Below are 72,089 nucleotides of genomic sequence, written 5' to 3'. Positions count from 1 at the left end.
CCCATATGCTAAAAGGACTACTAAATCAATAAATAACTTATGAGGATATTGGAATAATTTTATTATTGCTTAATGTTCTCTACCTGAGAACAAAAGCTGAGACAATTAAAAAGGAGATAAATCTATATACTGCTTTATGCTAATTAATCGTGACCTAAAGCGAAAGAAAGCTTATGGTTATAATCACATGAAAGAAATCCAACTAAACTTCAAAATTCAGACTCTGAGATTATAGCTGCTGAAATAGAAAACAAATGGAAATCCCCCCCAAAATATGTGATTTCTAATAAGGACACTTGATCTAAGGGCCCAACTTCAGGGACCCAGCTTCCTGCTTTGTCAAATCTTCATAGACATGGACTCCCTAAAACTGGTGAAACTACTCCCAAACTCTGGGGAAAAAAATCTGAGTCTATATCCCTGCTTACCTGTCATATTCTCAGAGCCTTTATTCATCATTTCTGCCATGACAATAGACTTACAGGCAGGACTCTGCCATTCTGGGCCTGTGACCTACAAAATAGGGAATATAGAAATTTACCTTCTTTGAAGCAGAGTTCCTTCTGACAAAGAACTTGTAGTTTAGGCAAGGAAATGGGTCTTGAAAAGGTAAAACACTCAGTGAAAAATGAACATTATGGTTCTAGCTTACAAAAGGATAAGGAACTCGGTATACAAAAAGCAGACAGATGAGACCTCATGGAAATGTAGGACTTACATGCTGAGGCATAAATAGTTATAGAGTTAGACTGGGAAAGGCAAAGAACAGAGAGAAAACCCTTCATCATGCATTCACCGGGCAACAGATCAGGAGTGAAGCACAGGCAGAAGTGAACTATAGGATCAAGTTGATTAAAAAGAATTTTAAGGCCAGACAGTTTTTGACACTTGTAACTTCTATATAGTAAGTTCTGCTAAGAACTGAAGATTATGAAAGGAATAAGGCGAAGTATCTATCTCCATGAGACTCATCATCAGATATAAAAGAACCTGAGAATATCAAACATCAAAAGTTACCATGTATCTATCAGCCATTTTAGTAGATCTTCATATTTACACTGACAAAAATTATTCTACATGTTTATCTCACACTCAATGTAATGCATTAGCTTCTTGATAGTTGTAACACACATTCCTATGTTATGCTTTTCCATGTTTATGCTAGTTTTACTCAGTTAATCCTACACCATGCTTTTCTGTTCTTCCCCTTTAACTGCTTTCTTTCTCCCAACTACTCTCTTTTCAGCTTCCTACTTTCTTCAGCATTATCACAAAATTTAATTTTGCTCCTATTGGATCTCTTCTCTGATGTTTCACTTTATTACAATTCTTTCACAAATTTCAGCCATTTGTATATTTCTCAAAACATTTAAAGATTTGATTATATAGGAACACAATTCCTAGAATGCTACAGCATTGCTATGAAAACCACAGCAACATGATCTTTGGGAAAACATACGTAAGCATTACAAACATGTGACTTAATGAAATACATACCTAGCCACTGCGTTTATACAGTTCTATAATTTAGTTGTGAGCAAAGCACTGTGTGAGTACAGAAGGGGAAACTAGAAAGCATATAAAGGCAAATTTAATATAGATCTATTGAAGGTTAAATATAAATTTTCTTTGAGCACAAAATGAGTATTTTATGTAGCATAAACTGAAAACAGATAAGTCCTCTATTTCTACTCCTCTTCCTTTGGTGAATCGTTCAAATTATTTTGAAATGCAAGATTTTGGGCTTCCTTCTCTTACAAATGCCCCTTCCACAGAGCATGCATTGTTGGTGGGCTCCGATGCAAATCGCTTCGCAGCAGAATCCACTTTACCATTATACTCTAATTTGCAGCCAAGCTGGCTTTCAGCTGGTGCCTTGTCCTTGGGCTATCGTTCACTGTCAGGGCCTCTCCAGGGCGTGCCAGCTGTTCGTTCTCTTAACAAGAGAAAAGGAGGGATAGCAGTCATATGTCACCAATTTCCAAGAATAGCCTGCTTTGGCTGCCATTGTTTCTCTTTTGTTCTGGAGCCTAAAATCATGCAGCCATGATCAGAGCTGTCCCTGGGCAACATTACAAACTACTAAATGTTTCCTTAGGTAATATCTATTTTCCCTTTGCTTCTGTTCTTTCTCAGTCCTCAGGCTGGACCTAGCAGTTCCAATTCCAAAATTTATTCAAGCTACCTTCTCTGGATAAGAATTCAATATATAGATCAGTGATTCCCAATTTAAAGGTTAATACTCAACCCCAAACTATGCATTACATATGTGCACACACACACACACACACACACACACACAAATTTAAATTGCATAGAATTTAAATACATTTTTAAATTCTCTCTCAAAGCCAGTCTAGAATAAGAACCTCTGTCTCAAATTCTTGTCTCTTCATTCCCTCTTTTCTGTCTACCATTCTTTTTCTCATTTCTCATATCTAATTATCTGGTAGGTAAAAGCTTTCTCATCTAATCCACAAGAAAGCATTCAAAAAAGGTTTTTAATATATTTTCACTTTTCATTTACTCTTTAAAGAAGAGAGTCAAAAATTAGCTGATTGAAATGTTGGATAAGGGCAAAATAGTTTCTGCTGGGTATTGAGGGGGGGAGAGGGAGGGGGCGGAGTGGGTGGTAAGGGAGGGGGTGGGGGCAGGGGGTAGAAATGAACCAAGCCTTGTATGCACATATGAATAATAAAAGAAAAGTGAAAAAAAAAAAAAAAAGCCCAAATCCCAGGAACAGGAGCCATGGGTCTGTTTCTCCCACACTTTCTGCTCACACAGCTAGTGTTGAGACAACTGCAGTACATTTGTGAAATTTGGGATATGACTCATAAGGAATTCTGAAGAGAAATTTCATACTTTTCTTCTTTTTCAGGGTAATTAAATATCAATCTGGAGAGATGAATGGTTAAATTTTCCTTGACTTTGGACTCTGAGCCATGGTTATCCAATGATGATGTTTTCAAGAAGCACCATTTGTTTTCTAGCACAGCTGCAAGTGGTGCTGCTCATCTGTAGACAAGATTCTAAAGCAGCTAACTCAGTGTGTGCTCTCTCCTCCCAGTGGCCTTCAAAATGGCTATGGCCTTTTCCAGGAAAAGAAAAAATATTAATTTGACAGGTTAGTGAGAGTACACTATGGATAAATATGTGTGAAACCATTGAGAGTTAAAGGAAGACTTCGCAAAATATTATAGTTCATTCCCAGCCTGTCATTCCAAAAAGTAATAAGTATGTCATTTGAAAGAACAGTAATGCACCACATAATAACATTTCAGTCAGTGACGGACCAATGATGGATCACCAACAGTGTATAAAGTTTCCTTCATCCTGGCATCCTCATCAACAATTATTGTTTATTGTTTTCTTGAGCATAGCCATTCTGACTGGGGTAAGATGGAATCTCATTGTAGTTTTGATTTGCATTTCCCTGGTGGCTAAAGATGTTGAACATTTTTCATGTACTTATTGAACATTTGTCCTTCATTTGAAAAGTGTCTATTAGTTCATTTGCTCATTTGTTGATTGGATTATTTGTTCCTTTGGTCTTTAATTTTTTTGAGTTCTTTATACATCTGCTTATGAATTTCCTGTCAGGTTAATAGATGGCAAAGAGGGTTTGTTTTAAACATTTTATTAGCATGTATTAGTTGTACATGGGGGTTTTCATTGTCATATTTCCATATATGTTTACAGTGTGCCTTAGTTAGATTCATCCCCTCTATCATTCTCCCTCACCCCCCTTACTCAAAATAATCTCAACAAGTTTCATTGTTCTATCTTCATACAAGTATATAAAGTAGATTGAACTCATTCCCCCTCCTTCACCATGTCTATTTACCCTCCCCTCTCCCACTAGTTCCGCAATAGGACCTGTTTTTCATTCCAATCTTTCATTTTTCATGTGTACATTCCTCCTTGTTCAAAGGGGTTTTACCATGATATTTCACCATGAGTATGTTGTGCTTTAACCAGATTAACCCCTTCTATTGCTCTCTCTTATCCTCCCCATCCCTTGTTACAGCTTCCAGTGTGTTTCATTATGCCATCTTCCTACACAGATAAAAGGAATTTTGATATTATTCATTCTCTGTCATTCTCTTTTCCTCTCCTTCAGCTCCCTAGTCCTCCCCTCAAATAGTCCCAGTATTATAAACATGAGAATATATATATACATATAAATGTATCATTTGTATATATGATCATGTTTATATCTTGTATACATTTGCCTTTTGGATCTATCTTCCACATATTAGAGAAAACATGTGACCTTTGTGTTTCTGAACCTGGCTTACTTTGCTTAACATGATGTTCCCCAGTTCCATCTATTTGTCTGCAAACAACATAATTTCATTTTTTATGGTGGCTGAATATACATATCACATTTTCTTAATCTATTCATCAGTTGTAGGGCATCTGAGCTGTTTCCAAAGCTTGGCAATTGTGAACAGTACTGCAATAATCATGGGTATGCAAGTGGCTCTATTGTATTCTGACTTACATTCCTTTGGGTATATGCCCAGGAGTGGTGTTGCTGGATTGTGTGGTAGCTGTTTTTAGTTTCTTGAGGAGCCTCCACACTGCTTTCCATAGTGGTTATACTAATTTGCATGATCAATTGCATTAGTTCACACCTCAGATGATGTTGGGTCTTTGCTGGACCCTTTAAAAGAATGAAGCTAGAAAAACCTTGGAGAAATCTGTATATAAAGGAAGAAGAGGCCATGTGAGTACTTCATTCAAAACAGAAATTATAGAAATGTGATGTGTATGTTACTATGTCCTCCTGTCTGCCTATTTTAAACATTACTAATTATGACATATCTTTCTGCATAGTAAGATAGTTTCATAATTCTTCTGAATACAGGTATACAAGCATTCTCTATTGACTTTTTGAAAGTAACAGATAAAGTTTATTCATTACGTTTGTGCTAGATCATTGATAGAATCACCCAGCCATTGCAAATGCAGAAGAACTGCCCAAATTTTACATTGGATGAAGAGACCAGAATCCAATTTAACTGTACCTTCATGCCATGTAACTAGAGCAGTGATTGTAAACCATGGACTGTTTCCCTTCCTCTCATCAGTTAGTCCTCTGGCTTGGAGATTCAGCTATGACTTTTACACACAGTATTCTAAGACAGAAAAAGCTACTCATTGGCAAGTTACATGGTAGAACACCATGTTAAACCTATCTGCCATTCCAGCAGTGACCCAGGTATAAAGCTCACTAATTCTTTGATATGGAGGCATGCCAGTTAAAACAGCAACCACTGTCATTATAAATCCATGGTGCAAGCTGCTGCACATACTCATGTCAAGGCAAGTCTTATAAATGCTATGTAATTTTTCAACAGCATTCTATTCAACTTACTTTATATATTTTATAAATGATCAAATCAAAGTAAGTCCTTCAGGAGTTTTAAAGACACAAAAACCCCTAGGGGGTGAGAAATTGACTGCTTTATGTTTTCTTATGCACATTGTCATTTACTCTTGATAACATCCTGTGACATAGATATTATCCTGTTTATTCTAATGAGAAATTCCTGACATGGATGAACCCAGGAGACAATTGGTCACAAATCTGATGACTAAGCAAAATATTAAAACCTCATTCTCATCCTTAATTTTGTTCCCACAGAGAATGATTACTAATTTGGAGTGCAATGCCACTTTTCCTTATTCCAAAATTTTGGTATCAGAAAAGGAACACACAAAGGGAATATAAAAGAAATGGGAAAAATACTTAAAGTTTTGAGAGAAGAGGCAACAGATAAAGATCTGGGAAATGACAAAAAGAAGCATTAGTCCTCATCCTAGAAATAGCTGTGGAAGCACATCCTCAGCCAAGGAAACACCTGTGTGCCAGGTATGAGCAAGTGTATATTCTACAAGTTCTTCAATGCCTATGTTGAGAGGATAATAAAACCCTTTGATAGAAACTTCAATGAGCATTGTCAGCCTGGTACTATTAAATCATGCAATACCTGGCATAAGCAGGACATGTTTCTGAGAGGTTTTGCTGTGGCAAGAATAAAAGGGTTCCACATAGGAAACTCCTGCTGGGACTTTGTAGCTGGATCTATTGTGAAGACTGCAAAGTCAGCTAAGGCAACAGCATCTGCTTTGCCAGAGTTCCAGACCCATGGCCCAACTCACCACAGAGGGCAAGCAGTATTGCTGGGAAGCAAAAGAATAGCAGGAGCCCTGCAAATAATAATGAAGACTTTGACAGGTACTGGCAAAGACAAAGAGGTCAGTGACCAACTCTGCCTCTTTAAGCATTTCCAAGTCACTAGCAAATGGTCAGCATTTCCATCCCTGTTCAGTGACAAAGCAGATGAACTACAATCATATTCCACTGGGTTTTTGTGACAAACAGACTTGGGTAGATACCATTCAGGTTTATTTAGCACAAATTTTCAGCAATTGAGCACCAAATAACACTACTAGACAAAACCAGTACAGATATCACACAAATAATTTGATTGCTCTTGCTTTTTCTCATCACCACACTTTGCAGTAAAGGGCTGATATAACCGTATGATGGTGTAGCAGGGAGCTTTCTTCTTGTTTATGTTAACCCAGGCTGGTCAGTCCATACAAGCACTTAAACTCTTTTCTTTTAGAAAGCTTCCAGGTCCTCTTTCCTTTTGTAGAATTTGCTGGTCCTTGACAGCCAGCATTTTGCCACTTCCGTGGTGAAAAACTCAAGTCCCAGCTCTGCTACTGTGTTAACTAATCTTCACAAGCCTCCATGAACTCACCTATAAAATGGGGGATACCCTACCTTGTACAATTTTCATGAAATTCATGAGCTACTACAATCAAAGCAGTTAGTAGAATGGCTTGAATAGTATAGGAAAAGCTCTATTTATGAAGCTATCTACACAAAGCTCTTCCATAAGTGTATAAATATACAATTGTTGTAACAGTCATTATAATTGTCAGAATGTTTTATGGTAGTTCTTTTTTAAAAATATTGTGGAAACTTTTTATTTTTATATTCAATCAGCAACTTTTGTTTTTAGAGCTAAAAAAGCATGTCTCCCTTCCCTTTACCCATAAGTGATGACTTCTGACCATTTCTTTTCCTTTTTATTTGTTTTCTCCCCTTGCCCCCCCAGCCCCCAAAGTGACAGGCAAGAAGCAAACACTTTGCCACTGAGCTACACCCCAGCCCCATTTCCAATACAGGGCTCTGCCTGTCTTTGATTCCGACAATAGAATGTTACTATTTCCTTCCATCCTGCAATGCAGTACATGTTCCTCTCTACCTAGTAGTGGGATGAAGACTGGATGGATGGAGGGAGAGAGTACAGTTGAAAAGAAAAGAAAAAAAAAAGGAAAGGAAACTAGATGTACCTCAGGCTTGCCTGACTAGAAGATGGTATGACTTTTCCCTGATATCTCATTTTGGTGATTGAAATCAACCACCTATTTGATACTTATATCACTTCCATTAGAAAAGATAGAATGAAAACAGACCAGGAATAGTGGTTCCCACCAGTAATCCCAGTTACTTGAGAGGGGAGGTAGGAGGATTGTGGGCCAAGCCCAGCCAAGGCAAAAGTGCAAAACCTTATCTGTAAAACAAATCTCCCCCCCAAAAAAAATCAAACATGTAGAGCACTTGCCTAGCAAGCTCAAGACCTAACATTCAATCCCCAGAACCATCAAAAAACAAAAAGCAAATGAACAAAAACAGAAAATAAATACAATCTTATTACCTTCAGATCCTAGTTTTAGTTCGGCTTTGCATACTTTTATATTCAGTAGTTAGCAAACCTTAAATTGTTAAATGGTTTTAAAAGAAAACTGGATTCCTGGATTCACTTTTTTTAAATGGTCCAACTATCTCTGCAAATAGCAACACCATTTGCTTGAGGTTCACTGTATGACCAATACTGAAAGCAATGCTCTCAGCTGGATGAATTGTTTACTCATTGGTATTCAATATCCCTGTCATTCTTGATCATTACAAAGAAAGACGTCAAATGAAGGTAAGTAGAGAAGAAGAAGGAAAAAAAAAAACAGAAAAGGAAGAAAAATGACTCTGATGTGTGCAGGGCTTCAGTGTGAAATCTTCATCATCCTTTTCATTCACTCTAAATTAAGCAAGTGGTGCATGATATGTGCTGAAGTTGAGCCAGCAGGGCGAGCTGTACAGATGTGTGCATCTGGTACGCAGGTGTTCACATGGATATTCTCCAGCCTAACTTCGAGGGAGTAGCATTTTCATGGAGCTAGTTCCACAGTAGAATAGGGAAAGAAAGAGAGGGGACCACCCACTGATAATAAATGGTACCATTTCCAGGTTGAGCACATACCCTAAAGGAGTGGTTTTTACATTTCATATGCATCTAAATCATTTGGGCAACTCTATAAAAAACACAGAATCTCATACATCTCTAAGAGATTTGCATTCATTATATCTATGGTATGTTCCCAGTGAAAATTCTGGGTTATTCTAATGTTAAATATTGCTTAGTCTACACTTGGAGAATAATTACCTTAACACAGAGTAAATTGGGTGAAAGAGTATATAGAAAATAAAAGACACTTTTCTCCTATAAAGTTTTCAGCCAACCTTCCAGTTATATGAGTATTACCTGCTTGCATTCACAAACAGACAACTGTACCATAAAATTGGAAAAAAAAAGAAGTGTTTGAACAAGCAAATTTTGGGCTCTAACAAACCTTTTAAAAACAACTTGTTACCAGGTACATGCCTATAATCCCAGAGCTCAGAAGGTGGAGTCAAGAGCATCAGGAGTTTATAGCCAGCATGAACTACATAGCAAGACCCTGTCCCAAAAATCAAAATGGTGATGATGGTGATGATGATAATTTGCCTTGGTGGGATGCAGCTCAGTGGCAGAATATTTCCCTAGCAAGAATAAGCCCTGGGTTCAATCTCCAGCACCACAAAAAATAAAAAAAGCATAATAGTAATTTGCTTTTACTTATTAGTTCCTATATCCTCATATTTACAAAGAGGAACTAAATACAACTGTAGTTTAGAATGACAATGATAGATATTCAAGGTTGACAATCTTAAACTCTGTTGTGACCCTGTCATGAGCCTTTGCCCAGTTTCATTTAAATGTTTTAATATCTGGTGTCATAGTAGGCTATGTCTTAGTCACTGCTGTCTCTGTGTGACCACTATCCATTACGAACAGATGTCCCCTAGGCATTCTTTCTTGAAACAGATTCCAGAAACCAAGAACCACTTATCTATTCATTTATCCCAAGACTGGGAAATCAAAAGAAAAAAAAAAAAGTTAGATCTGAGAAAATATTCAAGAGGTAGATTGTGGAAGCTATTTTGGCCCATATTGAGTTTAGAATTTGTTCAGTAAGCGATGAAAAGAAATCACTAAGTATTTTGATTAGAGGAGCATTGTGGTCACAAGTTCAGAGATTCCATGTTACTAAGGCTACAAACTGTGAGGGTTTGGCAGTATTTTAAATGAAAGTATTCTGCTGAAAACAAAAGCAATGCATATTAATGATTGTATAGATGTGACAAAATTTTAAGTCATTACTGTAGTTATCCATACATCAACATTTTTTTCCCTCATCTTAAGTAAAGGAAAAAAAAACAATCTAGTACATCATTCAAACCTTAAAAATAAATTTCTAAGAAAAATGTCTGCTTGATAAATACTTATTGCATGCTGTGTTACGTTAGGCACTGTGCAGGTAACTGGAGAGCAAAACAGGAAGGGTCTCCACTCTGGGCATTTACAGTCTGCTGAGACAGACATTGAACAAATAATCAAACAAGCTGTGGGTTTTTCACATGGGTTTTTGTTAGTCCTGCTATTCCTAGCAATACTGTGCTTTGATTTCTTTTCAAATGTAAGCCCGTTCTCTATTCTACCTTGCTTTAAGGGCTCATCAGAGGTCTCAAACCAACTGCCTGCAGCCCTATTTTGTTTGACCCACAAGATGATAAGGTCCATTGTTTTGGTTTTTTTTTTTTAATTTGAATGCCTTGCCAACATAAAATATGAATTTCCAGTTTCTCTTGAATATTTGGCTATACCAGACACCAACTTTCACAAAGCAGCAAGTAGTTGTAGCTACAGAGCAGCAGCTGCCCTCTTCAGAAGTGACGTTTCTGCCACTTGGCCACAGTTACACCATTTTGCTGACACACAGGCCACAGGTCTTCTGGGATTGATCATGTCTTCTGAGTTGTGATTTTTCCTATACCTGCCCTGGTTTAGTCATCTACTTGCCAGACCCTTTTAGTTTAGCTTGTAACCCACTCTACGGAGAAATACTAGGCAATCCCTTTACCAAATCCCCTTCAGCACATTCCTTCCCTTACTCCATGCTACTCAAATTTCTAAGGTAAATAATCAAGTGTTATTCCTCAGTTGATTTATTTATTCAAATATCTCAATTACTTTTTCCAATTGTGCCTTTTCTTAGATCTATTTAGTTCAAGCAAACCAGATTGGGCATTGTTCAGCCCAAAATGGACTTGTTACTTTCTGACTCACTGTCCTCAATGTTACTAGAATCACCCTGTCTAGTAGAATTCATACCTGTTTCCTAAACTCTGATTATCCAATTTCATCTGTCCTATGTCCAGCTCAAATTCCACACCTTCACAAAGCCTTTTCTTACTTCTCTAGCTAGACATGGGGTAGCCTCCCAGTGAGCACGCATCCTACCTCATCTGAGCCTCCACAAAACCCTTCCAGCTTTCTACCTCACATTTGAGCTCCTGGTTCCTAATGTATCTCCAATTTCCCATTAGCCTGGCAGAGAATACTGAATATTAACACAATAAATGAAGAAGGATTGTATTTTAAACTAATTGTAAAGAGAATAGGAAGGTGCTGGATATATTTTATCTCCTTTAGGGTTCTGATAGATGGGTTTTTTTTAAAATACCCAAGCCTCACAGATGTGCATTTGTTTGGATAATTGCTTTATGTTGACTTGTCCTCCTGCTCATTGTACTTGCTGATTCCATATATGTGTCCATTGGGAATGTGCTCATTCATTCCCCATGTTTTAGCAGTTCTTTACTTACAATCTACTTCAAGAGGTTTTCTCTTTTCTTCCATTTACAATTTTACACAAAACAACTTCCATTCTTGGTCCTAGAGTATAGTCATAAGAAGGTTTAGAGTCTCCATCTTTGTTTTTTACTTGACTATAAGTCCTTGCAAATATGTACTCTTAGCTGCCATGAAACAGGTGTTCTATTAACAACTACTTGTCATTTATGTTAAAAATCTGTTTGAATATTGAATTCTAGAGCTAGAATGAATCCCTGTGATTTTGGAATAAATGTTAATTTCTATTAATTTCCATTATAAAGGCAATATATTTTTCTGTAAAATAAGCAAAAAACATATGTAAGTATATGCAAAGAAGCTTAATTTCTTACCCAGTATCACACAGCTAGTTAATGGAATCCTCTCCATCTGACTTGTGAATGTGCTGCTCTTGCATGCTCACCCACTGTTTCTAGGCAAGAATGTCCCAAATCATCAACCATCCATTCAGATATTCAATTTGCACTTCTTGACATGCATGTGCTCATCTACCTGAGGGACACAAACAAAATTTCCCTGTTCACTACTTATTGGTTTTTACTCCCAAAGACATAAGAGATTAATTTTTTTCCTTTTTATAAAGCACCCTTTAAACACACAGTCTCACTTTTATGTTCCAAGTTCATATCTTTGTATATGACAGCCAGGCATTTCAAAATAAAACAAATGAATAAATGTAAAATAAAAACAGTTCTTTTTTAGAGGAAAAATTATTCCTGAGTCTAAACAACACACATTGAGATCACTAACTACCTTGGTTACAGAGCCCAACTTGATAAATTACAGCACACAGCCCATTTTTTAGTTCCAACCTGTTTCATACTCAGGCTAGCCCAACAATGTCCCCTGTTTATAATTCCTGGAGGATTATAAATTAATAATAAGACAAGTAAATTTGTCTTTTCTGGACAAATTCCAGGCACAGTGCCCTAGACTCAGGTCACATCTTCACTCCTTGGCATCAACCTTGAAGCCCCTAAATTAGTGTCTTCTCCTTTCCTTTATTCTGTTAGTAGATCCTCCTGACTGCCTGTTTTAGGTGTGTAGACCAGACACACTTAATTGGTGTTTCCACCAATTACTGCCCCTTTTGCTCTCAATCTAAATCTCACTCCTCTCTCTTTCTCTCTCTTTACTATTTCCAGGCACATGAACTATTATTTTTTCCTCTTCTAAACCTGGAAAATCATATTGTGTCCTGGCCCTTTCCTGATGTCAGTCACCCTAACTCTTAATGTTCTGTTAATAAACTAGGGAATAAAGAAATAAACAAAACCAGAAATGCCTTCTATTCGTATTCTTTTGGTAATGAAACTTAGCATCAAGTGGAATGAGGAGAGAAACAAAAGTCATTAAGTCCAGCATATCTTTTATTCAGTACACATAAATATAAAGCAGATGCTAGGTAGATGTTTCTTAAAGTGAGGTTCAGTGGACTCCAGACTTGGAATAATTTGTGGGAAGGTGAAGATGGAACTGCTTAATAAAATGCAGATTCCTGGACTCTACATGTCTATATTGAAGATCTATGAAGATTCTGAGAGGCTTTTTTAATAAAAAATATAATTCCTGGTTTCTTTTTAAATACATATTCAAATTTAAGAAGCATCATACAAATGTCCCTGCTATGGTTTGAAAGTCCCCTCCAAAATTCATGCTGAAATTTGCTATCATAAAGGTACTAAGTGGTGGAACTTTTAAGACAGCACCACATCAGTAGGGTTCTGTTGTCATGAAGGGATATGTGCAGTATCCTAAAAGTGGACTGCTTATCAAGAGTAGGATCCTGATTTTTAAAAGGATGAGCTAAACACCATGTCTTCTGTCTGTCTTGCATGTGCTCCTTTGCCCATCCACCACATCATGACTCTGCCTAAAGGGCCTCACCAAGTGTCTTGGACTTCCCAGGCCCTAAGCCAAGAGTCAAATAAACTTCTGTTTATAATTTATCTAGTCTGTGGTACTCTGTTATAGCAGCAAACAATCACTATTGCCCTCTAAAAGGGCAATTCTTTATCTTGAGTACCAAAAACCAAGGATTCTTTTCAATATTCATGCACAAAAGAAAAGTTAAAAAAGAGAAAATAACAATAGCTAGAACATTTGGGTTTTGTTCTATTAATTTCCAAGAATTACTTCAGACTACCACTGTAGATTCTTCTAGAAATCTTTTCAGAATAGTACAAAAGCTTAAAGAGTAGTCTATTAAATCTCTCTTCTCTTACCAATAAAAAAATGTTAAATGTCAGTGACAGATAAATATTTAGTGATTATCATAAATTTTAACCCATTCCATCAGAAAAGCAGTACCAAGTGAAAGCATGTGAGTTGGCAAACAGGCACCAGGGCAAGTGCCCAGAGTACACATAGCTGGATGTGTGCACATTCCTATTCCCTGGCCTTCAGGCCAAACATTCAGTACCAAGTCACCCCCAGACTCCTTCAAAATTGCTGGGTCTACACTCAGTCTTTCACTAATAATATATTGGAAGGGTCATAAGTGAATGCCTTTCTAAATTTAAATAGAAATTGAAGGAAGGGGATTTAAAAGCATAAAAGCATCTGTGAGCCAAGCTGTCAGTTTCACTCACCCACTTCGCTTTGCACAAAGACATATTTCATTTGAGAGTGTGAATATACGTGTGACCAACACGAAAGCTGAGGAGTTTTAAATCAACCAGCAATCCCTAGGCCATTTCAGCTGTGTTTCTCCTTCACAAGGGCCTCTTGGGGACAGCTGGAGCAGGTGTGAAGTTCCAGTTTATTAGCAAGTTAAGTCAGTGTTGCTGTGCACTTTGAGGGGCCTAATGGATTGTCCAATCTTCATGAATACAGGAGAAGCACTACAGTGGGAAGACACATGCAAAATAAAAATCTGATCATTATTTCCATTAGAAACAGCACCTGTTGTGTATGTTATATTCATATATATTCACATTGTACTAAGTAATTTAGATGCATCATGTCCTTTAAATTTTGTAGATAAATTGGTAAAATTTTTTCTGCATAAAGAACATTAAAGAATAGTTGATGCTGAGGACCCAAATTGTATCTAGTATGTCTTCTCCACATTTTAACTTTAATTCCTTGCTTGGCTTCACAAATAGTGCTTAAAATTTGGGTTCTGCCTATAGGCTGAGTACAGTGTGACCCATAAGGTTTGATTATCCATGAAGTTACCAGAAGGCGACAGCCTCCAACACAGTAGGCAAAATGTTAACATTTATGTTTATTAGAGTTTGAGAAAGTATGAGAAGGAAGAAATAAAATAAAGTCTTGGCACTACATAGAATATTAAGAAAATATTTAGTCCAGTCTCCTAATTTTTAACTTAAAAAAATAAGAACCAAACAAAAAATTAAATAAAGGACCAAAGACACAGTCTGATTTAGTATGAGCCTCACATTTCCTTTGTATTCAGGCTTTTGCTTCAAAAACCTAGATTTCTACACATGCAAGCTAAATAGAGCTCATCTGATGTTTTTCATCCTTTTAAGACTTTTTTCCCCTACATATCTAGTTCATTGGATGGGAAGGCCACCAGTAAGATCAGTGCCGCTGACAACCCTTTTATACTGACAGTCCTCTGTCCTCTGGGATCACACTAGTATGCTCAGAACCACAAAAATTACATTGTGGCACCAGGATATGCTAACTGATTATGGATGAAAATATATGTAAATAATGGCTCCCATTCCCTGATGTTTGTCTCATTTACATATGACTAAAAAAATGAAGCTTATCCAGGGTTGGGGTATAGCTAAGTGGTAGAGTACTTGCCTGGCATGTGAGAGACCCTGAGTTTGGTCACCAGCACCACAAAAGAGAGAAGAAGGAAAGAGAAAGAGAGAGAGAGAGAGACTTCTGCATTCACAATTGTTATTGGGGCAGAAATGCAGGATGTTCATATGTGGATTTCAGATAAATAAAGTCCTTTTCTAACCTTTCTCCATGATAAATCAAGAGAGTTGTTCAAATGTAAATGTACCAAATAGAGTCACAGAAACCATCCAGCCCCCAGGAGGAGACTACGGAAATGATTCTGAGAAGACTTAGAGCTACCTTCAAACACCTAAAGGCTTTAACCATGGAGGGATACCAAGACTTGTTCTTCTGTTTCCAAAGAATAATAATGATAAGAATTCCATTTATTATTAACTTCTCACCAGTATCACACCATGCAAGGGCTTTTAATACCTTATCTCCAATTCTTACATCAACTACAAAGTAGATAATGTTATCCACAAGTGAAAAACAGAAGTGCACAGTGATTAAACAGCTAAACCAAAGTCACACTGTTAGCAACTGAGGAACAGTGGTTCTAATCCACCTCTGTGAGTGACTGTTCTATTCTTAGAGTTGCCCAAACAAAAAACCTCACAGTCATCTTGAGTCCTTTCACTCCTACATGTAAACCTTCAGCAGGTTACATCTACTGTACCTTCAAAATACATCCAGAAACTGAATATTTCTCACCACTTCTATGTTGCCACCTTGCTCTAAACTTGCCCATATTATGAATTCCAAGGACATCCCAACTATGTTATTTACTGCACAGTTTCCTTTTAATTGCCCTTTCAGCTTGTGTTCATGGGCCCCAGTGGTGTATATCTAACACAACGGCTAGTGTCATTCTTGGAAAACTAAGTTAAGGTACATCCAATGACCTGAGATTCCACCTTACCCCAGTCAGAATGGCAATCAACAAGATAAAAAGCAATAACAAATGCTGGCAAGGTTGCTGAGGGAAGGGGGGTGAGAAGAAGAACTCTTATACACCATTTGTGGGATTTTAAATTAGTACAGCCAGTATGGAAATCAGTATGGAGGTTCCTCAAAAACTTAAAAATAGAACTGCCATATGATCCTACCATACCACTCCTGGGGATACACCCAAAGGAATGTAAATCAACATATAAGAGAGATACTTGCATACCTGTGTATATAGCAGCCAAGCTATCTATGAACCAGCCTAGGTGCCCAGAAACTAATGACTGGTAAAGAAAATGTGGCACATATATATGTGTATATATATATATATATATAGAGAGAGAGAGAGAGAGAGAGAGAGAGAGAGAGAATTAGTCAATCATGAATTATATTGTTTTCAAGAAAATGGATGGAACTGAAGATTAGCATGCTGAGAAAGACAGCTATCATGTTCTTCACTCATATGCAGAATCTAAACCTAAAAAATAATAATGGGACATTATTGTAAAGGAGGACTGTTTGGGGTGGGGACCAGTGGGTGAGAAGACAGGGAAAGGAGAGGTGATTAGAGGGTTGAATATTACAGAAGTACTATATATTACAGTGTATCTATGAAAATAGTATAATGAAACCTGCCAAAAGTGGAGGGGGTGATGGGAAGGTCAAGAAAGACTAATATAGATGGGGTGAATTTAATCAAAGTATATTATATGCATGTTGTAAATATTAGAATGAAACCCCTTTTTACAATTTATGTAAACAAAAATAATTTTTTTAAGTATCCAAAGATATTCTATCTTAGTGTGACTAGACCAAGGTTATTAGAATGACTTCCTATACAAGACCCTAACCGTTAATTTTTCCATAGCACTTATTACCATCTAATAGGCCATACTTTTTAAAAAATCTCACTTTTCAACTATTTCATCTTCTTATACAATACAAATTCTATGACAGAAGGGAGTTTTTTCTATTTATTTCTATCTGTCTAGCACCTAAAGCAGAATCTGGTACCTACTAGGTATTCCACAGTGTCTGTTGAATTATTGATTGTGTTCCAAGACCCTGGAATTCTACTGACCCAGTCTGCTTTGAAAGAGAAACATTGCTAAACTAGAACCTTAAGGATTATGGGATCAGAAACTATCAAAGCTGAAAAGCACTTAAGGGTCATCTGTTTCTCTAAGTAGAATCACTTGGAAGATAGATATTCTTGTGGCTTCAAAAATCAAACAGGTATGTGGAATGAAAATGCACTGCATCGCCACACAAGGAAACTAATGTGGGAGAGACAGGAGGTATTAAATTCCTAAATTTAAAAGGCCTTCCTAAAGTCAGAATCTGCCATTCTCATATTTGTTCATGTCCTGAGAACATGTCTTCCCCAGCTGAATGCTCTGAGCTATGTTCTGCAGATTTATGGTCCTGGCATCATTATTTATATGAACAGGAGCATGTCCTCCTAGCATCAGTATAAAGACTGAGAAGAGTGAATAAATATCTTTTGTACCCTAGGTCTTAGGGTATGGGGAAAATTGGGAACCAGGGGAGTGTTTTGGGAGAATCATAACAAAGCATCCAGGGCATTGAGATTGCCTTTTGCAGTGGACATGACTGTATTTTTCTCACCTCTGCAGTAAAACAAGAAGACCTTCCTAGGATTCATTTCCTATTACCTATATAATCTCTAGACATTTCTAAAAATTTATAACTGATAACTCTTCCCCATACTTTACAAATGATCTTAAACTTTCTACATATATATAACACAATCAAATAAAATGATGCTTTCACTTATAATATACTGATTTTTACTAAAGTTGCAGAAAACATTGAAACTTTTTTTTTTTAATGAAGGAATAAGAACTCAGGGAAATCACAACCTTTGCTCAAGAAACCCTACATAGCTGCAACTCCCAATTAAACTTTCTCATTTATAACAGTCATAGCTACCTAAATGCAAAGACTCCCCATGCAGAGAATATTAAGCACAATTGCCCTCTGGTGCTGAGCTAAAACAGAATTACAATTCTTAAAATTATATTTCATCTCACACTGCAGAAGTTTCCTTTTGAAATTGACAAAACTCACACAGCAAAACCTCCAATAAAACACTTTATTGGCTGTGAGATACAACTAATTGATTTCAGGGATAGGATTTTTATTTTTTATTTTTACAGATCTAAGAAGACTTGCTCTAAAAATAACTTCAGGGTTCTTGGAATTACCAATTTAGTTCCCCTGTTTATTGCACCAAAAGATCCACTGAAATGCAAAGTGTCTACTATTTTCTTTTCTCTTGTCTTTAAACTAAAGATAAAGCATCTGAAAGGCAGATTAAACCTTGGATGAAAGATAAAATATGCACATGGAAGTTGAATTTAGTGAGTTACATGAATCCCTGAATTATTTTTACAAAATAAGAAAGCATTAAAACATAATATAACTGGTAATAGCTGAGATGGAAACATTTTGAATGTTCTTCTGTCTTACTGTTTGAATATAGTAAAGGTTAAATCGAAGGCCCTACCTACAAGGGAGCACGCATTCTTTCATTTTTATTTATAGAAAAGATTATTCAATTACCTCACTCACAGATCATGATTCTTCAAAGCAATAAGGAGCTATTACTTCCTGATACCTAGTAGGTACTCTGTAATGCTTCTGGGTTAAGAAGCATTTCTGGGTTAAGAAATGATGACTCTATAATATTTTTCTTATTTCAGTTGCCATTTTTTTCAAGTTTCCACACTGACAAACTTTATGTATCCAGAAAGTTCATCCTTACAATTTCTGAAGACATCACTTTGGCACATGTTTCTGAAAACGAGTAACTCATTCCTGAGTGAGGAATGGGCATGAAAATGTCATCAGAAACAAAAGGTGTCACCATGGCTTGGGCTTAATATCAATAAGGCAGGCAGAGTCCGGGGAAGAGATCCTAACGAAGGTGTATATGGTCCATGCCTGTGGCATTTGATGCTGAATGATGGCTTTCCAGAAAGTAGTACCTAGAGTACACAGAGGGCAGGGAGGCAGGACTCTATTCTTTACTTCAACAAGTTCACAACAGTCACATTCTTTAGACCATTGTAACACAGAAATCAAAGATATTTCATTTCTCTATGACTGAGATTTGTACAAAAGGAAGTGTTAGCAACAACCAAGACTGATGAATCTGAAACATCTGCTGAAAGTTCAACGACTCAAACTAAGTAGTCAAAACCTATGGCTGTAACTGTGACCAGTGGCCTTACCAAAATCATTTGGCACTGACTTTTACTTCAACCTGAGGTAACAGGAAATAGTTACTAAATCTGCAGTGCTAAGGATTTTTTGTTGTTGTTGTTTTGTTTTATTTATCCAAATAAACTCCAGGAGAGAGAAAATGCTGGAGACTTCCATATAAATAATTTCCCTTATGTTTACATTTAACTGAATTGCTACATTCATCTAATGACTTTAGTCTGTTTTCTCTTTGCAAGCTCAGCATGGTTATAAATACAATAAAGAACAGCATTTCTTCAACCATCACCATTCCCATTCCAAAAATAGTTTCAAAACAAACATGTTGCAAAGATTATATCCCCTTAACACTGTCTTATTATAAGCTCACACCCACCCACCCACCCACCCACACACACACACACACACACACACCACAAACACATAGTTTTTAGCAATTTCTGTTTAAAAAAAATCAGTAGCCACTCTTCCCCAGCCTGAATTGGCTTTATTAAATCATCTCGGAATGAACCCTATCAAGGAAAATAATGTGTCTTTTCACTTGTCAAAACTTCACTGTTTGGTTGTGTCTTCCTTGACAAGTAATCTGAGGCTATGAGTTTTCTTGGAAAGTACACTCACCTCTTTTCTGTTCTTATTAGTTTATCCTTTTGGTCTTCATGACAGTTTTATTCCTATCATGAGAATATATTTTTAGAATGATGATAGTAGGCAACAGAACCACTTTTAATCTTTGAAAACCAACATTCCTTAATGATACTTTCACAGAAAAAGCTAGGATACCTTATTTATCAACATTAAAGACGTTAATTAAACAAATTACTTACTTTGTAAAGGGTAAAATATGGAGAAGACTGAGCTTTCCAGTAGAAAATATACTTTAAGGAGACTAAGTAGCTTCAGTTAGTGAGTAAAGAAAGCTAATTTTAAAAAGAATGCCAACTAACATATGTTGAAGGAATGACAAGATTAGTGATTTTAGGTACAAATCATCAAGTGATATTAAAGCCATGAGATAAAAAGAAATGAAGGGATCAGACATTTGTGTTGTGACAAGGCTTACTGGATAGATCACTTTCTGTTAACAAGGGAGAAACATAACTTTATGACTGACACCAAGGAAGTAATACACAGACACAGTCACATTTATGCAAGTGGGAGGAGCCTCATATATTATGCATTATGGAGTAAGTGAGATGTTAGTTGTACTTCTACCAAAGTATATCTACAGGGTTGCATCATAAGCCCAGAAAAATAAGATATTCTGCAGGATAAATGTCCCTTTCTTTTTTGTTATTCCAACTTAAAAAAATTTAAATGGCACAATACCAAAATGCAATTGGTTATCCCAAATTAGATCTTGTTACAGACAAATCAGCGGAAAGGGCATTTTAAATATAATTTTGAGAAATCTGAATATGAAAGAAGCAGTAAATAAATGTCATATAATTATTGTTAGACAGGTATAAAACTGTGACTTTGGATATACGAAAATGTTGTTTATAGATGCATGCTAGCATAGTTATGAGGTAGAATGCCATGATGTATACAATTTTCCTTAAAATATATCAGTATAGTAAAAATTGAATTGATAAGAAGAAAAATATAAATAAAACACTTTCTTCAAAATGAGTAAATGCAAGCAGCAGATGATAACCTCAGATGAAATAATCCTGGCCTATGACTTCCCACGAAAATGTCTAAGTCTCCTCTGCACTGTTAATTTTGCCTTAAAAGAGAAATAAATTCTTTTCATAAATTGGACATATAGTCTTTCTTCTCACTTCATTGTTAAGCAGAAGCGGTCACTAGAGTACTCCAGAATGAAAACACTATTTCCATTTTCTTTCTTACTGTATTCAAAGGCAATGATTCTCAAAGTGTAGTCCCCAGGGGAGCAACATCAACAGCACCAGGAAACTTGTTAGAAATGCAGGTTATGGGCCAGCCTAGCCAAGCAGAAGCTTTGATGGGGCCAGCAAGCTTTGTGACCCACTCTTCAGGTGATGTAGATGAGCACTGAAGCTTGAGGACGAATGTTCTTAGAGCTTGTTTATCCTGAGTCATTTATTTTGTCACTGCTTTGTTGCATGCCCACTAGAGATAAAGTAAAATGAGACCCAGAACTGTAGAATTGATGTGTAGGTTTAATTCCTCTCTATCAATGCCTGTAGCCCTGAAATTGAGAAAGTGAGAAAACAATACATTGAATGTTGCATTATATTTGCAACTCAAAATTTTAGAGGATTATTGAAAATAGTAAACTTGCTCTAATATAATGACTAGTATATGTCCTAGAATCCAGGAGAGCCCTCTCCTTCAAGATAGAATAGGGCCTATTTTATGTTATGGGCTAGAATTGGTGACATAATATGATTTGTGCCTTCAAACATTTCACAGGATTCCAACTAATGGGAACTTCTGGCATACCTTCTTAAAGTGATACAATTCTCTAAGAGTTTTCTTTGTTTCCACACTAAACAGCACATTTTAAAGACTAGTGAGCATGTCTAAATTCTGTAAAACCTACTGTACCAAATGTTAGACTCTGGGCACTCAGCAAATATGAGATTCTGTGATGCCAATGTTTCCCAGTTATCAGTGGGAAGTCAGAGCTTCAAGAAATTTCATAACATCATCATTTTCTAGTGTGTCAAACTGGGAAAATAAAACAATATGTCTGACATTCTGTACTGTACTTTGGCCCCAGGACTTGCCACCAAACCAAGAGAATGTGGTATACAGAAATATAGGCTCATGTCAGAAGTTTAAGGACACATTTAGCTATTTGATATTCATATACGAGGCGTCCAAAACTAAAGTCAGACACTATTTATCATACTAAATGGTATTATACAAGGTTTGTGTTAAAGCATGACCATGCTGTTTCCTTATTCTTTTCTTTCAGGAACAAGGGTCTCTTAGGCTGCCCATAAACCACAGACAAAATTCCTCACTGTATGGGAATTTTGCAGTACAATGAACAAACTCTTTCATAAGGACACCTGTGAAATAGCATTCACTTCCCTGGCCATGCCTTCTGTTTCAGCACAATCCATAGATGGCAAGTCACAATAATTAATAAGGACCCTCAAATTTGAAGGCAGATGTGAAGAGAAGTTAAAAAAAAAGAAAAGGTGAGGGGGGCAGGGTGGAGAAATGACCCAAACAATGTATGCACATGTGAATATATGAACAAAAAAAATAAGAAAGAAATAACCCATTGAGCTAGGCTAACAGTAGAAACCAAAAAAAAAAAAAAAAAAAAAGGAAATCCACTAATCCTGAATCAAGAGAATTAAATTCAAGTGTGAGTTAATGAAAAAGAAAATAATCCTCATAGAAAATGAACAAATGAAACTGTGGAAAGGGCTCTAGGGAGCTGAGGGCACTATGGTTTGTGTGAAATGTCCCTCAACAGGCTCCTGTGTTAAAGGGTCAGTCCACAGCTGATGGAGCCAATCAATGAAAAGTTGTCAGATTCTGAAGGCTCTGACCTAGTCAATGGATTAATCCGTGGATAGATTTATATTGTGATGGCATTATTGGGAGGTACTGGAAACTAGGAGATGGACCTGATGGGAGAAAGGTCACTGGGGACGTGACTTTGAAGGGTGTATGTTGTCCCTGGTCCCTTCTTCTATTTTTGCTTCCTGTCTGGCATGAGACCAAGGCAAAGGAACCAAGTAACCATGAACTGAAACCATGAGGCAATATAATATAAAATATCTAACACAGAGGGAAGGTAATGAGGAATTCATTGTGAAATTTTCTTATTTTTCACTTTTTAAAAATATTTTGTTTCTTTCCAGTCTGCTAAAACACAGACATAAGACAAACTGTACTATGACCATCTACCCCATTGCTATAAAGAAAGCCTCTAAATCCTAAGTATATCTTCTCCTCATCTGAAACCATGCATATGGAGATAATTTATTTGTATATAGTATATATATATATATATATATATATATATATATATATATATATGTACTACACATGCATATGCATATATTTTTCACAAAGTATAAAGCACAGCTTTAAGATCAGTAGAGATAGACTTAGGTTCAGCTCAGTATCTTACAAACCTCACAATAGGTGACAATTACTTAATTGACGTATACCCCATGTCCCCCTCTGTATAAGTAGAGATATCAATATCACTATTGATAATGATGCAAGGTTAAATTAGATTGTGCATGCTTAAAGTTTTCACAGTGTCTAGCAGAAAGTCAGTATTCAAGAAATGCTATTATTATTAATATTTTATAACCCTCTATTCAACAAAATTTCTCCATTTATTTTTCTTATTTCATATATCAAAAACATTGAATCATGTTTTACTTCACTTGTGATCAGATTTTACTGATAAAAGTGCCAAATCTTTATCATATTGCACATCTCATTTTCCAAGGCATTCCTAGAGATGAAAGTACAAAAAGTACATAGTTATAAACCAATATTTGTCTCCCTTGCAACATCGTAGATTCATCTGGTAATTTGACACTATTCTTCAGATAACTGCATGTCTACAAATGAATGGTTACAACTGCTTGGGAAATCACTTACCTATGATTAAAAGTGCAAACTGAGAGAGGTAGAGAGAGAATAAATAATAGCTCATATTTTGGTAGAGCCAATAAATATATCTATTATGTGGATAAATAAAATTGTCTCTACTTCATTTCTGTAATGATGCTTGAAGTCATTTTGTCTAATGTGTCTTCAAAGAACTTCAAATGTGACAGCACACACAAAAAAGACAGCGTTAGTATTTGAATGTTAGTGACTTTTCTTCCTTCCTTTGTGTAAGATGGTCCTCCTTTTACCTGCATAGTGTCTCACTCGCTCTGTCCTCAGAGGGCTGGAGGTGATAAGGGATTATTTCTGGACTGCAGAATCTAGAAGATGGGTACAGAGAGGCAAAAGAACAAAGACTAAAAGCAACCAGGAGAAAAAGAGACTGCAAGGGCCAGGGAAAGGCATGAAGAAGTTTTATCAAGAGTGAGGAGATAATTTTGTTGATTGGAAGGAGAGGGGAGCAAAGGAAATTTCTATAGGAAGTTAAGTATGTGGAGTGTGGCAGTGCACACCTGTAATCCCAGCACTTCAGAGACTGAGGCAGAACCATCAAGCTTGAGGTCACCCTGAGCTGCATAACAAGATCCTGTCTCAAAAAGATGAAGATAAAGAGGACAAGGGGGAAGAGAAGTAGTTAAGGAAATGGGGATGAAAGGAAATGGCTTTTTAGTACCACCATGCATTACATGGCTTTCATCCAGTATTTTTAGAAACTCAATTCTTTTAAACAATGTTTTGCTTTCAAATGTCCCTGGTTTTTTGGAATGTATTTCTTTAGCCAAAACATCCTCTAAAGCTGGTAATAGCTTCAATGTAGTTTCATAGCTTGCTTTATTTTCACTTCACTGATATGCAATTCCCCCTAAATAGCCATTACTGTTCTCTTTCTTCAAAAGTTTTCTCTGAACTTATTATTACTGCATCACTCAATATCTGAAGAGCTCTCCTTTGCTATTTTCTTAAAATCTTGTATAAAATCAGATAATTAACACTCAGTTTCTTACTACATTGAGCAACAAATTTAATATACGTTTGTGTGCATTCTTGTCTGTTCATGGTTGTGGCTGTGTATTCAAAATATGGAAAGGTAGACCAGCTCATCACAATGGAAGCATTAGTCAAACATGAAGCACCACCTAGGAGCATCCACAATCAAGAGGAGTCCCAACACTTTTCAAAGTGGCACAATTGCAATGTGATCAATTGATGAAAATAACAAGAAAAAGCAACAAGCTCAGTAAAAAGTAAGCTATAGGACACTAGAGTTTCATGAAAGGGAAAGAAGATGACAGATGTAGTGAGCACTTTCCAATATTGAAATGGGCATTAAAATATAGACTTACTTAAGCCATAGGAGACATGTCCCTTAGAATAAACCATTAACACCCTGGGAGAGAGAGAGAGTGGAAGGGGCTGGGGTGATGACAGAATGATATATGGATTGAAAGCATTGGGCTTGAATCCTGGCTCTATTCATAGAGCAAAATATATCACTTTTTAAAATATATAAATTAACTTCAGGGGATTTCTATGAAGAATAAATGTGATAGATGAAATGTAGAAATCTTGACTCTGTAATTACACATAGAAAACAAAAAAAAGTAGCAAATGTGTAGTGATTCTCACATAGCACTGATTGTATGTCAACATATTAAATCCTCACAGGGCTAGTGGTGTGACTCACGTGGTAGAGCACCTGCCTAGCAAGCATGAGGCCCTGAGTTCAAACCTCAGTACTACCATCAAAAGCCAAAATTAAATCCTCACAAGAAACAAGTACCATTATTCCCTCCATTTAAGAGATGATGATCATAGGCACAGAAAGGGTTAACTCTTCCACATCTGCACAGAAACAATGTAGGCTAGGATTCAGCCTCAGACTCACTAGTTCTAAATACAGATTATCTTCCCTCTAATAATAAAATCTGTTATTTATTTTTATCATTCTTATCACTAATGCAGAAAAGAAACATGTTTATGCTAACATGGCATCTAATTTCACAAACTTTGCAGATATATTTGGGTACATATATATGGGCATATATGTATATTATATATATATATGTGTGTTTGAATATTTATGTGTGTATTGGATTTTGAGCAAATTGCCTGTAAACAGCCTCTCTTATTTTTCTTTATGATGGCCCCATAAACTACAAGTGTGAGGTACTGAAGAAAATGTAGATTTAAAGCAATAAAGTGCAAGACAAAATGAAAACATAACCAAGGTTTAAAATTTTCTATGGCGATACGTCACCTCAGTACTGGGGTTTGAACTCAGGGTTGTATGTGTGCTAGGCAGATGCTGTACTGCTTGAGCCATGCTCCCAGCACTTTTTGCTCTGGTTATTTTGGAGATAAAGTCTTGCTTTTCTTGCCCAGGCTGACCTGGACCTTGATCCTCCTATTTTAAGCTTCTTGCCCAAGCTGGAATTACAGGCATACACCAGCTCAGCCCAGTTGAGATGGCGGGGTTGGTCGGTGGGGGTCTCATAAACTTTTTGCCTGCGCGGGTCTTGGACACTGATCCTTCCAATCTCAGCCTCCCAAGTAACTAGGATTGCAGGCATGTACCAGTGGCACTCACCTACCCAAGACACTTTTATTAAAATAACAAAGCATAGGTTTGCTAGATTTCAAAGTTAAAAATACAATATTTAGGTCATAGCTACACTAAAAAATATTCATTGTATATCTGCAATTCAAATTTTAATGAATGTTCTGTACTTTATCTGACAATCTTGGAATCAGAATATATGTAACCTAAGCTTGGTATATACAGTGTTTATGACTTCTATCACTTATTAAAACTTAGAAAAAATTCCAGAAATCTGTCCTTAATATAAAAGCTTTGCAAAATCTCTCTCTTTATTTCTCTCTCTCTCTCTCTCTCTCTCTCTCTCTCTCTCTCTCTGGTAGTACTGCCATTTGAACTCAAGGCCTTACACTTGCCAAGCAGGTACTCCACTACTTGAGAATCCCAGCCCTTTTTGCTTTAGTTATTTTTCAGATACAGTCTTGCATTTTTGTCCATGGCCAGCTCCAGACCACAATCCTCCTATTTATACCTCCTGCATAGCTGGGATCACAGGCTTGTGCCAGCATACCCATCTGTGTATTTTGTTGAGATTGTTCTCACTAACCTTTTTGCCTGGGCTGACCTCAAACCACTATCCTCCTGATCTCTGCCTACCAAGTAGCCAGAATTATAGCCACCATCTTCAGTTCTATATGTCTTTTAGAAAGGGAACCCTTTCTATATAGTTCAAGTTTGCATCCTACATTATGAGCAAAACTCATATTTTGCTTTGTGCTTCTCAAAAAAAAAAAAAACCTCAGTGCACTAGTTTAAGATAGGCTTTAAAATTTCTTTCCCCAAAGTTATCTCAGCAAGACATTTAATTAAGTCCCTTCAGTTCCATGACAGCCATCTTATCATCTTCAGATTGTCCAAATAAAACTTCACATATATAGAAATATTTCTGTAAAATTGTTCTTTAGATTGTGCAACAGTATAAATCTCTGAAAAAGAAAACAAGTGTGTCATTAGAAAGAAAAAGGGAGAAGGAGAAGGTACCAAATCTTGACTTGGTCCATAAAACAGAGCAGCCTTGAGTGTCATGCTTTCCATTGAAGTTGAAATAAGAACTAGGCAGGATGTCAACTTTCGCAGGTTGACACAGTTTCCTGAGTTTGTGACACAGAGCAGGTTATGTAAATCCACTTTTTACAAGTGAAGACTTGTCATTTAGCCCAAGCAATTCCAGGCCAAAGCTTCCACTATTGTGTGCCTGCCCTGTCAGTGCAGCCACCACCTTTCTCAAAACAAAGGGGAGTTATATTTTGGCTAGATGGGAGGCAGCTGTTCCATGAGGAGAAGGCCTCATGCTGACAAGCAACACAGTCTTTGCCATGCCCTTGCAAGTGCTCTGTGCTGGCAGGAACAAATGTCTTATCCTTAATTGTGCAATAATGTGCTTAATGTTCATCTGGCAAAGCACCACAAAGTCTTACACATCGACCATAAAAGGAAATAACTGTGTCTTCGCAGCTCAGTTAGCTGCATTCTCACCATTACTAATGATGTTCGTAATATACAGTTTATTCTATGATTGTTTCCAGGCTTTTTGCATTTTGGAATCTTATTAGAACATGTCTGAAAGCATAACTAAACACGAATCATGAAAACTGTTTTGTACAATGATTGGTATTGAAATTATTGATACTCAAATATATGTGATGCTATACTAGAAAAACTTTCACTTCTTCAAGTACTGGACATGGAAAAACATTAAGCTCTTTTTCACAAAGCCAAGTGTAATAAAGGAAACATCTGAAATTCAGGCTTTTACTTATTTTTCCTCAATTAAAGACTCATGATGTAACAGATATAAATACTTCTTTTTAGAATATATCCCCTTATATTGTCCTCTTTTCTTCCTCAGTTTACACTTGGAACATATTTCACCCCATTCCAAGTTATCACATAAAAAATTGGCACCTGGATGTATTTTTCAGTGAAGAATATTATGCTCCTGGAAGTATGTTTACTTGCAAAGAGAGTGTTGTTATAATTGCACTGTCTAAACCAAACCTGTATATAAATCCAAAAACATGCCAAATCAACAACAACAAAAAAATCCATTTGCCTATCTACCAACTGTAAGAAGCAAGTAACAAACCAAATTTTAAAATACCTTCATAGCATCCTGAAGAATCTCATCGCACATCTGGTACTCTCTTATATGAACACAAAGATATGGCAAGTATATTTTTAAATTTATATTATGTTTAATTGATAAGTCATAGTTTTAGTACATTTATGTGTACATTGTTATGTCTTGATATATGTATATGGGGAATGATCAAATCAAGCAAATTAGCATCTCTATCACTTCACTTACTTGACATTTTTGTGATGATACATTTGAAATTTATTCTTAGCTATTTTTAAATACACAACACATTATTCTTGACTATACTCACCATGATGTGCCAAGAAATACTGCCAATTTCTGCTGCAGTGTTTCTATCAGGTGAAAATAAATATTCTACAAGGTTCACAAACATATAAGAAAACAGACTACAAATGACTGCAGACCAGAGGATGGAGAATAGGGGAATTACTCCATGAATTTCTTGAAATGAGAAGAGGTTAAAATAGTTTGGCTGGTAAGGAGTAAAATTCAAGACAGTATACTACAAAGGAGAACTATCATGACAGGGCCTTTTTCTAAGTACAAAGAATATGTGAACTGCACATTATTTCAAGTTTTATATTGAGTTCATGCAAAATGATTAGATACAAAGATTACTGTGGAAACTGGTACTATGGCTTTCAGTTAAAGATGTCAAATTGGACCAACGGATTTACCTCTCCCTGCCTACAAAATCTCTACTAAAATATTAAGGTTATAGAGAACAGAAGAGTCAGGAGGAATAAAATTTTGAGAGCTGGGCAGAAGGATGCATGGAATCTGTTTTAGCATACCGGCTAAAGTTAAAAACTCAGCAGGAGAAAGGTGGCACAGAAGGAAGCAGTTTGTATGTACAACAGAATCCTAACATGGTTGAGGCATCAGTAGCATTCAGAACCTCTCAAAGAGGGGCTAAAAATGCAGTGAGGAAGGAAAGTCAGAAAACTGGAGGAATGACCGAAACCTATGAAAGAAGTCAGGTCCACTGCCCTGTCCATCCATTGTAGCAGAAGATTACAGAGTTCTTCACAGAGAGGTCATACCACAGGAAATCTGGACAAGGAAATCCATGAAAGGCCAGAAATTAAGAACATAAGGAAAATGAGAATCAAATGAGGAAGTTACAACCACAATGGAGGAATGCTTTTAAAATTCTTAGTAGGAATAATTTTCCAACCTGAAATTTATCCAAACAATCTGTCATTTCAGGGTTGATCTCAGAAAATTTATCTCCTGAGAAATAAGAAACTTACACATTTAACTAAGAAATTTACAAACAATTTTTCAGAAAGTTAATGGGAGGGATATTCTACTAAAAGAAAAAGGGAGATTGAAGAAGTTAGACACCAATAGCTGACAGAGATGAAAGGACTACTAAAGATGAAGGGAAAAGAAATCCCCACATGACAGCTGTGCAGGACACCTGGTGAACACCAGCTCAGACTGCAGTGAGAAAACAGAAGGCTCCAAGGGGCCGACTCTATGAAGATGTATTTAATATTTTGAATGAGCCAAAGAGATTTATACTTCCAGAGGGTAAGGATATAGAGAACTAAGCAAACTTCAGGGAGGGAAAGGAGACTATTAAACCTTGGAAGACAATTTGTTTTTACCAAGAGGAAAGAAAAACCTAATCAGAGTAAAATATCCTTGGTGTATTATATCTATCTATCTTTCTATCTATCTATCTATCTATCTATCTATCTATTCATGAAAATACAGACTCTGAATATTTAATATAAACAAAAATCAAGAAGAAACAAACAAGGATAAGATTTCTCAATCCTCCTTTTCCAAATTAAGATAAATATCAATAGATATCTAATAATAAGTATTATTTTAATAGTTATTAACAAGCAGTATGGGAATGGAATTTAGAAATATGGAAATCAAAATAAACTAAAATTACTGAAAATGGCTGACTAAGAGAGTGGGGTTGGGAAGCACAAAGACAGGAATGTTTTTCATGACAAGCTATATAGAACTATTCACATTTAAACTATGCATATATAAAACTGTTGTAAAAGTAAAAGCAGAATTTTTAAAACAGCAATTCACTACTTAATAAAGCATGCATAATTGTCATGGCTCACATTTGCTACTTACTGGGAGTCTTTGCAGAAACCCTACTACTGTTCATAATAAAGACCCTCATGAATTATTAACTCTTAAATATTTTATTTAACAAGAGATTGACAGCAGTTTTCACCTACCAGTGAGGTCACAAACCTGAGGCTAGAGACATACAAACACCTGATGATCAAAAGTTCCTACTTATTCTCATATATTATAATTGCTTTGTCTCTGCAAAGTGTAGCTTACAACTCTTATGATGAACAGAACTGTGTCTGCCTTATTCCTTATTACATTTCCAATACCTAACACAGATGGCACATAAACACCATCTGAATTGATTAATTAACATGCTTTGGTTTAACATGAAAGAAGGGATATTGAATAAAGTGACCATTTCATAATAAAATGATTATACCTGTGTTAAGTAACCTTGGTTACTAGTTGGCATAACCAAATAAATTTGGATAGGATTACTCAGCCTAAAAATCTCTGTTTAAGAACATACAAAACAGATAAATACTGTATGGTCTCACTTATATGAGGAATCTAAAAAAGTTGATCTCATAGAAACAGAAAAAATGATTACCAGAACCTAGGGCATGGAAGAGTGATGGGGAAAAGAGAGATGTTTAAAAAAAAAAAAAACATACATTTAAAATATATTGTTAATATCAAGAAAAAGATAATTTAAATTTTTTTCTGGATATCTGACAAAAGCATTCTACTTTATGGTCAGTTTTATGTAACCATCAGTTTTCAAGTCAGATACAATAGCATTGTTTTTCCATTGATTATTTAAACTTCTTTTGGCAAAATTTAAAAGAATCTATTTTTAAATGTCTTTTGATGAGAAGGAAAAGAGTTACTCAACATTTGTTTCTCAATTAAAATCATCTTATTTAATATGTACACTTGCTTCTGTTTTCCCATTTGACAATAAAGGTGTGTTTTAGAGGTTATCTATATAAAATCTAGATATTTACTGAGAGAATAACTGCTTTCTGGGGAAGGACTGATAATTATACATCTTATCTAGATAAAAATTGAGTAATTTTTCTTTTAACCCAAGGCCCCATATTTTACTGGATGTGGCACTTCCTAGCTTCTCCTCTTCAAAAAAAAAAAAAATGATTTGATCATTCCACGATGTATACATGTATGAAACATCACATTGTACTCCATAAATATATATCACTATATTTGTCAATTAAAAGTAAGTTAAAACTCTTTGAAAGCTCACATAAAACACATTTAAGTCTTGAAGTGAATTGTGTTTCATTCAATCAAGCTTTTATAAAAATTTTCTTCATTATCATATTATTGCTGTACTGGGGATAGATTATGACATTTACAAAGTACTTACAATATATCTTAGTTAAATTCACTCCCTCCACCATTCTCTTTTATCCCCTCTTCCCCGATTCTTAGAATATTCCAACAGGTCTCATTTTTCCATTTATGTACATGAGTACATAATATTTCTACCATATTCACCCTCCTACATCCTTTCCTTATACCCTCTCCCCTCCCACTGGTACTAACCCCCAGACAGGAACTGTTTTACCTTCCTGTTCTCTGTTTCTGAAAAAGAGACATTTTTATTTGTTTAAGATAGCTATACAGGGAGTTTCATTGTGACATTTCCATGTATATATGAATTATAACCCAAATTGGTTCAACCCTTTCATTTTTCTCCTTTCTACCTTAGTCTCTTCTTATGGTGAGTTCCACAGGTTTAAAAACTCCATATTCATTTCAAGCAAGCTTTAAACTGAAATAAAATATACTTTTTTAAAGTGCAGAAATTCTAAATGTAAAACTTGAATTTTCACAAAATGTTCACCAATGTTTAATTTGTCTTACATTATTAGAGCCACATTATCTGCTGCCAGTGCTAGTCAGCTTTCCATTTCTATTACAAAATACCTAAGAAAATAAATTCAAAAAAGGAAAGATTTATTTTGGCTCACAGTTTCAGAGGATTCAGTCCATAGTCACTTAATTCCATTGTTTCTAGGTTTATAATAAGATAGAACATCACAACAGGGAGCACATGGGGGAGAGAGAGAGAAATCAACTAGGTCCTAACTCCTAAAATTTCCATCACCTCCAAATAGTCTATCAAGCTTTGAATCCATAAATAGATTAATCCATTTGTGAGGTCAGAGACCTCCTGATCCAATCACCTCCCAAAGACCCCACCTCTGAACATTGCTGCAGTAGGGACAAAGGCTTCAACGCATGAGCTTTGGAGGACAGTTTAAGATCCAGACCACAAAAACATCTATTTCCCCTGTTTTATTTTTTTGTTTACTGTCTTTATATTTATGGTTTTTCTATTACCAAAAGACATATAGTTAGCTTTCATTGTTTTTTAAAAACTTGTTTTATAATCTTAGTCTTTTACTTGGAGCACTGAGGCCAACTGCATGAAGAAAATATCTGCATGATGGTATTTATCTGCTGTCTTACTTGTTTCTATTCTATGCACCTTTCATATTTATCAAATATTTTAATACATCTCCATATTTTTGCTCATACATTATTTTAAAACTATTTAGGTGATTACACCATAATAAACATTATCATTGGCTAATTTTAGGTTATCACAAGGGTTTTTCTTCTATTTTTTTATGATAATGCTACTATCTTAATTAGATTTACTCCTCTTATATTCTGTTTTATTATTATTATGTATTTTAATTGTATATCATCTTTAAACCCAAAAATGTTACTATTATTTTATATAATCAATATTCAATTTTATTTATCCATCTAATCATTTTTTCCTACACTTTTTAATCCCTTCTATTTGTGTTTCTGCCTTAAATGACTTTCTAGCATAATGAACTTCTGTTAATATTATCCTAAATCATGCATTCTTATGATGTTCCAGTCTTATTTTTATCAAAAAAATATTTTAAAGAGTATTTTACTTGGGATAGAATTCCAAGTTGAAGTTTGCTTTAGCACTTAAATTTGTCACTCCATTTTCTTCTGTTTCTGTTATTGTTGCTTCTTTGAAGGTCTGGTATCTTTCATCTCAGGCTACTTTCCTTCTTCTCTTTGTTTTACAGCACTTTTGTCACTGTGTGTCTAGTTAACTTTTTAAAATCTATCTGGAGTTCACAAACCTTCTTGAACATGTGGATTGATGCTTTTCATCAATTTTGAAAAACATATTTGCCAATTTCTCTTTTTATACAACTTCTGATTCTTCTCTTCTTCATTTGGTACTCCAAATATACATATTTTAGAAATTTTCACTGTGGTCCCATGAATCTAATGCTTGTTTTTGTAATTTTCTTATTCTTTATCTGTTTATTTGGATCTATTTTCTGAAGACTTGTATTCTCCTTCCTCACTACCATCTTCTACTCTTATAATCTACAAACTCTTCCTATTCTCCATATTCATCTACTGAGTTCTTAATTCCTCTTATCATACAACACAGTTTGATAATTGCCTGTTAATTCTTTTTAGAAGTTCTAATTCTTAAAGTAAGTTTTATTTCTTTGCCATTGCTTTTGTCTATTTCTTCAATCCATTAGTCATAATTACTGTAAAATTGTTTACTAATTACAAAATCTGATCATGTATGCATCTGTTCCCATTTTCTATATTTGCTCTTGATTTTAGTTCATAATTTTCAAGTTTTCATTGACCAAACTAATTTGGGGCTGGGTATCATCTTTGAAAGAGTTCAGTCTAACTCTGTTTTTAACACAAAGTTCTTCAGAACTTTTACTTAAATACATGGTATTTTTGCTGTAACTTTCTCCCTGAAAAGTTTAAGCTCTAATTATTGTCTCCTTGGCACTCTGAGAATACAAAAATTATGCTCTACTTTTCAGAATTCTTTGCTTGTGTCTCTAACCTCTATCAGTGTATAGTTTCAGAATTTGAAAAATTACTTGAAGATGAAACATCCTTGGGTTCCTTTAATCTGCAATTTTATTACTCTATTCTCTTGAGCTCATCAAATGTTCTATGAGTTATTCTGACACTAACTTTCTGTTTGGTGTATAACAATGAATTATTCTTCTTGCCTACAGCAAGAATTATCATTTGTACCCAGGGAAAATGCAGTTGCAGAATGTCAGACAACTGTTTCATGGTTTTCCTTTCTCACGACTGTCACCTGTTATAGTTATTGTTGCTTGAGCAGTTCTTTGATGCCTCTGATTGATTATTTTTATATTTGATTCATTCATTCTGGCTGTTGCTTTAAATTTCATCCATTTGTATTAGTCATTTTTATTGCTGTGACCTAAGAAAACAACTTAAAGAAGGACAGACTTACTTTGGTTCATGGTTCCAAAGGTTTCAGTCCATAGTCGGCTGTCTGTACTGCTTTTAGGCCTGTGTCAGGGCAGTATATCATGGTGAAAGAGAAGCTGAGAGAGAGAGAAATTGAGAATGAGCTGTCACCTTCAAAGGCATACCCCAAGAAACCTATTTCCTCCATCCAGTCCCTAAAAGCATATTCCTAAAAGTGCATTCAGTATGAACTCATCAATGGAGTTAGAACTCTCAAGATCCAATCATTTCTCAACAGTGCCTCCAGATAGGCACCAAACCTTCAACACATGAACCGTTTGGAGGGACACTTTATATCCAAATCATAAACCATTCATTCTATCATTTTTCACAGCCACTCCATCACACATAGATTCTTCTAATTTAATTTGTTTTGTTATTTAACAGCAGGTTTTGGTATATTCATTCACTAAGAGAATAAATGTTTTTGAGGGGAAAGTATAGCTTCAGTTATTTCCAGGCATAGGAAATCAAAACAATGTTTCTATTAAGAATATTTTCCTTTTCTTTGGAAGATTTATTAATAGCAGATTATGTTTTTAAGTGTGAGTAAAACAAAGGATTAGAAATACCTGAGAACACTTATTTAGTTGTCAAATTTTCACTTGTTCTGTGTAGAAGCTTGTGTTTTAAATGTGGCTAAAGATAATGACTTCGGAGATTTTATATTTTATATTTATATCTTATATCTTTATATTTTTATATTTATATCTTTATATTTTATATCTATGAATCTATTCAATGAGACCACAATTACTAATGAAAACATGTCAATTAAAAAAATATATAAAACAAGGATAGATTTACTATCACTCAACATGGAATTGAGACAAAATGAGCATGCTGCTAATAATTCTTATGTCTGAATAAATAGCACTGAATATTCTTCTCAGAATAGTCAAAGGAGGACTACCTAGAAGTCTATGTTAATAGGTTATTGATGGATGCATCCATGTCATCTAGCAATAAAAAGGTAAATGTTCAGGATACCCCTAGCCTCATGACCAATTGGAACCATACCATACCTTGTTCCAAAAGAGATTTAAGATGACTTACATAAACAGAAACTGGAAAATGAATTTATAGAAAATAGTAGAAGCTATAAGATCATTGAAAAGAAGATAATTCAATGACGCATAAAGTAATGCTTACTGCAAGAGTCAGTATAAGTAAGCCATACAAAGTATGAATCATCATGCTTCATTCAAACAAAGAAAACACAGACTATATCCTTTTTCTCACTACCCTTTTTATTTGGTTACTTTGTATATTTATGGTGCTAAAGAATAACCCAGAGCCTTGCATATACTAGGCAAGCAATCTACCACTGATTACATCCCAGTTCTCTCTCTACCATTTGTAAAGTAACTGCTGAATCAATCAGTTGAAGTATTCCAGAAAAATATGGTTCATTTCATAAAGTTTGAAAAAAAGAAGCTTAAATAGATTGGGAGGTAGTCTTTCTGATTTTATGACCTAGACCAACTCTAAATGGAAGTGGAATTGACATTTATGAGATATGCTATAAAGAAGTTCTTCCTAATTCGTAATTTTCTGCTACTACAAAATTTCCTTTTTTCCCAGATCTCATGTGTTAGTCAGATTTCCAATTGCTGTGAAAAAAATACCTGACAAAATCAACTAAAGGGAGGAAATATTTATTTAGGCTCAGGGCTTCAGAGGTTTCAGCCCATGCTCACTTGGCTCTGTTCTTTCTGGGCCTGTGGTGATGCAGAACATAATGGCAGAGAGAATGTGGTGGACCAGAGCTGCTTGCCTTATGGCAGCGAGAGAGGAGAATGGGGCCAATGAGAAAATAGACCCCTCAAGGCTCAGCTTCCATGACCTAATTCTACCAACTAGATCTCATCTCGTAATTTTTCCACCACCTCCCAATTGCCCATTAAGCTATGAATCCATAAGTGGATTAACCTATTCATGTAGTCAGATCTATCATGATCCAATTATTTCCCAAAGGCCCCACCTCTGAACATTGCTGCATTGGAGATCAAGCCTTCAACACATAGGCTTTTGGGAGACATTTATCATCCAAACCATAACACTTGTTCTATCTTAGATAATCTATTAGAAGTTTCCACAAACATTTTTTGCAGAGAGTATTTTGAATTTTGGGGCATATATTCTTTTCAGAACAATTCAACTTTGCCAGTGTATCAAAACTAACCATAAATAATACATAAAGGAAAGGGTGTGACTGTACTACAATGAAACATTATTTATAAAAGTAGGTGTGGACTGAATTTGTCCTACAGGCATGATCTATGCTTTAGACTAAGACAATCCTTAACAAAACTGTCCATAGTACACGCTGCAGAGATACTCCAAGAACCTACTTTTAAATGTCTGTTATATTTTACATTTTAAATTAAAAAATCAATATAACTGTTCATTCTACTTTACAAGAATAACATAAAATCTATCATGGTGGTACCTTCCTGTGATAACAGCATTTGGGAGGCTGAGATTGGAGGGTCACAAGTTCAAGGCCAGCCTGGGCTACATAGAGAGGCCTTGTCTGAAAACACAAACAAAAGAATAAAATTAAGTAATAATATACCAATATTTCAACTTACATTACAACACTAAAATGTTTCTTACTGGATAGCAAAAGACATGGCTTTGTCCCAAGTCCTGCCTCAGCTCTGGAAGGTGTCTATGCTATACCTCATTAGGAGTGCCTTTGCTTAGGGTGGGGCCTGTCCTCACTAGGAAGACCAACAATGTGATTTAGTTGGGGGCGGTAGGTGGGGTGTCACTCATTATCAGTCAACATAGATACTGTGTTCAAAATTGTGGGCAATCACTAAACCAATCACTGGTATATAATGAGGCCTCCACAAAAACCCTAAACATCAAACCTCAGATGAGCTTCCCTTGTTAGCAATACTTCATGCCAGCAGGACCACACATCAAGACAATATGGGAGAGTACAACAGAAGCTCCACATTTGCAATCCTTAGTCTCTGCACTATGTGTATCATCCTTTGGCTGATTTTAACATATATCTTTTGCCTATTAATGAATATCATAGCATCCAGAAAGTTCTGTGAGTCCCTGGCAAATGCATATCTGTGGTTTAAATGCATATCTGTGGCTTAGAAAGATAATGCCCATTACCAATTTAGCATTCCTATTCATTAACCTTAACTCAGGTCATACCATCAGAGAGCTCTGGTTCCTGAGACTACATTGACAAATTCAATTGTTTCAATGAGCCACTGACAAGCCAGCAGTAGAAAGTTTTGTATGCCAAAGAAAGTTGTGAGGGGAGTGAGTACACAAAAATTGTGTCTAGAAAAAAACAACTGAAAAGATTGGAAAAGGTAATGATAAAGTGTTTGTGAATAATAATACCTACCAGCAAATAAATACAGGATATTTTTGTGAGAGAGGAAATTTATTTCTCCTTTGCTCTTCCACAGACAAATGGAAAAATAAAGATGAATAATTGAAAATGGAAAATATTCATCTTGGATCAATTTTTAAAACATTTTAACCATATAGAACCTTCCAACAATGAAATAGGTTGCTTTATAAAGCTATGCTCTTTTTGTCATTGAAGGTATTCAAGCAGTCTGAATTATCACCCACTCCATGATTCACTCACTTAATAAATATTCATGAAGTGTTATTATGTTCAAGCCACTGTGCTGGGACTATGAGAGCAAAGATGAATCAGACCAAATTCTTCCCAGGGAGTGGAGCTAAGACTTGAACTAAATGATCATAATACAAAGTAGAAAAGAAATACTCCCTGAAGGTAAAGTTGTACACTAATGCAGAAGTGGAAGGCATGACTCCAAGTTCATGGATGCTGGAGGAGTATTTTGCCTTCTACCCTACAATTCATTACTCACAATGCTACCCCTGGCCAAAACTCAGAGATTTTCTGTGTTACACAGAGTAAATGCAGAATTGTTATTTTGGTTTCTCAGGTTAGATGGAATCTGCCTTCTGTTTTCATCCTCATGCATTAGCCACACTAGTCCTTCTGTTTCTGGAACACAGATCTATTTTTGGCATTTCCTTTGTCCTCAGATCATTCCATTTGTTAGCTCATCTGCTGAATGCTCAATTCCCAGGTCCAGGTGTGACTGGCACTTTCTTATTCTCAGTTTTCAGCTCCATGCATTTCCTTCACAAGGCCATCTTCAGCCACTCCATCTAAGTTAGCTGAAGCTGGCTTCTTTGTCCTCCATCTCCCTATAGCTATCAACATTTATTTTATTAACTAATTATTTATTTATTTGTTTGTTTGTTTATTTATTTTTGACAGTACTGAGGATTGAAGTCAGGGCCTTGCACTTATTAGGCAAGCACTCAATCACTTAAGCCATGCCTTGAGCCCTTTTTGCTTTAGTTGTTTTTCAGACAGAGTCTTGCACTTTCCCCTGGCCAGCCTTGGACTGTGTTCCTCCTAACTCCACCTCCTGCATAGCTGGAATTACAGATGTGCACCATCTCACCCAGCTACCACTTTATTTTCTACAAGTATTATCAAGATCTAAAATGCTACTTTTCTCTTATTCATTCTTTTGTAAATTGCATATCATCTGTCTCTCCCAACTGAAATGTAACAAGAGTAGGGATTTGCCTACTCCAGCATCTGGATTAGCACATTATAGGCATATGATTAGCATTTGTTGAAACCTGATTAAATGAAGACCTTTTTGCCCAAAGTAAAAATTTAGGTAACAATATTTAAGTCCTTCTAACTCACATTTTGTACTATCCGTTCACAATAATTCCTCTCAGCTAGGTTGCCATTTTATCACACTGAGATTTTGATCATTGCTTTTTTTCCTACTCTACAAACTCTCTCTTCAACCTTTGAGCTCACAAAACTATGTATCCGTAGCTGATTCTAACGCTTTTGGAAATATGATTAGCTGTGCTTTTTATGAATTCCAAAAACCTTTACTCATCAGTCACACCCCTCACATGTTGTTTTGATGTTAGTTTGTAGTGTGTTCTTGTGTGATAGCTATGAGTACCTATGCCAGCACCAGACAATAAAAATATAATGCAAGACACATATGTAATTTTCTAGTGGATACATTGAAGAGTTAGAGACAAAATGATGAAGTTCATTTTAACAATGTATTTTAATTTACTTAATGTATTTGTATTGGTCCATTTTCTGTTGCTAATAACAAAATATCTGAAACCAAGTACTTATAAGGAAATGAGCCCATGGTGTAGGAGACTGAAAGTTCAAGATCAGACAGTCATGTCTTTTTGACCTCTAGTGAGGGCCCCCTAGCTATTTTAAAACATGATGGAGAAGTGGGACAGACAATGCCTGCACGGGGAAGAGGCCAAGAACATGGGGTAGCTGCACCTTTTTAACAACCTAATCTCATGAAAACTGAGTAGGGTCCTGTAAAAACTGCATTAATCTCTACTAAGGATGACGCCCCCAGTGACCTAATTACCTCCCATTAGGCCACACCTCTTAGAGGTCCCACCACATTTCAACAACCTTCTAGCATGTGGACATTTGGAGACACAGTCAAGTTATATTCAAACCACAGAAATATCTAAAACATCATCTCAACATGTAAAACAAAAATGCTACTGAGATATTTCACATACAAAATTTGCTTAGTTGGAAATCATTTTATAATGCTCCAATATTAAAATTTAAAATAGTTGAAATTAAATTAAATTAAAATTCAATTTCTCAGACACACCAAGCCATATTTTAAGTGTTCTATTGCCTCCATACAGTAAATAACTACTTGTACCATACAATTAAATGGTAGATACACTGGTCCAGGAACAGCATTCAGTACCTAATTGGTTGGATAGGTAAATTAATGAATAATTGTTTATCCAAATGTGATAATTATTAGTGTGGTTAGAAAGTGGCATTGATAACAGCAAAGACAGCAGTGGAAAGTAAAAATAGTTGTTACACTGATGACTGTCACGAGACCATGCCTTTGTGGTAAAAGTGTTCCATATGCATAATAAATTTCAGTCATGAGGAGAATTATCTCAGACTAGTCCCAAGCCCCTCAAAACTCTGCTCCCTTACTTACACCTGTCAGGAACTCTGTTAAACATACATGGTGAGAAAGGAGTCTGGAGAAGTGGCTGCCACCTCTCCTCTTTGATAAGAGCAAACTCTAGCAATCCTGAAGACTTATTTTCTTTGTGCCTCTATTATTCAAAAACTATGTAACATAAATAAACAAATTCATAATTCATATATGCATACATAAACAGATGACAAAAATGAAAGAATAATAGAAAATAAAATTTCAAAGGAAAGTATTATAATAATCTAAAAACTTAATTAAATAACCATAAGAATTTAAAAACAGAGAGAACTTAGACACACTTGATCTCATTTGAAATCATGAAGAATTTCAGTTATTTGAGTCATGAAAATAAAAAGATCAAAAAAAATTTTTTTAAAGTAGGAAGAATAGGCCAGGTGCAGTGGCTAATTTCTGTAATCTCTGCTATTCAGGAGTGTTAGATAGGAGGATCACAATATAATGAAGGCCTAAGCAGAAAGCACAAAATCCTACCTGAAAAATAACTAAAGCAAAAAGGGCTGGGACTGGGGTCATGGCTCAAGTGATAAGAGTTCTTACCTCTTGGGTAATGTCCTCATTTTAGAGATGAGTGAGTTAGGAATCAGAAGTTACCAGCAAGTAACACTGCCAGCAAATGCGAAAGCTATCATTGGAATAAACATATTTAGGATGGTTTCTTTTTAAAAGAAATATATGTTTTCTTAAAGGGTGTTGTCATAATTTCAAAGTCTGTGTCCTTCCAAAATTCATACGTTGAAACTTAACTCCTGATGTAATAGTATTGAAAGGTGGAGATTTTATGAGGTGATTAAGAGACAAAGGCAGAGCCCTCATGAATGAAGTTAGTTCAGCAACTAGGCAGTTCTTATACCCATTCTGTTCTTCTTTCCATTCCCTCGTGTAAATATTCAGCATTCAGGGTTCCATCTTGGAAGCACAGGGCCCTCACCAGACACCAAAACTTTCCACACCTTGATCTCAGACTTCCAGAACTTTGAGAAAATTTCTGTTCTTTATAAATTACCAAGTCTCATAAATTGAGCAAGACATTCAGTTAGACTCATAAAGAAGTATAAACAAAAATTATTTAGAAAAGAAAATCCTACTCTTGTCACCCGTGTCATACAAGGACTGCACTGAGCTAACAGAATCCTTGGCAAGAAGTAATACCTTCAATCAGACAGAGATCTTGCTATTCTTTGAGGACCCCCTGGGTCCTCACATGTGTGAATTCATCTGAGGTTATTCGTGTGGGAAAGAAGGAGTGTGGCAGGTTCTACCCCAAAGTCATCAGCTTAGTCAACATAGGAAACTGATCAAATTGAGTGGTTACACAGTACAGCTGCCACTGTCATCAGGATAGAATTTATCTAGTACATATGTGCCACAGAGCTGAACCTTTTTTGAGGAATCTTTCTGAAAAAAGAAAAGGTAAAAGATTGCTGAAGATGTAAAAGCCACAGCCTGTCAGGTAAACAAACCAAAAACAAAAACAGAGCAAAATGCTAACAACTCTTAGAAAAAAAGAGAAAAGTAGGTGAAACTATCTTAAACACAAAAATAAACAACAACCTTTGAATCAACAATCATCATGGTAATATTTAGTTCAAGTAAAGTTTGTCCACAAATTATCACTTAGGGTAGGTTTACTTTCTCACATAATGTTTTCTAAGATATTTATTTGTTACATCTTGACTCTTATTTATATTATCCCACAGCATAACTTTTTTTTTTTTTTGGCTCTTTCTAGGATCTTTTCCATCTAACCCTTCTTCCTACATATACTGATTTAAGTTGGGTCTTAAGTGAGTGATGAACATTAATCTTGAAAGCTCTGTTTCTAGAAATGACCTGGATAGAGCCCTAAGAGCACTGTGTCAGAGACAATCGGCTGGGCTCTCAGCAACCCAGATCTCATCAGGAAAAGATGTATGTCCAGGGGATACTAATGTGCAGATGGGAGTACCTGCTCAGTCTCCCTCTAAGAGTTCTACCATATGTACAATTCTGTTAGAGCACATAAGAAATGTTTTCTCAAATTTGAACCTTATTTTGCATTGCTTTATCTAGCTGCCAAATAAATAACTGTCTGCAGCTTAATAAAAAGAGCAATGTGCTAAAGTAGGAAGGGATGGACTTTACTCTCAATTCCACAAGAATATTGATGAAACCCTTCTGGTCACATTAGGGACTCTAACAGACTTTTTCCTCAATCTTCTCTAGAAAGACAATTTGAAATATCCTCACTTTGCTTTGAAACAAGCAGAATATAAATTATAAAGAATTCAAAATAGTTCATGGAAAATAAGATGCATTCTTAGCAATTATAAAATGAGATTGTATTATTAACAGAGCCTTTGCTGATTGTTAAGAAAAAAGCAATGAGCCATTCTTTCTATGTAATCTTTGATTCCACACAGAAAAAAAAGCTTAATAAGACAAAATAAATATCTGGGTCCACTTAGAAGGGACATATTCTAGTACCTATTGCTACAATGGATTATCATAGACTGATTAGAACATATTTTAGGACAATCCAATTCCCTTTCCTCAACTGTTGTGGCTTGAATGTCTCACTCAAAAATTCATGTTTTGAAACTTTAGTTCCCCCATGTAGTAGTGTGGGGTCTAGTGGGAGGTGTTTGGGTCATGGGGTGGAGCCCTCATGAACGGATTAACGTCTCTCCTGGGAGTAGATTGGCTGTCACAAGAATTTGCCTCTGGTCTCTCTTCCACAAACTCTCACTTGCCCTTCCATTTTTCCTCCATGATTTGAAGCAGCAAAAGGCCCTCACTAGGTCTAGAACTATGAGCCAAAATGGACCTCTTTTCTTTATAAATTATGTAGTCTTTGGTATTCTGTTGCAGCCAACAGAAAATTGACTAAAACATCAACCTTGGTGTTTCTCATTGATGCCTGATCATAGCAATTCTTTTGGCTTTTTTGAAGGTTATATTTTATAAGCTTGGGCTAAAACATAGATCTATATTTTTAATATAAATATATTTACAATGCTTAGAAAATACTTAGGACCAGGCTACTTTGTGCAGCCCTGCTTTATAGTACAAGAAACTATAATCTTGCAATGTTAATTTGGTTAATTTGGTTTCTGATATTCTTTCATTCAAAAAGGAATAAAGTCTCTATAGCTATCACAAATCCTAGTCTGTTTAGTAATCATACTTCTCAGTGGAAAGCAATCCTCTCTGAAGATTTTCTTAGCTTGATTTATGAAAATGAGCAGCCCCACCCCACTAATTGCCCCTGTATTTACCTGAGAAAAGACTCCTAACACTGTATCTTCCACAAACTAGAGGTGACTCTTCCAAAACCACCACTTTTACAGTTTTACCTGAAGTAGCCTATCTTCTACCTTTGCATTAAAACAGCTTAAATTTCGGATATAAAAGTTCAATGGCAATTAAAGGTACTTTGATACAACTGTATCTTCCACATCACAATCTCCACAGATCAGAAAGAAAGCATGGAGGAAGGCAGGAAAGATCTCCCTGTAGTCTCTTCTCTGCCCACTCTGACCCACCCCATCCCTAAACACAGAGAGCCAGTATTTATCTGCTCCCATATCCTCATTTGCCCTCCCACCCAGTTTTCTATAAAAGATTCTGTTGCTATCCTTCAGCTTCCCATTTCCCAAGCTTCCTTCACCTATTTGCAAAGTCTTTCTTCAGGGTATTTTAGCTTTGTCCTCCAAACATGATGTCCATTGACAATGTTGTGCTGTTCTTCTCTCACACTGGCCCTACCCTATGTTCTGCTGTATTAAAGTGACTCCTAACAAATATGGTAAGCAATAGGTAAGTACCAAACATTATCAAGAGAGTACTATCATACTCTGAATTTGAAATAATAAAATCTTATCTTTGCTTTCCACAAGAGGACTTTTATCTCTGTTCTCCACATAGTGAAACAGACCCAGAAAGATCAAGTGACTGACCTCCCTCAAATTGGTATCAAGCCTGGACTGGTGCTTACACACCACCACTTCATTGTGCTCCCCGGTTAGCCTCTGTGCCTGTCAATATAATATTATTTCATTCAAGAATTATTTACTCTTTCTTCCAGATCGTTAATAAAGACATTAAACAAAACCAGACCTCACGCTGACCCTGTAGTCAACACATTGCCCCAAGTCATTATGACTTGTCCTCCAGCCAGTTCTCAGTCCATGTGACAGAGTACACAGCAAAGCCAATGCTAATTAGGTTGGCAAATAAGATTTATTGAGATGGTCTATCAAATGGATTACAAAAATATGAATGTGTGCTAAGATACATTCATTGTGCTCACTAAGTTTTTAATTCTATTGAAAAAGCTATAAGACTGTCTGGCACTCTTGGTCTTTATAAATATATTCTTTTCTAGCAGATCTCTTTTAGCTCCTTTGATTCCATTATCTTCAATCGTAACAGGGGTTCTGTTATTTTTAAAAGGAATGATTTCACAATAGAAATTCAAACACATTTTTTTCTAAGATGATTATTAATAACATTGACAACAATTAAGCCATTGAAGAATACTGGGCCAGGGAGCACAGGGGGTATCTTGCTAAGTATCTCTGGATCAGAATGAGGATTTCTGGTTTCCAAGTCTCCTCTGTAGCAGTAAACAGCATGGTCTATAGCCAAGATTATGTTGCCTGCAAAAGCACTCATAGACCTGTGCTTATAATTGTGTCCTCCAAATGGACTAACTCCTATTCACATATCTGATTTTTAGATTTGTTTTTACATGGATCCCACTCCACTATGTTTATTTTCTTATCCTAAAAATCCTGTGATTAACTGCTGCATATGCAGCTTTGTTGATATACCATAAAACTTTGCTTACATGCTTTTCTACCTAAGACATATGCTTTGTACAATTCAACAGAAATCTTCTCTTTTAGTGAAAATGTGAAATGTCATAAAAGGGAAGGAAATTCCATTTAAACTAAACTCAAAGTAGTCTCCTGGTGACTGCCCCAAAGCATATTTTATATGAATGGAAATTGGGTCAGCTAGGAATTAAATTAACAACTACCATATTTCCTTAACCACAATTGCATATCCTTATGGCTGATATATTTGCAGCTGAGGACTTTACCAGTAACTTAAAAAAAAAATGCTATTTGCATACAGTTCTTGGCCTGCCTTTAAAAAAATTCCCTTCTGGGCGGGCTTTTTATTTTTACTATAGATCTGAGCCATTTCACTAGAACTGTGCATATTCCAAGTAACACAATCTTTGAAATCACAATAAGCATTTAATATAATGCCATTCTTGGAAAATAATATATAATTCAAAATGGGGGTACTACATAGAAATCACTCTGCTCATTAATAGCACTCTTCTTTGTGAGAGTGATGAAGAATTTAGTGTTTTTATTTATCAATAAAAGAGTAATATGTGTTATTTTAAAGTGTTCAAAAATCTGCATGATAAAAAAAAGAACTGCATTTTATCACTGGGTAAGACCTTATCTATAAAGGGTTTTGTAAAGGAATTCCACAGCCTTTTTGAAACATAGATAAACATGAATCATCTTATGTGTGAATTACTATGTGCTCATTTCTTTGTGATAAGCAGCAATTGAGCACATATTTAGTAATGTCATTTAATATGGAACTACAGTATATAATTAATATGTAATAATTAATAATTATTATTAATAATAATTAATATATGATCCATATTAAATTTCTTACACCTGTAAGAAAATGAAAAGTGTTCAAATTAGAAGAATTGCTTGTGGAGTTCTGTTACATCAGTTACGTTTATTTCTTTTAGCTTTAATATCATTCTGCACAGGCAAGTTTGCAGTTGTCTTTGACTGAAAAAAGAGCAGAGTGTTTCATTATTAGTAACAAGTGTGTTTATATGTTTTCCTTTAAGGGTGTCAGCTGCTGCACAACAAACTTGCCAAGGGGGTGTACTCTTACATAGCAATAAAATTACTTTCTCTAATCTGAGTTTGTATTATGTCATTTTTATTAATGAAATATTTGAGTTAAATATTCATATAACTATTTTAAATGCAAATATGAGATAAATTTCACACAAATTGATAATATCAAGACCTGATTCAACATGTAATTTGCATTGTTAAGCAACATAGTTTCACTATTGATTAATATTTCTTTACAAATTTCATAAAAGTATGATAAGGAAAAATGGTCTCGCATTTCATGTTCTGTGAATAAAAGTATCTTTTGAACGAACCAGTGCTAATATTCTAAAAGAGCTGTTTTCATAGGAGTAGAGAGCAGAATAGTAGTTATCAGAATCTGGGGGCAGGCAAGGACTGGGGAGATGTTGGTCAAAGGATACAAAATTTCAATTAGATGGAGAAATAATTTCAAGAGATCTGTTACACAATATAATGACTGTAGTTTATTACAATATATTGTATGAAGTATATGAGGTAATGCATAAATTATTAAAACACAGACTGCTGGGATGTAAGGCCCAGAGTTTTCGACACAATAGGTCTGGTTTAGAACCTAAAAATTTACATTTCTAGTAAGATCCCAAGTTACTATTCTGGAGACTACACTTGGAGAACCACAGTGTAGATGATTCTCTGAAAATTAGGAAAACTGAAATATGCTGTAGAGCTTTTAGGAGCTGGAGATGCTACCATACAATTGGCAACAGAAAAGGTTACAACAGGACACTAAAGTAGAGTGAAATAAGATGTTCAGAAAAGGGAGTCTCTGAGGAAGAGGAAAGCAGGAGCTACAGGTTTATGTCAAGGGAAAAGCTTATAGTTCAGAAGAAAAAGGTAGTTGGAAATCTTACAAGCAAAAAAGGTGCTAAACCAAGGAAAGAACTTTCAAAAAGGAATATTACAGTGCAATAGTAATCTCTACTTAAAAACTCAACCCTGGGAAAGTATGTAACTTTGCTAAAGCATAATGGCAGCAAACAGCAGACAGGAGTAGAAAACCCACCAATTTAGTAGCAGGAGATGACACTCAGACTAAAACCATTGGTTGTACTTCTGCAGTCACTTTAAGTTTTTGGGTCTGAGTCTTCTAGACCTTCATCTTATTTATTCTAGATCATCTCAAGGGTACCTTCTTGCTTGAATGGTCTAAACTTCCTTTGATGGGGATAGGAGGTTATGACCCTTCAGTATATGTGCTTTAAAAATCCTCTGTTCTTTTTTATCTAAATTGCTTATAAATTGGTCATTCCATTGTCGAGCCTAAGTTAGAGTGGGAACATATGAACTTATAAATAATTTCCTGTTAAAACAAGTAACATTTACACTTTTCTCTAGTTTTTGTCTGACTCTTTAGGCAAACAGCAGTTAAACTGATTTTTATCTTTAGCAACCAAGAAAGGAAAAGATTGCCCAATGTTTGTTGCTTCTTGGGCCTGCCTTCTATATGGCTGTCTGTGAAAGCCATCAATAAAGTCAATGGGAGAAGTAGGTACACCAACCTTGTTTTCTGGGTTATAGCTGATGTAGGCTACTCAGGGCCATGTTCCATTTACTCTCAAATTAAGATATTATGCAATGTCTCCTGTCTGCCCAATTCTTTTATTAAAGAGTGGAGGGACTTTTTAAATCAACAAGAGATAAAGATGGATTTAATTCTATGTCTGGGTCTCAGGAGAATTTAAGAGGGAGACTTTCCAGGCTAAGGAACCAACAAAAGAACACTGTGGAGCTTGTTTCACTCTTGATATTACTGTAATATTTATCCTCTTCTTACCCAAGGAAAAGGCCAGTAATTTTTCAGGTCCATTCCTGCAATATTTTAATGGTACTTGAAAAGTGTGTCATAATGGTGTTCAGACTGACTTTTAGTTTCTTAACCTTAGCATGCTGTATCTAGCTCTCCAACCAACTTCTAATATATAGCCAGGCAGACTGAGTAGAATCATAACAGTGATTTTATAGTAGTTCTTGTAATATGGAGTTTGTAGTATTTTATATTCTGACTTTTCTTCCTTCATATATATTTAATTGTACTTATTCATAGGGTATAGCATAATAAATCAGATAACATATAATGATCAAATTAAGGTGATTACCATTTCTAGCTCCTTAAATGTTTTTAAAATATATAGGAACTGGAGGTAGCTCAATGAAAGACAACTTACCATGCACAAAGTCCTGGATTTAATCCCTAGCACTAAAACAAGAAAAATTGGAAAAATTTAAATTGTGATCCAAGAAACAGAAAGTAACTTTCTCTAAGTTACATATTAATGGAGTATCAGAAACAGAACTAGACCCCAAGACATTTGCTGTTCAAATGATCCTCTAAAAGGTTTCTGTTGTATTTACTGCCCCTTCACACATTCACATGATCACATGTTCACAGACCCAGTCACTCATGCACCCTCTAGCACACCCATACTCACACTCTCCTTATACACTCCTTCTGTCTCATACTCACTCAGATGGTTTAAAAAGCACCAAAGCCATAGTTTCCTGACTTGATTCTTCTACTCAGATTCCTTTTGTTGAGCCAAAGTGATCCATGCAAGGTTTGAAATCTGATGTCAACCCCCTGCTGAGCATTCAGACTAGAGCTGAGCTTGTGGAGGCTTTGTCCCCAGGTGTTTTGAGTATTTGATTAGGTGACAATGTATGAAAAACAAAAATTTCAAGAGGAAGTGGTCAGAAAAGGATCCAGTAGAAAGCTTCTAAGATAAAGACTAGCTCCTAAAGAATCAATGACTAAGACAGTGAATTTTAAAATATCCAAGCCAGGCACAGTGGTACATGCCTGTATTCACAGCTGCAGGGGAGTTGTAAGTAGGTGGATTGCAGTCTGAGACTGGCCCCAGAAAAAAACACTACATCCTATTGGAAAAAGGGCTGGAGGTATGACTCAAGTTGTAGAATGCCTGCCTACCAGACACAAGGCCCTGAGTTCAAATGCTAGTACTCAAAAAAAAGACAAGGATCCATTTATTGTACAGTCCTGAATTCCAGAAATAGAATTAGGTCCAGAAACAATATCCAGGTCCCTAAGAGTGGAGCAAGGAGGAAGAAATGGACCGATTAGGGTTCATGAGGTATCAGAGGATATGTAAGGCAAGGAGCGCAGTCCCAAAACACAACATTCACCATGGGGGAAGATGGTTTGGCTCTAGTTGGGCTTTTCTGACATCTTTACTGCAGGTGCCCCTCTTGACTCTATCCTGTGGCAGCTTCAGACACATAGGGTCTTTACCTCTTCCTTAGACAAAGACGACAAAGCTGACAGTAACTAAATCAAACCAGGGTCAGACTTTAAGGAACACTTATATTCTATAATTAATTCCTTTGGAACAGAATCTATAGATCTGTCCTCCTTCATCCACAACAATTGGTAGCCTGACAAGTGTCATCCATGTGACACAGTTTCCTGAGGATGCCCTGAATTCTGCTAGACCACACGAAGCCTCTCAGGGAAGCACCCAGCACGTGATGTGAGCGTGACCTGGAACATGTTCTCACACCACCCAGAAGCTGAGAATCAAGTTTATCCAGACTTGGATCACAATGATCCTTCAACACAGCTTTTATTAGTCAACAACATACAGATGGGGAAGATAATTGTGTATCATATCTATCACCTTCTCTGTTTATATAGTTTATTTCATGTCAAGGCAAAATGGGCATCAAGAGCAAAGTGAGAGTTGATCCATGCATGGCAGGAAAGGACACTGCATCAACTGTGAACCCCCTTTTGTTGAGGGTACAGAAATAATCAGCTACCTCCAAGGCATCACTAATTCCTTTACCAATAATAAAGCCAGAAGTATTTTACTCCACAAACATTTTTCCATTATATCTTCCAATATGCTCACCTACAAAATATTCATATGAAGAGGCTGAATAAGGGCAAAAAGAGAAATACCAAATTTCAGCCCAGCTTCACACACCAGCAGCAAGCCTGCAAATATAGAGGTCTCAAATTTTATTGAGAAGATACAGACCTGTTAGAAACTAAAACAAGTGTTAGTTATTAATGGGCTTTGGTTTTTATTCTAAACCAACCTCTGAGCTAATTTGCTAATGAAAGCTTTATGCTTTAAACCTTGAAAGAGAGAACTAGACTAAATAAGTTATTGGTTAGGACTGACCTGATGTCCTAGTTTTTACCTCCACACAATCCTTCACTTAAGGTTAAATTATGATATGCGTCCTCTCTGATCTTTCTACATCAGTTAGGTGGTGAGTCAGTTCTCAGTGTGTACTTTTTGATAACAGAAATATTGTGGCAGTTTTGTTTCTATTCAGACTTTCTCAAAGAAGTGATTCTAATGCTAAGTGAGGAATCAAAAACGCCAACTTATATAGCTGTTGTTAACAAGTCAATTACACAAAAATCTACCACCTCACTACAAGTGAATAAAGTAATAATCACAGAAGAATTTTCAAAATTAGTGTGTTAAATCTGTATAACAATAAAAAACATAAACATCAAGTTTCTGCATGTGTTCACTGGATATAATTTATTGAATGTATACTCACTGAATATAATTCTTTTCTAGAGATCTCGAAAAGTTATTGTTCTAACTCATACTCACTGTTTCATTGTTCTTTCCTTATATTGCCAAAACATATACAATTGACCATATAAAGTAAAATGGCCTCTGTGCACAATGCCACATGGTGAACATTTGCACTTGAATTAAAACCAGATTTCTTGACATCTTCATGCATCTGAGCCCCAGCCATGTGAGGGTAACTCTGTCAGCCTCCTCCACTCTTCATCAGTATAAGCACATCTATTCTTAGACTATGAAATATGTGCCTTAGATGTCAGGGGAGGAATTGCTGGCTTTCACAGCTGCATCGTGGTGGGGAGTACTTTGTGTGGTCTGTGAGCAAAACTTCTCTGCTTTCCTTCCCAGCAGTGCATCACTGAGTGGGAGAAGGTCTACCTCAGGCTCAGCAATCCTCTTTGTGCTCCTCACACTGAACCGAGGGTTAGAAGGAGGCAGGCTTGGGGGAGAAGTTCAGAGGCCAGTTTGTTCTCACTGAGCAAAAGAATAGCAAAGAAAGGAGACAAAACAATTGTTCCTCTTAGGTTGCCTAGAAAAAAAGACAGAGGCCATTAAATGAATGAATCATTCTTTGAAAGTTTCTATACTAGACTGATAACTGCATTTGAATATAAGCAATAAATTTGGGGGAAATTTTTTTGAAAAGTGTAAGGTAGAAGCTAGCAAGAGGAAAAGTATCTCAAAATTGAAGCTCATTTTTATTTGCTGGTTATTAATAACTTGGAATATAGTTGTTTGATTATCTCTAAGGTTGTTTAAGTGCAGAAAAATATTTTCCAGTATTTTCAAACAAAAAGAATATGTTTCATTTATATTTCTATGCCAGATTCTACTTTAAGTGAAATAGGTACAAGTATAAAAATATTCATATTAAAGTCCATTGTTTCTAAGACTAATCCAAAGTAAAAGAATAGATGTAAAAGTGAGACATGAGAATTTTTATTTGGGTTTAAAATGAAAGAATATGCTAAATTCCTAGTGGCGGGAACCACTGCTGACATGTTCCTTTCCATCTGACAGTCTGGGATTACTCTGACATTTTTCCTAACTCAGGTTTGTTAGAAATCATCATGAAAAATCTCAGTGTCTCTAGTTTTGAAGGATATGTCCATTACTTGTTAATTGAAGAGTCTAAGACACATTTATGCAAAATTGAAGATGATAAATGCCTTCCAGTTTTCTCTAAGTCTTTCCTACAGTTTATGTTGGAGTGAACATTTCAAAAGATTGTTCAATCCAATTCACCCATCACTAACACAAAAGAATTGAAAACTAATAGATTGCTAGAATGATAATAGAAGTATCCTCTGGAGAAAAATTATTCTAAGTCAATTAGTTAACAGTTTTCCCTGGTAACTGAAAGTTAAGTTTATTTTTGTTAAAATTGAACAAAAATAAATTGAAATTTTTATTTGCTTTCATCATTAGATGAGGTAGCATACTTAATTTTCAAGCTGTTCAATTGAAGACCACTTCTGTCTTCCTTACAGAGTAAAATTCTTTCCAGATGCTTTGCACCTGTTTTTACAACCATAGCATAGTTAGAAAGTTTTCTTCTTCTTGCTAAGAAGAATATATTTCAGTACACCAACTGTAAGATTGTCAATCGTGCAAACCTTGCAAATATTTGGTAATCTGATAACACCTTACATTAACAGCCATTCTCTAATATCTTTCTGTCAATGTTAGGATATTTAACTATAAGAGAGTCAAGCTTTTTCTTGTATGAAATCAGAAATGAGATGAAAAAAGAATCTGATATCTCAGCATTTCCCAGTTTCATTAGGGTTCTTCTTTGATTCAGTCTTTTTATTGGAAATGTTCTGTCATGACTGGCTGTTTTCATAAAGGTAGAAAAGGTTTTTATCAACAGCAGCAAAAGGTGTTTCTTAAATACCAGTAGAATATAAATTGTTTTGTAAAAACATACTTTCGTTTCATATTACATTAGAAGATGCGGTGCCTGACCCAAATTCAAAATTGTTTTTGACTTTTGCATTACATGGGTTGAATTTAATATATTTGATCATGCCAGATATAAGCCAACATGTAAGGAATGCATGCCATGTGTAAACTTTGATTTAAGAGTTGTCAAATACAGGGTAGGGGGTAAAGCTTTGTGAGATATTGTTCAGCCAGAATTAGTGCATGGAAAGCTTTCCTCTGTGAGTGTTCCTTTGAATATTTATTTTGAATCTGCCTCAAACAGCCCATGTGCAAAAAAAACAAACTGGACTGTAGGAAGCTATTCCATTTACCTTGATTCTAAAGAGATACCAAATAGGGATTATGCATTGAAGCAACATTTATGATAATGGAGTTTGGTGCTGTGTTTGTTATTGCCTCTGCATTTTCCAGTGGATTACATGTGACTACGATAAAGAAACTGTATATGATAGCTAAACAAAAGGGTAGTCATTTCAGTTTGTGTTTGAACTTCCACTCTTCTGTACAAATCAAACAAAGTGGTATCCAGCTGCTTACTTACTCCAACTATAAAACCTTGTTTTATCATATAATTCAGTGCATATCTATAAATATATTATGTAAACCATTGTAATATGAGAAAGTTGAGGTTTCAATTGCATCAGAATCAGGAAATACAGGGTTAGGATTGCCAAATTAAACTCAGACCCCTCTCCTCGTTATCAGCAATATAATAGTGCCTTTCATTTCATGAATTCATTGTGTGTAACCGTTTGTGTTATATATGAGCATCTGGTAATGGATGACAGACAAGATTGCAAACCTGGGAAGGACCATTCTTCCTAAGGATCACAGAATATTCTAATCCATCATTTTACATGATAATCTTCGAGCAGTGCAAGTCTGAGACAGCTGGGAGAGTCTTTTCATCAAAGGAACCTATCCCTGGGCCCATAGCATATCACATAGAACCATCTGAGTGTAACCAAATCATTAGGCTCATAGAGTGAAAATCTTTTATATATTTATGACTCTTTTTTAGTAGAATTTATGGGATTATATCCTGTCATACAAAAAGCACCCAAAAAAAACCATATGTAAAAGCATGAAAAGAAACGTTTTATATTTTGCTGAATGCAAATCCTAGGCTTTACAGATTCTTCTGCATTTCTGTTTTACAAACATGGTGTGATATTCCTGTCAAAGTCATTTTAAGAAGGGGATGAGGGGAGAGTGACAATAATGGAGGGGATGAACCAAGTCATACATATATATGTATATGTGGAAATGTCATAATGAAACCCTCTAAATAACTATCATATACTAATAAAAATGTTTAAAAAATATTTCTAACAAAATTAAATCTTTGTTAGGTTCAAAGCATAAATTCAAAATGCATGCATACTTTCCACATTTAATGTAGACATTTAAAAGGGTTTTTTTAGTTTTATTCAGGTATACTTGACAAATAAAAATTGTATATATTTAAAAGAAAAATAAATGGTGTGTTTTTTGAACCCTTGTATAGGCTACTTCTTTCAGAGTTCACATTTTATGACCATTCTTCCACAATAAATTTTCTCTTATAGCATGGTTGGATAAAGCTACATTTTTCATTGCAAAACTTTGAAAATTATTTTCTTAACTAGTCTCCTGGATTCAGACACTAAAAATATTTTTTTATTATAGGTAAAGCTACATTTCATCATCCTTAAGTTTTTCAAATACTTTTATGGAAATATAAATTGTATTCATGGCAAAATTTTTAAGGTTTTGATAGCTATTATCATACTGTCTTTTAGAAAGTTTATTGTGAATCAATTCATACTCCTGGGGCAATATTCTTTTTTTTTTAACAGTACTGGGTATCGAACCCAGGGCCTCCCACATGCTAAAGCAAGCACTCTATTGGTTAAGCTATGCCCCCAGCCCTTTTTTCTTGCTTTTTTTTGTTTTTGTTTTTGAGACAGGGTCTTGCTACCTTTTGCCTGGGCTGGCCTCAAACTCACAATCCTGTTCTCTGACTTCTGAGTAGATGGGAATACAGACTCACACCACATGCCCATCTTGGACAATAATCCTTTAAATGGAACTATTTGTGGAAGTTTCTATGCTTATATTTTGCTAAGAAACGTGTCCAATAAATTCAGCTGCTATGTCTAGTCCTATATTATAAATATAAACACTAAAAATTATGAAAAAAATCTAGGCCTTGTCTTTTATTCTTATACTGAACAAGAGCACACTTAAAGTTTCAGTGTAAGAATATATCTATTCCTTCCATCCTGATCTGATTTTAGTGTCCTCTTCAATATACTAAATATTTTTTGTTTATTTTTAGAAGAAATGTTTATTTTCCCACAGAATTCAGTTTATTTATTTTTGAGTTTTATTTTTTTTATTCATTTATTCACATGTGTGTACATTGTTTGGGCCATTTCTTCCCCCTGCCTCCTGTCCCCACCCTCTTCCCCCCCAACCTTCCTTGCTTCCAGGCAGAACCTGTTGTGCTCTTTTCCTTAATTTTGTTGAAGAGAAGACATAAGCAATAGTAAGAAAGACAAAGCGATTTTGCTAGTTGAGTTAAGGATAGCTATACAGAGGGATTCCTAGCATTGTTTTCATGTACAAATGTGTGACAACCCAAGTTGAATATACTAAATCTTAAACACACCAAAAAAGTCCCTTTGAATTTGCAAATGTTGCATTGTTGCTGCATTGGTTTCTCATTTTCCACAAGGAAGGCTGTGAGTGAAGGTATTGCCTTTCTCAAGCTACCTAAATCAGTAGAATTCAGCCAAATGAAGGCAGTTTGGTGACCTGTCCAGTGTTAGGTGGCATATGGTGTGTACACAGAAGTGAAACAGGCTCCTGTATTTTGATTTTAGCAGTGGAGTGTGCTTCTCTACACACATATCCACCAGTTTAAATGATGTGAGTTGGCCGTGGGATTAATTGTATGACCCCTTTCTCTCATTCCCTCTTCTTCTTCCTTTCTCTCTCTCTTCCGCCCACTCCCTTCATCTCTGCACTCAGCCTATTTTATAAGGAAAAAGTAAGAAGAAAATAAAAGAGGAAGGAAGGAAATAAGGAAGGAAGGAAGGAAGAAGGGAAGGACCCACACAGAACAACAATAAAAAAAAGAGAGAGAGAAAGACGGTGGGGGTGATGTAACCAATGTACAATATAAGCTTATTTAGTAATGTATACACATGTAAGTAAATGCAAAAATGATAAGATAAAATAAAATAATAAATAGGAAAAAATAAGTTTATTTGGAATTGTCACTATAAATCCCCCATACAACAAATATGTCCTAATTTTTTTAAAAAAGTTTAAAAAGAGAAACAGAAAGAAAAGGAATGCAATTAATGAGAAAACACCCAAGTCAAAGTGGATTCAAGCAAGTGGTGCGCCAAAGTGCACAGGCCCAACCTTGTTTTGTTTATGATCTTGGATTGCAGCCTTTGGCACAATCACTTTGGAATGATGTGTCTTTTTCTAAACTTTTGAATCTCTGAATAAGTGAACAGATAGGAAAAGCTGATAGAATGATGCTTCAGGGAGCATTCATATCTCTGTGTTTTATCTTAACTGTTCAAACATAAAGTCAACTGATCAATGAGTAAATCATTAAATATACAGAGAATAGAAAATAAGAGAATAATACCTGAGATAATTTTATGAATATGATCTAATTATCCCTTTGCAGATAAATATTGTATTTGTTCCACCTCTTTCATATATTGAGACATCCAGATGGGTGTGACTGAAATTTGCTGATTTTTAAACCAAAGCTCTTTATTTCTGACTGATCACCTTCATCAATAGATATTTCCATTGATTTTTGAAAAATAGTATTGTGTTTTCCTTTGTCTTACCAATTCGTACATCTTTCCCTTTTTGTTTACTGTGGGTAGATTCCAATCCATTTACTCTGGTAAAAAGAGGCAGATTTTTCAAACTTGTAACAACTATTCATCTAATTGTATTTTAATGGGATATATAATATTGTCTCATTTTTGCTGCCACAGTATTTATCCCTTAGAGTCGGTTAGTCTTGAACTGATGTGCAGTTGTTATTTGTGAATTCCAAAGGTCTTTGTACATGCACACATGCTCTCATACACACATTCACACTTACACTAACACCTGGGAATCTTAGTCACTTGGGAGCCTAGAGTCTCATTCCCCAGTGTGTGAAGTGAAAGAGTTCCAGTAACAAATATGTACATTCATGCTGCCTGTTTTGGTTTTGATGTTGTTTTGGTGGTGGCTGTGGTTGGTTTCTGTTGGCCCCAGGTGCATAGAGTTAAATTAATCATATTCAGTTCAAAGATCTTGATCACCAGTGATCTTGGCAAGGCTCCTCTTGTTTATGTATTTATTCCCATGCAGACCCAGTTTCCGCCCCAACATAGGTAGCCATTCTAATGTGTTTAATATATATCTTTCATTTATAAGTGTATTTTATAAGACATTTGATAATTGGCCACATCATCCCATCTAGTTTTAAAAGAACAATACATCTATTTTCTTCAGTTTTTAAAAGTTTCAAAGTTCAGCTTTTGCCCACTTCTTTAACTTAACAACAACAAAAAAGTCTTTCAATATTCTGCTAGAAACAGACTAATGTCCCCTCCACACATACATAGAGACTTCTTTCCAGTCCTTCTGATCTACCTGTTACTCTCCCAGTCCAACTGCCCTTTGCTCCTGTGCTTTCATTTTTCCTCCAGCTCTTTTGTCTTCCCTGACTTTGCCAAAACACAATGAAAACCATATAAACTATTTACAAGAATGATAATGCATGGGTGGAGCCAGGAAGTTTCAAAACAGAATTTTCTTAATAAGCCATATTTGTCCTGACTTTCTTATTTGCATATTCTTCTATATCCATATACTACAGGGTTACTTGTAGAAAATACACAAGGGTTTGCATAGAATCTGTGCTAGGTGCTTGGGAAACAGGGAAAATGTGTGCTTCTGAATCCCTTCACTCTAGTCAGCCTACTAAGATCTAGGGGGGAAAATCTGTTAAATTACAATCAAAGCAATGTTTCATTAAGAGCCAAATTTCCTAGAACTTAACTTTTTGTAACTTTAGCAAAATCATTATATTTGATGCAATCAAGTTTTCACCATAAGCTCTCTCCCATCTTCTTTACTAATCTATTAATAGAAAATTAAGACTTAAAACTGACAACATTAGGCAGGCACAGTAGCTTGTGCCTATAATCTCAGCATATGCAAGAATAATGTGGTCTGAGGCTAGTCAAGGCAAAGAGTATGAAGCCATATCTGAAAAATAACTAAAGCAAAAAGAGTTGGGGGGCATGGCTCAAGTGGTAGAGCACCTGCCTAGCAAGTTGGAGGCCTTGAGTTCAACCCCCAATAGTGTCCAAAAAGAAAAAGTGGTGATTTACCCATAATCATACAATTATCAGGATTGGAATTCAAGCTTTTGTTTTTTAACTCCAAAGCATGTGTACTAAAATGGGTTTGACCACTATTATGGTCAAAACTTGAATTGGCATTTAGGTGTGTTGCATTACTCTATAGCCTCCATTTATTCAGCAGTCGTGGCCAATTCTGTGTGCCAGATGCTGTCATAGCATTAGAGATAGAAGGATGAGATGGCACAAAGCCTTCTCCAGTGAGTTGAAGGCCCTAACAAAGCAAGCAAATTGCTCACCTGTCCAAGCCAGGCACTCTTATTCAGGTAAAGTCTAAGAAAGTACCCATCAAGGTCATCTTTGAAGGTGGAAAATATAATAAGGAAGCTTAAAGAAAAATGAACATGATCCCTTTTTGTTTTACTGCAATTCTAACTGGTTCTTCTACAGAATGAGTCTCCTGTTTCTGACACAAGCTCACCCCACATTGGTATCTACATATTTGCTCAATCTCATCACTTTAGATCAAAGGTGATACACTATGCACATTTATTTTCAAGATTATCCAAAATGATTATTTGGATTTTAGTATCCAGTTCCTAATTTTATAGACATAAAAATATGATATCAAATTTGCTTCTGATTAGAAGAAAGACTTCTTAAGATCCATGTAACACCTATTTATTCCATTCTTATAAAAGTTATTCAATGAATCCCATAAAGTAGATATACACAAAAATCAAGAAAGTGCCATTTTGAAAGCTATTTCTTAGAATTCTGCATAGGCATTCTAAAACATAAAGCTAGTGAAATCATAGTTTGGATTCTTAGCCTTTCTGATGCCACCAATCAGATAATGCAAGATTATAAGCAGGATCATAACAAAATAGACATGATATGGAAACAAATACTGGTCAAGAGGCTCACACAGGTCACCTCCAGGTCACTCATCTGCATGAGCAGCATTTTATGATTTGGTTCAGTGCTTCCCTGAGGTACACATTAACTTTAACTGAAGCAAATTTCTGAGATTTCCTCAGGAATGAGTCCACACAATTTCCCTTCTTTCTTCATTTGTAGTGTGTTGACATTAATTAGTGCCTAATTCCTGGAGTGTGTTCAGGCTTCAGTGACAGACAGAAAGGCAGATTAGGCACACAGCCTCCTGGCAAAGTTATAGAGGATGGGGGAGCTGCCTGTTGCTTTTAGAAGCAGGTCCTCCTCAAGCTGGCTCACATTTCTCAGTAGGATGAAAAGATTTTAATAGAGAGTAGGAAATGGTTCTTCTTAATAGTAGTAATCCTTTTGCCTTGAGAAAATCAAGATACCCTGGGTTATTGTCTAAGATCTGTGAAGAAGAAAAGGTAAAGTTGTTTAATGACCATACATGATGACTGAGCTAGCCAGTACCAAAAGCAGGTCTGACTCCTGAATCCACTGGCTTTACAGTATTTTAAATCTACATATTTTTTCATATGTCCATGTTCCAACATCTGCACAAGCAGCATCTATATTTCAATGAAAATGAACTTTGTGAAGGATAGACTCATCACGTCAGTTATACCATATTAAGAATCGAAGTGTGGGGAGTCAGAAAGACTAGTCTGAGCTAGTTTGGGTATATTATGTTTTTATCTAACAAGGTCATTTCAGAACTTCACTGGAAAATGTTATTGAAGGCCACTGTTTGTCCTCAATCTGGTATGTTAGGACTCATTTACAAAGCATATTTTTTTATTAGAAAGACAGGAATAGACAATGAACAAATTAATAATAAATGCAGAGGAAAGACAATGAAAACTATGCTTTTAAAAAGTGAATGTAAACTGGATGTCAGTGGCTGACATCTAATATCCTAGCGGCACGGGAGGCTGAGATTGGAAGGATTATATTTTGAGGTCAGCCCAAGCAAATAGTTCATGAGACCTTGACTCCAAAATAACAAAAGCAAAATGAACTGGAGGCTGGCTTAAGTGGTAGAGTGCCCACTTCATAAGCATGAAGCCCTGAGTTTCAAGCCCCAATCTCACCAAAAAAAAGTGAATGTGAATACTACCCAGATTCTAATAAATTATAGAGCAGCTGGACTCCTGAACAGTAGAAATGCTTGCAGAAACATAAGTTGTACTCAAAAGAAATCCAGACTGAGATTTATAGCCCAGCCCCATTTGTGAAAATTAAAAAAGCAAGTATACAAAATAGCAATACACATTTCATAAGAATACATACAAAGATACTGAATAAACAAGGTAGTTTATTTTTTGGAGGAAAGAAGGAAATAGGCATGAGAAATGGGGATGGAATAAAGAAATAAATGAGAGGAGCTTTGCAGGGACCAGTAATGATAATGAGCCATGAGCTGAGCAATATGATCAGATTAACTCTGCATCTGCATTTTTTTAAATGTTGCATAATGTCCTGAGCTGGGTAGACTGCATAGAACTTCTGGTTCCCAACGTTCCCATACTTTGTGTTTTATGGCAACATCATGAAGCCTATTAACAAGCACATTGCAAGAAACTCCTTACTATGTGTGTTTACAACTGTTCAAGACTACTACAACACACAGGAGTGGAGACTGTTTCTGGTTTGCATTCTTCCTTTCAGGTGTAATTTAGGAACAGCATAAACTCCACATGAACAGAAGGAAATGAACAACCAAAGGGAATGAGGGTGTTTGCGTGGTTTCTTGCATTTCTTTTAGCCTTTTAAGGTTGTTACCATCATATTAGAGAACTAGTAACTAACCATTCAAGCAAAGGTAAAGTTGCCTTTTACAGAATATTCCTCTACCAGCCAAGGTACTTAGATTGAATGTTAATATAGGATTTAAATAAACAAATCACTGTCAGTAAGACAGTAACTGAGCACATGTTCACTTGTCATCTTCCCTTTAGCTTGATAGTGCCACTATTAAGCAAGACCTCACAGAGATTAGGAAAACAGAATCTCTTACAAATTAATTTTTAAAACAACTGATGGATATTTTAAATATCATTTTGTTGTGGGGTTTTTTTGATACTTTGCATGAAAGTTTTATTCTTCAGAAACCTTCAGCATTTATGAACCAAAACATATTGGTGATTGCATATCCATAGAGACTTCTAGCCTGAAGCTCCCTCTCAGAGAAAAGTCTGAATATTGAAGATTTAGCAGATCTGGTATTTAAGTGGATGAGTTTTCCAAGGGGATGGGTAATCTATCAAGATGGAACATTAACTTCACTTAAAGCATACAGTTATGGTTCTGTTTTTATGACACCATTATGATCTTTATTCCTGGTATTGTTATTCTGTGATCAGAGTGTGAAAAATGCTGCAGAAGTAAGTGGCAAAGCACTTAGTTCCCAGTTATTTGGGGTTTAAAAGTTATTTGCCATTAGATTTTTTTAAGACAACATAAAACGAAGCCCATTATCAAAGAAATGGGCTGTGGTTCATGCAACTAAAATAACTTCTAATTATGTGAAATTGGATTTGCTTTCTCCATAGTCTATTTTAAGTGGAATGAGTCAAAGGATTCATTCAGTTCTCTTAAAAATATCTTTAGACTTATGTCTTTTTTGTGAACAAGAGATATGACATAGCAAGGATGCTGTGTGGACCAATCTGGTGACATATACATAGTGTAAGATAGCACCAGCATTACCTACTCTCAGGAAGTGGAACTTACTTCGGGAAAATGGATAAAATGCTGACAATATGTCTTCCCCCCAGGGCAAATCAGTGTATACAAATCCTTTTTATCAAAATTACTGATTCATTCTCAAATATTTATGCATAAGGGAACCCTATTAGTCAATCAGAAATATTTAATAAGCACTTAATAGACAAACCATCATTCTATTCTCTAGAGTTGTGTGTATCTCTAAGTGTGATCTCCAAATAACCTCAAGTGACTATGAGTAATACTAATACCTTGATTCCGCTCTCCATGTCAGCTCCACTATATTAGAATCTCACTGGTAAGAATCAGGAAGATGAATTAAAAGCAGTCTCATATTAGTTTGAAAATGTCAGTTAATTTGTCCTATACCAAAATTGAACCAAGAGGATTTGTTTTAAAAATTGATCAGATTTGTAATGAAATTAAACAGTAATAGTGTCCCAACAAAGAAAAACCCAAAACCAGATGGATTCATAGCTGAAATATACTTGATCTTTAAAGTGTTAGCACCAAGTCTCCACAGACTATTACATAAAATAGAAAGCAAAGGAATCCTGCTAAATTCATACTTACGAAGCCAGTATTACCTGATACCAAAACTAAATAAGGACACACACACAAAAATATATAGACCAACTTTCCTGGTGAACACAGTTGCAAAAATTCTTAAAATACTTGAAACTGAATTCAACAACAAATTTTGAAAGATCATACACTATGACCAAGTTGGTTTCATTCCAGACATGCAAGGATGGCCCAAAATATACAAATCAATAAATGTAATATAGCACATAAACAGAATAAATGACAAAACTCACATGATCATCTTAATCAATGCCCAAAAAAGTCTGACAAAATTCAACATCCTCTCATGGTAAAAGCCTTGGAGAAACTATGAATAAATGAATCATATCTCAATATAACATATGGTAAACCAACATTGCATTAATTGGTGAAAATCTGAAACCATTTCCTCTAAAATCAGTAATGAAACAAAGGTGTCCATTTTCTTCATTTTCATTCAGTATAGTGCTTGAATTCTTAACCAGAACAATAATACAGGAAATAATAAATTAGTTAATAAAATAAAATAAATAGAAGGGACACAAATAGGAATCGAAGAAGACAAATTATCCCTATTTGCAGATGAAATGATCTATCCTTAAAATATCCTAAAGGCTCCAAAAAAAAAAACTTCTTAACTTAAACACTTTCAGCAAATTAGTATACAAAATCAGTAGCTTTTTTATATACCAATAACAAACATGCTGAGAAAGAAATCAAAAAAAAATCCCATTCACAATAGCCCCTCAAAATAAATAAAATACCTAGGAGTAAACCCAGCCAAGGATGTGAAAGTCCTCAACAAGGAAAACTATAAACCTCTGAATAAAGAAATTGACTAGAAGATGGAAAGACCTCCCATATTCATGGATTGGTAGGATTAATATTATGAAAATGACTATTACCAAAAATAATTTACAGGTTCAATGCAATCCACGCAAAAATTGCAATGACATTCTTCACAGAAATAGAAAAAACAATCTGCAAATTCTTGGGGAAGCATAAAAGAACCTGAATAGCCAAAGTAATCCAGAACAAAAAGAACAATGCTAGAATCACAACACTGACTTCAAATTATACTAGAGAGCCATTGTAACAAAAATAGCATGGTACTAGCACTAAAACAGATAAGTAGACCATGAAATAGAGTAGAGAATCCAAAAATAAGCCCAAATAGATACAACACTTGGTTCTTGACAAAGGAGCCAAAAATATACAATAGAGAAAAGACATCCCCTTCAGCAAATGCTGTTGGGAAATTTGGACATACACAAGTACAAGATTAAAGGTAGATCCCTTTTCATCATGGGCAAATATCAATTCAATTCAAATCAAATCAAAATAGATCAAATGTATTAATGTAATACCTGAAACTTTTTAACTACCACAGAAAAATATAGGGAAAACACTGGAAGATATAAGTATAGTCAAAGTCTTTCTGAACAAGTCTCCAATAACTCAGGAGACAAAATCAAGGACTTATAAATGTAATTACCTCAAAATAAAGGCTTCTGCTCAGCAAAGAAAATAATTATCAGAGTGGACAGTAATACTACAGAATGGGAGAAAATCTTTGCCAGCTGTTCTTCAGATAAAGAATTAATATTCAGAGTAGATAAAGAGCTCCAAAATTTAAACACCAAAGGAATAAAAACTTTAATCAATAAGTGGGAGATGAATTGAATAGACAGTACTCAAAAGATACTCAATAAATACATGAAAAAATGATCAATATCTTTAGCCATCACGGAAATGCAAATCAAACTACACTGAAATTCCATCTCACCAGAGTCAGATTGGCTAGTATCAAGAAAAACAATGGTAAATCCTGGCAAGGATATGGGGAAAAGAAACCCTATTCACTGTTCATAAGAATGTAAATTAGTAAGGCCAATATGGAAATCAGTATAGAGGTTCCTCAAAAAACTACCAGATCCTAATCTTGGGCATATACCTAAAAGAATATAAGTCAGTATGCAGCAGAGATAACTGCACACCCAGGTTCATTGTGGCACTATTACAATAGCCAAGTTATCGAATCAGTCTAGGTGCCTAACAATTGATGAATGTATAAAGAAATATGGTACATATGCAAAATGAAGTATTATTCAGCCATGAAGAAGAACAAAATTATGATATTTGCAAGACAATGAATGGAACTAGAGATTATCACATTAAGTGAAATAAGCCAGACTCAGAAAGACAAACATTGCATTTTTTTCTGATGTGAAGAATCTAGACTTTTTTCAAGACATAAAAGTAGTAATACTATTTGGGAAAAGGAAACAGATTAGCAGGAGAAGGGACAGGTAAAAGAAAGGGTGATATGGGAGTAGGTATGATCTGAGTACACTGCATACATGCATGAAAATGTCACAATGAAATCCATTATTTTACACAAACAATAGAAAAAATTAATCCTTAACATCAATTCCTAATTTTTTTAAATGAAAATACAGATAGGAGAAAGAAAATCTATACTTAGAGTAAATAAAACCCAAACAATGATTTGTATCACCTGTAGGATAAAACCTTTAATTGGCAGTGCTCTACTATCTATTCATTTCTTCTTGAGGCATGGAAAATTTTGAAACCTCGTGTTGAGTAAGTGTTGCAGGAGGCATGTGACAGAGACTGAGAGGGTACCAAGCTTTCGGGAAGCAAGTTTATTAATCAAGCTGGCAGCAAATCAGCGGACTCATGGCTAAAGGCTGAGCACCAAGAACAAAGAGGGCTTTCCTTATATACCATTTAGAGCAGGTTACAGAAATGGGGAGGGGTGGTTACAGCTTGTCCGTACATAATCACATGCTATTTCATTGGCTGTTTTAACCTCTGGGGCAAGGTGACCCTCCTCTGGTCTCCAGATAACATCCCCCAACTCCGGTTTTCCTTTGTTTTACTGTAGCACTCATTAATCTCTCTTCCCCCTCCCTGCCTTCCTGCCACATTCCCCCCTTTGATGCTTGGACTCACTTCTGGGTCAAAGAGCATCATCTTGATAAAGACCGCAGTACTGGGGGATTAGGCAGGGTGATATCAGGCATGCTCTTAAGACAAGGAACGTTGTCTCTAGCAAGGTCTTGAACACAACTAGGGTTGAGAACCAGCCCCCAATAGGTCATTGGAACTTTATCCCTTTCAGATCTGCACAGGGACATGGGCAAGCTTTTTTATCTTGTCAGTAATCTCTTTAATTACCTTTTCCTCATCATCAATCTGTAAATAGCAGTTACTCAGATTGAGATTATTCCAGGCTATTGTAACTAGCAGGTTAGGTTGAGGCTCCATGTGCTTGGGAACCCCTCACCATTGAGTCTCCTGAGTAGCATCACTGTAAAACTTTTGTCCCAAGCAGATCAAGTCTCCTACAGTGGTGGAAAATTGGTCTTTTGGACGGGAGATATAGTAATTCCCAATAATAGAATTTTCTGGAGCCAAGTGCTCTCCCTGTGGCTGGGGGAGTGGTTTCATTAAAGAGCTTTCATGGGTTTAGCTCTTTTTGCCTCCCATGGCCAATGTTCTCTCATATTCATTCTTCCACAAACATAACACAAAGTTACATTCAGAGTTTGTGCTATGGACTCAGCGAGTGAGAGGAACAGGTTTCTGTTGTAACCGAGATGGGAAACTCACTTTGTAGCTCCTCATAAAAGGAGAGAAAGTCCTGGTATGAGGAGCTCTCATGAGTGATCATGATAAGTTGAAAATGTAACAAAGTGCCAGGGTCTGTTTTCTTTACAGATTAAAATGTCAAACTTTTTCCCAATTTCCCAGCCTGTTTCATTGAGGTTGAAAATAGTGAAATTTACAGGGTTACAGACACCAAGAGTCAGTAGGGATTGCTTTCCTTTTTGTAAAAGAGCAGCAGTTCCACGTGAGGTCTGGACCTCCCCTTTTAGCCAAGTTGCCCACCTTTTACAACCCCATTAAGGGCAGTAAAGTTGCTCATAGGATGCATAACTGGATGTCCCACTGTTATCTTTTGAGCATATATACTTGTCATTTAACCAGAAGGTCCTTTCGCAGGCTGGCCCCCTACAGTTGCACTAAGGCCCAGTGTTTTTAGCTATTGGGGCAAACACATCAAAGTACATGGACACAGGTGTGTTGGGGTCATTAACCTGGGTGCAATTAACAAGCTTCCCACTGATGGTGAAGCTTTGGACCTCTAGCCATTGCTCTCAAGAGCAATAGATGGACTTAAAACAGGTATCACAGTCCCAAGCCTGGAGGTCCCCAGGTAGAGAGCTGACCAAGATTAGCAAGAAGAATACATGGAATGGACTCATCCTCAAAGGTGAGATGGGCAGTCAGCTTCTGGAGTGACTAGAGCAGGTCTGAGGTCCCGTCATCCATGATGTCCTGTTGTCTCCTGGGAAGCAGCGTCCTGTCAGGGAAGGGTGTTAGTGTTTTGAAGCTGATCTTGTATGGTGAGACTGGGTCAGGAGTACACTCCCATTTGAGTGAAGCTGGCTTTATTCAGCTGTGGTGGATCCAGGGAACAATCTCTGCTACCTTAACTGTGGTGGGGCTGGACAAAACAACAAAAGGACACTCCAGATGGGGTTTCAACAGTTGAACATTCCATTCTTTATCCAAACAGCATCCCCTGGCTTATAAGGGTACATGGGAGTTGTCAGGCTAAAGTGAGTCTCTCTCTTAACCAGGCATTGATTCCTGAGAGAGTCAATGGAGGACCTGTATCTGTTGTCTTAGGGTGAGGCCATCCATTTCCTTAAGGTCCCATTGCAGGCCTTTGACTAAAACGGGTGGATGCCAAATAAGCAAGGCTATGGAAAGTAATTGATCCCCATAGTAGGTGGGTTTCCTGGCATAGTATTTTTAATTGTAGTTTTAGAGTCCTGTTTATACGTTTTATTTTTCCTGAACTCTGGGGGCAGTAGGTCATGTGTAGCTTTTAAGTTATTTTTAATTTCTTAGCCATCAAGTGTACCACCTCAGTCACAAAGGCCAGCTTATTGGCTGACCCAATAGACACCACAGATATTTTGCATTGAGGGATGATTTTCTTTAACAGGCACCTGGCCACTTCTTGGGCTTTCTCAGTCTGAGTGGGGAAGACTTTTATCCATCCTGAGAAGGTGCAGACAAACACCAGCAAATATCAGGAATTATTTCTAGCCCACAGACTGCACCTTTTACATACTGTCTTACTTATGTTGGAGATCTTGGAGACATAAAAATGCTGGGCCAAGGTAGTCTCAAGAGCTGTCTGCCCTGAGTGAGTCCCTTCATGGAACTGTTTGACAAATGTGGAAGCCAGTGACTCAGGTATAGCAATGAGACTAACAGTAGACTTCCATCATCTGTCCTGTGGAAAATTTCTTCTTTCAGTCTCAAACCAAGCCTGTTCCTGTGAAGTATGCCATGGATCCCATTCAAACAATGGACACAGGAACAAAGCAGCTGCCAGTGAGGCTGAAGTTTGTCCTCCTATACAGCTGCTAGCTTGGCTTTCCTATCAGCCTTTTGATTTCTCCAAACAGCTGTTGTCTCCCCCTTCTGATGCCCTTGGCAGTGCATTACCACCACTCACTTAGGAACCCATACAGCTTTTAATAATTTTAGAATTTTTTTGTCTATATTTAACATTTTTTTCTCCTGAGTTAGAAGTCTCAACTGGCAGTGGTCATGTTTTTAATGACAGTTTCCAAGTCACTACTGCATATCCAGCAAAACATGTGTCTTTTTGGACAAAGCTATTGTCATCCGGGAAAATTCAATGTCTGGATGACTAATGGGCTGGTTGGTCAAGCCTGGCCAGTTAGAGAACACCGCATCCATAATCTCTAAACAGCCATGATCCAGTGGGCCAGAATTAATCTGTAATAGGGTGGCTGGGTTTAAGAGTCTTAACAACCTCTAGCTGGACATGCAAGTTTTCACATAACATGTGTTGATATTTGGCCAATAATTTTCTTTATACTCCATGAGAGTCAAAACAGAGTGGGGGATTCAGACTGTGAGTCTTTGTCTCAAAGTAAGCTTGTCTGCCTCAGCCACCAAGACGGCAGTAGCTGCCAGGGTGCATAGGCAGGTGGCCAGCCTGGGGAAACTGCATCAAGTTGCTTTGATAAATAGGTCACAGGGCAGTACCTGGAACCTAACAGCTGGGTCAAGACTCCTACAGCTCCCAGTCTCTCATGTACATATAGGAAGCAGGGCTTTATCATATCTGGCAGGCCCAGAGCAGGGGTGTTTGTGTGTGCCCTCTTAATTTTTTTAAAGGCATTTTTTTTTCATTTTTCTCCCCATACCATGGGTTCCAACTCTCCCCACTTTGTGCCTTCATAAAGAGGTTTTGCCAAGAGAGAGTAATTGGGGATCCAGATCTAGCAGAAATCTGCAGCTCCTAGAAATTCTCTAGTCTATATAGTGGCACATAAGGGGGGGACAGGGACTCCTCAGGGTCCCCCACTAATATAGGTTTTTCTGGCTTTTTACATTTTTTTCCTATACTTGGAAGCTGCTGCCACCCTGGTTACCATAACCTCACATGTTTTCTCTAGGTGGGGCATTAGCCATGTGGGCTGACTGAAGATTGAATCCTGCCAGCAATCAATATAAGAAAACATCTGGGTGTTTCAGGCTCCCCTACAGCAACTTCAATAGGTCTATTGACCTTCAAAAGGTCTATTGACTATGACCTTTTCTGATGACACCTCTGAGGACCAGTCTATTTCACAGAAGGTCCTAGGCTTGTCAGAAGTCAGTTTGACCCTGTTATCTCCATTGAATCCCCTCTAAAGGTTCAAGGGCAGTTGTTCTTACTCTGACCTCTTCCTATTCCTCCAATTTGCCAGATGTCTAGACAGAGACAAAGACAGAAGGTGTGAGGGCTGTGGAGAGGAAGTGAGGGGTCCTCTTCTCTGGCACACAGGGGAAAACAAACAACACCACTCACTTTGTCCATCTCCAGACACTCCCCCCATGGGGATTTAGGCTTCTCTTGGCCATAAGGAGTCCATATAATCCTCAGACAGGAGGCCCTGTTAGGGTTCACCCTAGACCATATGAGTTCACCATGGACCCGAGAATCGGGACTCCACACTTGCTCCATAACCAGGCTACATCTCAGGCTTGCACTTTCACACACTCTCACACAGCACAGTACTTCCTGAACCTGAAAGACATGGTTTTACTCCCAAAATAGGGTGGTTACTAGGGTTCCTTTTGAGAGTTGATCAGACTCCCCTTCTGCCTCCTGAGGCAGGCCTGAATTTGAACCCAGGTTCTTACCAGTCTGATAAATGGGGTTCCCAGGTTGGTTTCCAAGCCTTTCCAGATTCTTTTGTGCAACTAGAACTTGCTTCTTCAGCTCACTGGGAGAGAGGCTCCCTCCCCCAGATCAACATGGTCTGCACCTGGCAGGGGCAGTCCTCCAAGAGGACCAGGGATGTTAAGCTGGTGACAAGGAGGTGAAAACACCACCCTCCAAATCCTGGAAGGGCTCCCAGAAATGTTGCAGGAGAGCTCAGATAGACACTGAGAGGGCACCAAGCTTTCAGGAAGCACATTTATTGAGAAAGCTGGCAGTGACTCAGTGGACTCATGTCCAAAGGCTGAGCACCAAGAACAAAGGGGGCTTTCCTTATATTATTTAGAGCATGTTACAGAAATGAGGGGGTTACAACTTGTCCCATACATAATTGCATGTTATTTCATTAGCTGTTTCAGCCTTTGAGGCGAGGTGACCCTCCTCTGGTCTCCACATTCCCCAATTCTGATTTTCCATTGTTTTACTGTAGCACTCATTAATCTCTCTTCTCCCCCCCTGCCTACTTGCCACATTAGTAGCATCATAAAATGTTAACCTCTCTAGACTACTAGAACCATCTTGTCAGTCCACACTGAACATGTAAGGTAAATAAAAAATACATCTTTGTTTTTTAAGCCATGGAGATTTGGGAACAGTTTGTTGCTGCATCACACCAGTTGATCCTGATTGGTGCAGACACATTTGCTGTCTTTTTCCCATATAGACAACCATTGTCACTCATTCTTTACTTCAAAAAGAAACAAAACTGAATGAGGAAATCCAGAACAAACAAGCATTTTAAGAATAGAAATACTTCCAAAGAATATCATTATAAATAATAATACTCACTGACTCTTTTCATATGTTAGTCACTTAGCTAAGAGTTCTTCATGTCAAGATCTATAGATAGAAATTGCCAACAGAGGCAAGAATGAAGACCACAGTGAGCTTGGCATGTTTCTGGAACAAAAGAAATGGCCAGTGTGACTAAAACAGATTGGAAGATAGGGAGAGAGTGCCAAGGATGAGGCACTAAGAGTTGGGATCAAAAGCCAGGCATGAAAGTTAATACTTGTAATCCCAGCTACTTGGGAGGTACAAATTGGGAGGATCATGGAGATCAACCTGGAACAAAAAAAACTGGGAAGACACCATCTCAATCAGTAAACCAGGCATAGTGGCATGTGCCTGTTATCCCAGCTACAGGGGAGGCCAGAAGTAGGAGGATTGCGGTCTGAAGACAGACCTGGGCAAAATTGTAAGATCCTACCTACAAAATAACTAAAGCAAAAAGGGTTGGGGGCATAGCAGGAGAGCACCTGCTTAGCCAGCTCAAAGCCCTGAGTTCAAACTTCTGTATCACCAAAAAAAAAAAAAAAGGAGTTGGGATCAGGAAATTTGTTACAGACTGTGCTACTTAGGCCTGTGAAACATGGAAAACATTTTAGATTTTATTCTTAGTACAATGGACACCATGGTAAAGCTTTTAGCAAATGCTACAAGTTACCATGTACCCCTGAGTACCTGGTAACAGTAAGGAAGAGCCCAAATCATGAACTACAGAAAAAAAACAATGAATTTCACATGGAAGAACCTTGTCCTTGACTTTGATTTTTGGCTCACTATATTTGTGTGCCCTATATAGTTAATCATGCTTAATCTAGTTCTTATAAAAATACTATTTCTCCAAAATTGATATTAATAAAGAATGCTGTGTTTGTGGTGAGACCCCATCTGTCAGCAAAACTGTACTTTTTGCTGTATCTAAGAAATATTTCTAAGGCCTTTATGTGGCAGACACAATTATGAAGATAAGTGGGACAACATGTGCTGTCTTGTGAGGAATCTCTCTGAGCCACCTCAACTACTCCTGTCTAAGAACATTTTACTCTTTTTCCAATGAAAACACAGCAAAGCCTGCAGTTGGGTTACTTCCTTGTCTCTAGTG

The sequence above is a fragment of the Castor canadensis genome, chromosome 6 (genome assembly GCF_047511655.1).
Source record: "Castor canadensis chromosome 6, mCasCan1.hap1v2, whole genome shotgun sequence".
NCBI classification, from domain to species: Eukaryota; Metazoa; Chordata; class Mammalia; order Rodentia; family Castoridae; genus Castor; species Castor canadensis.
Note: the sequence above shows the minus strand (reverse complement) of the source record.